Source organism: Herpailurus yagouaroundi, unplaced genomic scaffold (genome assembly GCF_014898765.1).
Source record: "Herpailurus yagouaroundi ecotype Mexico unplaced genomic scaffold, PumYag 28, whole genome shotgun sequence".
Lineage (NCBI taxonomy): Eukaryota > Metazoa > Chordata > Mammalia > Carnivora > Felidae > Herpailurus > Herpailurus yagouaroundi.
In genome coordinates, this window is record NW_024412376.1 from 8283497 (window position 1) to 8355585 (window position 72089).

Below are 72089 nucleotides of genomic sequence, written 5' to 3' on the forward strand. Positions count from 1 at the left end.
TACTGTTTTGCCTCTCTGTTAGATATTCCCTGTATGCACACAACCATAATGCTGTTTTTGTCTCTCAACACCATTTTATCATTCTGTTGCTGCTTAATTTTCTCTTCTTTTTCAAAGCAAAGTTCCTCAAGATGTTTGTCTATATTCCTTCCTTAACTCATCACTTCACATTCCTTCTTCAACCCATTCCAATAAGGCTTTTACCTTCTCCACTTTGTAGAAACTAATCTTTCGAAGGTCATCAATGACCATCATGTTACTAAATCCAACAGACAATACTTAATTTTCATCTTGTAATGTCAGGAGCATTTGATACATTTAAGTACTCTCTCTTTCCTGAAACAATGTATTCACTTGGCTTCTAGGACTCCATATTGTTCTGGATGTCTTTCTACCTCACTGGACACTTACTCTGTTCTACCAATTTTCCCCTCTTCTTCATAATGTCTTACTGTTGGAGCAGCCTAAGATTCAGCTCTTTGACCTCTTCTCTTCTTTTTTGAGGCTTCCTCCCTCAATAAATTCATCCAATCTTATGGCCCTCAAAACGAGATAAAACCTATTGACTATCATATCAGTATTTTTTACTCAACACTTTCCTCTGAACTCCAGACTCATACATCCAACTACCTGTGCAATATCTACACTTGAATATCTAATATTCATCTCGGATTTCATATGTCCAAACCTAAAGTGCAGTTCTTCACTCCCAAACCTTCTCCAAACCAGTCCACCCATCCACGTTAATGGCTACTCCATCTTTCGAATCTAAAAACACTGGAGTTATTATGGAATACACTCATTCATATGGTGTTTTAGTCAGCTTGGGCTACTATTAAAAACTAGTACAGACTGAGTGGCTTATGAACAACAGAAACTTATTTCTCACAGTTCTGGAAGCTGGGAATTCCAAGATCAGGCACCAGTAGATACAGTGTCTGGTGAAAGCCTGCTTCCTTGTTCACATACAACCCTCTTCTTGCAAAGTTCTCACATGGTGGAAGGGGCCAGGAAGCTCTCAGGGATCTCTTTCATTGGGGCACTAGCCCTGTTCATGAGAGCTCCACTCTCAATGCCTAATCACCATCCAAATACTCCACCTCCTGAGGTTTAAGGTTTAAAAATATGAATTTTGTGAAGACGTAAATATTCACTCTATGGCACATGCTGCACCCATCATTCACTCTATGGCACATGCTGCACCCATCCTATCACTAAGTCTGTCAAGTGGTTATTGGGTCTTTATTTTGGAGTGTATCCAGAAGCTGACCACTTTTCATCTTCTCTGCCACCTGCCTGCTCCAAGTCAACATAATCTCTCTGCCTGATTATTGCAAGAGTCTCCAAATTGATCTCCCTGATCCCACGCTCTCACTATCTTATAGTCCATTCTCAATTCCATCACCAGAGTAATCTTGTTAAAACATAAATTTTAATGTTATTCTTCTGTACCTCCCAATGGCTCCATGCCTTACCAGTAGAGAAGTCAAAGTCCTTCTAAATGGTCTACTTGATCTATATGTCCTAACACCCCCTTGGCTCTCTGAAATCATTTTATAGAACTTTCCTCTCTGTTATTTTATGCTAGCTATATTGTCCTCAAACATCCATACATATCCCCTTACTGTAGGCCTTTGCCGGTGCAAAGATATCCCTTATATATCTGCTTTTTTGTTTCTCATCTCCTACATTCTTTACCCAACTTCTACCTTTTCAGTGAAACCTTCCCTTATCACATTATCTAAAATCACACATGTCCTACAACATGTGATTTCTATCTCCTCCCTCTCCTTTATTTTATCTCCATAGCACTTTCCACCTTCTAGCAGATATGATTCAGCTACTTCTTTTATGTATTGTCTGTCTCACCTGACTGGACTACATGTTCGTAGGCAGAAATTTCTTGCTGTTTCATTCAGCATTTATATTCCTAGGGTCCAGAATAGTACATAGCACACAGTAGATATTCAATATTTGTTAAATAAATGAATCTGTAAAGGAATAGATGGATGGGTGAATGAATTAATGAATTACTTAATAATGCTAAACTCTTCTGGATCAGTCAGGGCACCCACAAAGAGCACATGGAAAATTCAAATAGGGAAGTTTCAGCAAAGTTTAAAGCTCTTATTTACAAAAGCATGGACAGGTTTGGAAGGGGCCAATAAGGATGGTGAAACACCCAGGAGCCAGGAACAGTGGGGTGGTATTGTTACCCCTGTACATAAAGGAGCAAGGAAAGGAATCAGATGCCAAAATATGAAGAGAATAACTATAAGACAAAACTGCCTAAGAGAAGCTATAGACTTCAGTAGAAGGATGCCACTGATCAAAGAGCTTAGAAGACAAGTACACAGACCCCTTCCCCCTTTTGCCCTCATATATCCTGCTGATTTTTCCCATTAGCCAAACTCATCTGCAGGTCAGGGCACAAGGCAGCCTAGCAATACAGTCTTGCACAGCCAGCATGCAAACACAGAGCAGGGTAGGAAAGGTTGGAGGGTGAATCTGGAGAGGAAAATGACAACTATCCAGGGCATCTGCTTTTACCCTCTATCGCTTGCAATAACTTGTGGGGTGGGATAGAAAGAAAGTGTGACTTTGAAATTAGCATACATTTGCTGGAGAAGACAAGTCTCATTTTTGCTGGAAAGTTTGTATCTCTAACTTTCTCTTCCCCTTGCCTGTTGATCACTCATTTCCTTCCTTTAAAATAAAAATACTCAGTCCTTAGAGAGTTCGGATTTTTCTTTACTTTAAATTATTACAGTTCAGACTGTTTTTCCCAAATCAAATACTAACCTTTAAGAGAATGTCTAAAGGCTACATTCTTTGGCCTGTTCTATTTAAGTGACTAGAAAGAAATAGCATTGAAATTTGCTGAAGGCATCTTTGGAAATTTTTGAAATGAGTCTTTCAGAAAACAACAACAAATGGAAGCAAGTGAAATAAAGGGAACCGAAGCAACAGCCTTGCTGTGGGAAGCAAAAACTCAGCCCTGGCTAAAAATAGCATCCGTAACTGCTGATGAGAAAGAGGAACATCTGGTAGAAAGAACGCATTTATCAGGTGACACTTTTGAGAAGGTGCCTAAAGCATTTAGGACATCATAACCATACCCTGAGAAGCTGGAGAAGAAAACAGACAAAAATTTAGCATTACTCATATAATCTTTAGGGTTAAATGTAAGTGGTCTTAGATTTCCATGCTGTATTGGGACTTTCTACTTGTGAAGGGCTTTCCCTGTCTTCATTTGTACCTTTACTTCAAACAAAATTAAAGAGAGACAGAGAGACAGGGAGAGAGACCACAAAGAAAGGGTAATTGGGGACTCAACAAGGAGGTTAGGTAAGAGGAAATCAATCACTGGAAGGACTTTGGTCCAATTCTAGAGGCTCAAGTATAAGTTCTGAAGACCCAACAGGTGCAGGCATAATACAGAATTTTTGTAGTAATACTATAAAACTCTATGGTGATTTTGTTTGGGGGCTACTGAATATGGCGGTACCCCTACGCATGTATTTGCCACAGAAATACTCAGAGGGTTGTTTTGTTTGTCTTTTGAATTTTGTTATTCTGTCCTGTGTATCTCTCTTCTTTATGCTCTGAGCTCTTGGGATTTGGGATTTGTTTCTCTTTTCTCTCATTTCTGTCTCACAATTCAAACTTACTATCTTTTGCCTCTTCTCCTTGTATTTGTGATTCCCTAGCATTCTTTATCAGCAAATAACTTGTGCTCAGTGTGATGGTTACTAGTCATCAATGAATGTTTGATAATTTCCAATAAATCCCACTATCAAATCATGTGATCACTTTTTACCTGTTCTATGAACTCTTGACATCTCTGAAACAGTGGCCCTGCCATATTGTCCTTCTCCATCTCAGGAGATCTTAACTGCAAATGACAAAAAATGTGCCTTTCTCACTTCTCTTACCCCCAAGACTCACTCAAGCCTCCATTTTCTCCCTCCACATGCAGCCCAGACTCCTGCTTATAGGCAGTCAGGCCTTTAATCAGTTTTTATCTAACTTACTTCAAATCTCATTCCATATGTTCTCTTTAGGCCTGTGCCAGATTACTTTTTCCACCACTATCTATAAAATTGGATAATAATACAAGACTAATCTGGAACAATTATGTGTTAGGGAAGCTCTTAAATTGGATGCTGTTGCTTACATGCCCATATAGATATGCATCTGCTTATGGAAGTAACAAGGAATGTGCCAGAGCCCTGCTCCGTTAATGGTCATATCCACCCTATGTAACTACTCTGAAAAACAGGTATTGTTCTTCCCATGCCACAGATAAAAATCTCAAATTTTTTTTTTCAACGTTAGTTTTTTATTTATTTTGGGACAGAGAGAGACAGAGCATGAACGGGGGAGGGGCAGAGAGAGGGAGACACAGAATCGGAAACAGGCTCCAGGCTCGGAACCATCAGCCCAGAGCCTGACGCGGGGCTTGAACTCACGAACCGCGAGATCGTGACCTGGCTGAAGTCGGACGCTTAACCGACTGCGCCACCCAGGCGCCCCTAAAAATCTTAAGATTCAAACAAGTTATTGTCTAAGATCATACTGTTGATAAGTGGAAGAAACATATAATACAACTACTTACCTAATGTAGCGCTTCTCAACCCTCAGTGTCTGTTGGAATCATACATATCAGTCTTTCTCAACACTTACTGTACCCACAAATCACCTGGGGGATCTTAGTAAAATGTAGAATATGATTCAGTAGATCTAGAGTAGGGCCCAAGATTCTACATTTCTAACAAAATTTCAGGTGATGAAAATACTTCCTGGTGGTCATGGGACATACTTTGAGTAGCAAGGACTTAGAGTGCTTTTAAGAAAATATGTTTGCCAGACTCCACCAAGCTCACTTAATCTCTAAAGATAAGGGGCCTTGTGGTACATGTACACAATGGAACATTATTCAGTCATAAAGAAGAATGATATGATTTGCAACAACATGGATGGACTTTGAGGGTGTTATGGTAAGTGAAATAAGTCAGACAGAGAAAGACAAATACCATATTATTTCACTTCAATGTGGAACCCAAAAAAACCCAAAACAAACAACATTAACAACAACAAAAAGAGAAGCAGACTCCTAAATAGGGAGAATCAGCTAGTGGTACCCAGAGGGGAGGAGGCTATGGGGATAGGAAAAACAGGTGAAGTGGATTAAAAGGTACAAACTTCCAGTTATAAAATACATAAGTCACAAGGACGAAAAGCACAGCATAGAGAATACAGTCAGTACTATTGTAACAATGTTGTATGGTGACAGATAGTGACTATACTTACTGTAATGAGCATTTAGTAGTGTATAGATTTGCTGAATCACTATTCTGTACACCTAAAACTAATATAATATTATATGCAAACTCTACTTCAATTAAAAATAAAAAAATAAGTATTTTAAAAAGATAAGGGGCCAAGCGATTCACCTAGAAATGCATTCAAAACAAGAAGGGTTCGTGGATGGATACATAGGACTGTGACAAAGCAAGAATATACCAAATATAAATTTTAGGAGGTGGGTAGATGGCTTCTCACTCTCAAGTTCTATATATTCAAATTTTGCATGATCAAATATTGGGAAAAAAATGAGTTTAGAAAGGAAACCTCTTCGGGGTTCTGAAACTCTTCCCTTCAGCATACAGCAATTATACCACTCTTCTCTAAAATAACCCCGTAGGTTACACCGTTATGTAATTTTTATTTTATTTCTTTTTTTGCTGTAATGTTATTCATACATTGTTTCACTGATAGGGAGAGTTCAAATCTTTTAGATGATTTAATACATGAAATCTGAGGTCAGCTAAACCCACCAAAGTTGACATTTTAGATCTCTTCCGCCTTTCATGTATTTGTATGCAATTTTACCCAAGTTACCCTGTTGCTTTTAGTTTCATAATCTGAAATTTTGTAATAATGAGATTATTAATAATCAGACTTTCCTCATAAAATCAATGTAACTGTAGTATATTAATATATATGAAGATATTTCTCTCTATATACTGTTTAGCACACTAAATCCTACCGCATAGTCTTTGCGGTCCCACACCGCCATGTTTTGTATCACATGGCGTGTTACCACCCTCCCCAACACACTCATACAGAAGCACAACCGATTGGACAGGCTTCAGACCGGTAACCAGTAACGCTGACTGGCCAGTGGCATCTGCCTTGTAACCTGTTCAAAAAGATGCACTAAAACCATAATTATATCCCTCAAGAATATAAACCAAAGAGACTCAGAAAGAGGCAGCAGTTGGTAGTGGGTTCTGAGATGCGAAATCATATAAAAACAAGAGCGGCAGATCATATTCATGTAGGTTAAATTTATGGTTAGTAAATATATAAAGTTTATTGAAGGAGGAAGAACAAGTAGCAGGGAAGCAGAGAGAAGCAGAAATGTGAGTCCGCGCAGCTTTTAAATATGAATAATATAGCACCCGTTTCTGGCTTTTCAGTTTTCTGTTGCAGTGAAACCTAAGTGTTCTTTGGTTCTCATCTACAATGTGCCTAAGAGTCCCTGTCATCCCTGTCAAATATTTTCACTAAGCTCCCCTTCATTTGAACTGGGTTGAATGGCTCTCCATCCATCAGGATAGACTGAAGTTTGCGGTTGTAAGGCACACAAAAATCACAGTGCTTTACAAGAACAAATATTTCTACTTCTCACACATGCTACTGATGGTTTACAATAACCACCATTTCTATTTCTCACTCAGTTCAAGTTAACTGGGGCTCTGTTCCACAGCATCTGTGTTTTTAGTTGAAGGAAATTTCTTTTTGAAACATATCAGTGATCAATTACAAGCAAGCAACCGTGAACCACTTGGCAAAGATACTGAACAAAAGCCACACTTGTCACTTCTCCCACGTCACATGCCCATACAGAGTTCAACAGGGCAGGGATGTGTATCATTAGAGAAGGGCACTGAATATTAGCCAATAAAACAATCTATCACAAGGTCTATGTTGTTTTTTTCCATAAAAATAGTACTAAATGAGAGATAACATATAGAAAATAGCTGGTACATAATAGATAATAAATCAGTGTGGCATTTGTCCTTGTGAAAGTCTTTGCCCATTGAAAGCCTTTCTCAAACTGTCAGATGGTTTTTATTCATTAATTCTTCCAATATTTTGAGTGTCTGGTATATGCCGGGCAGGGTGCTAAATGCCAGAAATAAAATGAAGAACAAGATAGATACAGGTCTTAAACATGGTGCATAGGGAATAATGGATAATAAAGACCAACAAATAGGCAGCTTCAGTGCCTATTATAATGCCTATGATAAGACAAGTACTGGGTGCCTAAAAACATAGAAGGTGAATCTAATTTAGATCTGGGACAGGCAAAATGTTTCTTAGAGGAAGTAACAGCAGCTGAAACCAAATGACCACGAAGGAATTAACCAGGCAAAGGGAAAGAGAAGGAAAGTTTTCCAAACAGACAGGCCAGCAAATTCGCAGATCCAGATGTGAAAAGAGCATGGAATATTCAAAGACCTGCAAGAGGGGAGGGGAGGAGATCAAGCAGTTGTAAGCTGCACTATGGAAGTGGGCCTTTATCCTTGGCCATGGGAGCCCTTAAGGGTTTAAGGAAACACAAATCATCAGTTTTGTGTTTCAGAAAGAGCCCTGGGAATGCAATAAGTTTCTAGGGCCTGTGGCCCACCGTGAAAGCCATGCATCTATTGGCCAGTGCTCACCTCCTATGCACACACCTGTGCTTATTAAACAGAAAGGAAAGGACTCATGTTTCAACTAAACAATGTGTCTTCTCCATTTCTCATCTTAACTATTTTGTGTGTGGCATGCAAGTCATACAGTGCACTGAAGTGGGAGCAAAAGCAATGAAATGGAAATCAGACAGACAGGTGCTAACCTCAATTCTATTACTTTCTCAAAATGGGCCCGTCACTTAAGTACTCTTAAAAAATTGTGATAACAAGTTAACTTAAGGGCTTTAGAAAATATAAATCTATTACTAGGGGTACCATTACTGGGAGATTTTGACGACCAGTAGTTCACAAAAAAAAGTGAAAAAAATCTGTGCCATAATCTAGTTGTGGTACAAATTAGATTAGTGTGGCATAATTTACTTGTGCCGTTTACATACGATTTTCCAGTAATCTCTGGCAAATAAGAGACTCAGGGGGTGCTCTTAAGGTATTATTTGGACATATTAATTGAACCTAATCTTCAGTTACGTGGGTGACAGAGCAAAACAAGAGCCTTTGGAAGATTTGACTCGCCTAATCCAGGATCCACTTCTGAATACTGAAGTCAGTCCATTTACACGCGTTGACTTTTCCTAGTTTGGGTTGGATTTCCCAATTTGCATTTGGAATTCAAAATGTCAGGCCTGATACTCTTGCTGCATCTCCGAGGGCGTGGCATGGCCTTTATAACTAAAATGTTAAAACATAACTTGATGCCTGATAGTTGCAATTCCATTTTCCAATCCTTGGTGCTATCAAAGCACTGTGTGATGAGTTGTCAAGCCAGGTTGGTCAGGCTGCACGGAATACAGTCTCTTTTCTGGACACTGTTCTTGGAATAAGGAGCATCTCATAGGCATTCCAGTTGTCACACCAGATGCCAGAAATGTCTGGGATTCATTTTCATCTCTCTTTCTTTAAGAAGATTCACCAGAGAAATCCTTCTGAGGATCCAGAGAGTCAGCGCCAAGAAGTTGCTCAAGCTCATTTTTTATTTTCTCTATTGAACAGTTCACTTGTTTTACAAGTGAGGCAGCTGCACAATGGAAAGCTGTCCTGCAACGAGGTAGATTCACGCATTTGTCAAGGATGGCCTTCCACAGCCTGCCAAGATCTGCTTGGGTGGGAGCAGAAGTATAGTTAACATGTTCTGGGATAAAGGCAGTGTAAAGATTCAAGAGAAATATAGTAATTATCAAGCGACTTTGAATAAAAGACATCCATGTAAAAGCTAGAACCAAAATTATTTTTTTTAGCTCAATGAACTAGCTCACTATTAAAATGGATCCAAAAGCTACCTTAGTAGGCGCTGAATTAAGATTGACAAAAAATACTTTTGCCAACAGATTAACAAATGATGACTCTTGATGAAACAAAAAAAAAAGTTGTAAAAGTCACGGCTTCTCTTAAAGAAAATAACACAAAGTTGGTTGGGGGGGGGGGGGGGGTGGTTGGGAAAAAAAAAAAAAATGTGTATGGTCCTGACCTGTCTGTGAAGGTTACATAAATGTGGAAATTTAAGGAAAAGGAAAACAATTCAAAGAAGTTTCCCCTTATGGTAATAGTGGCATTTCCAGCAAACCAACTGTCTATCTAATAAAAACTAGAAAAGTTGGCCAATTTTTAGAACTCGTGTTGGAAGGTATTGTGGCATTATCATAGCAGTCAGGATTTGAAGGCTTGGGATTCCAGAGGAAAAGACTTTGAGACAAATGTTTTGTCCATCAGGCTTTTATCAAGGATGCAGGACAACAAGACAGAAAGATCAAGAGAAGCCAATGGCTAAAAGGTTGGGAAACTAAGCACAACTTTTGGTGGTCTTTTGGGAACGGAGTGACACAAATATATTTCAGGGCACACCAAGTGGTAGGGGCCTCGTAAACATTACAGACTGCTAGTTAGGATCCAGAAGGGCTATATCCTAGAAGTAAAGACAACTAAAAATAGACCCAGAGTCACAAATTCTACAACCTTAACTTGAAACCACACAGTCCTAAACTCTACCTGCCTGTCCCAAAACGAAAGTCAGTCTTCTTAGGAGAATGACAACCTGAGCCAGAGCATCAAGATATCTATTCAATTTTTCATAATAACGTTTGGCAGTCAGTCAAAAACTATTAGATATGGCAGGAGCATGTACGAACTGATTGAAGAAGGTAAAAAAAAAATATTCAGGAAAGCAGATTCTTGGTCATCCAGATATTATACTTCTCAGATATGAGATAAAGTAATTGTTCTTAATATGTTCAAGGTAATAGAAGACCATGGAGAAATTCACCAGAAAACTGGAAATCTGTAAAGGGCATCCAGTGGAAATTCTAGATCTGAAAAAAATTATTAAAATTTAGAACTTAATAACTGTGTTTAAAATAGATTACAGGGAGCAGAAGAGGAGGGAACTCAAGCTAGAACAAGAGAGGCACCTAGAAAAAAAGAAATAATGTAAGAGAACTATAGGACACAATGAAAAGATGTGATACATGTGTAATTGTAGAGGAACAAAGAAAAAAACAATAATATCAACAAGGATTTTTTTCTAAACTTATTTTTTTAAAAATTAGGGCACAGAAGGAATAAGCCCTCTACTCTCCCTAAGTAGGTTAATTACCAAAAAAAAAAAAAAAAAAAAAAAAAAAAAAAGCATACCCCGCCATATCATATTAAAACTTCTGAAGACCAAAGAAAAAAGGGAAAATTTTGTAAGTGCCCAAGGGAGAAACAAACCAAATAGACATCTACCCTTTAGAAAAGCAAGTCAATGCAAGGGAATATTTAAAACAATGGTGGGGGGCCCCTGGGTGGTTCAGTAGATTGAGCATCTGACTTTGGCTCAAGTCATGATCTCACAGTCTGTGGGTTCGAGCCCTGTGTCAGGCTTTGCGCTGACAGCTCAGAGCCTGGAGCTGCTTCGGATTCTGTGTCTCCCCCTCACTCTGCTCCTCCCCTGCTCGTGCTCTGTCTCTCTCTCTCTCTCTCTCTCTCTCTCTCAAAAACAAACATTAAAGAAATAATAAAAAAATAAAATATCCAGTAAAAATATACTTCAAAATGAGTACCAAAAAAAAAAAAAAGTTTCCAAACAAGCAAAATCAAGTGATGCTTTTCACCAGTAGATGTGCACAAAAGGAATTATTAAATATTTCAGGTCAGAGTAAGACAGTCCCAGTCAAAAACATGGATTTCAGGGGAAATGAAGAACAATTAGAAGAGTTAAAATGTGGATAAATCTACATAAATACCAATTATGTGAAATCAGTCTTTTGGGGTAGGATGTAGATGTAATGCAAGCCATAACAAAATTGCGTAAAAGATATGAAGAGTTAAGAGAATTAAGTGTTCCAGGGTTCCTGCATTGTCTAGAAAATGGTATCTACTTCATCTTATACCATATTTAATAAGTCATGGAATTATTTTTTCATCTCAAAACTAACACAAAATGAATTTTAAAAATATAACTTACACATTAGTAGAGTGGAAAATTGAATAATAAGAATACTAACTGACTCAAAAATAGGTGAGAAGGATGGGAATGAAAGCTGGTGCAGCCACTCTGAAAAACAGTATGGAGGTTTCTCAAAAAAACTAAAAATAGAACTACCCTACCACCCAGCAATTGCACTACTAGGCATTTATCCACGGGATACATGTGTGCTGTTTTGAAGGGACACATACACCCCCATGTTTATAGCAGCACTATCAACAATAGCCAAAGTATGGAAAGAGCCCAAATGTCCATCGATGGATGAATGGATAAAGAAGATGTGGTATACATATACAATGGAGTATTACTCAGCCGTCAAAAAGAATGAAATCTTGCCATTTGCAACTACGTGGATGGAACTGGAGGGTATTATGCTAAGTGAAATTAGTCATTCAGAGAAACACATATCATATGACTTCACTCATATGAGGACTTTAAGAGACAAAACAGATGAACATAAGGGAAGGGAAGCAAAAAGAATATGAAAACAGGGAGGGGGACAAAACATAAGAGACTCTTAAATATGGAGAACAAACTGAGTGTTACTGGAGGGTTTGTGGGAGGGGGTATGGGCTAAATGAGGAAGGGACATTAAGGAATCCACTCCTGAAATCATTGTTGCACTATATGCTAATTTGGATGTAATTTTTAAAAAATAAAAAAATAAAATAAAAAAAAAATAGGTGAGAAGGACAGGAAAAGAGGGAAGATAAAAAGAAAACAAACATTTAGATGGTATATTTAAAACCAAACACATCAGTAATTACATTACATTTAAATAAAATAAATATTCCAGTTAAAAAACTAAGATTACCAGACTAGCTTTTAAAATATATTTAATCATATGCTACTTATCAGAGAGATCCCTTAAATTAACAAAACTATACAGAAAGAATTTAACAGTCATTAAAAAATAACTAGAGCAGGTCAATAGTATAAAAAGGCAGACTTGAAAGCAGGGAGTATTACTGTAAATATTGAAATTAATGACAAAAGTGGCAGTTTACCCAAAGAATGGATTTTTTATGAAGATAGAGGAGTAGATTGAGCTTTGGGTTCCTGTCAAGCTTTTCAAGAGTTCACAAAGTCATAATTTATTGAACATTGTTTCTGTAATTATCAGGTTATCAGTTGTGTCCCTCGTCATATTACAAATTCACTAAGGGTAGCAATTCTATTCATTAGTGTATACCCCAGTTCTAGTAGAGAGCCAAGCACAGAGTAGGAACTCAATAAATAGCTTTTAACTGAATAAATGGTTGGATGGATAAATACAGGGACAGATAGATGGATGATCAGTCTCAGTCTCAGGAAAGCATTATGTTTTGTTTAAATAAGATGATACTGTATCTGGACAATGATGACATAGCTCACGTATTTGTAAAACTCTAATTATAGATTTTAATAATGTAGTAAGGCCATCCCAGGGATATCTTATTTATGAAAATAAAACAATAGGCTTAAATAATTATAATGCTTTTCCTTAGTGAGTATGGCAGGATAGAAACTTCCTTAAGCCTGATTGAACTTGCCCCTTCATTCTCTATTTATTTCATTTGCAGCTAGTTCTTTGTATACACCTTCTGGGGACCTTCATGGGAAAATAGGTTGTTAGAAAGGAAAACGTGGACACCCCTGGGTCTTCTAGCCAAATGCCATCAATCTCCTACATTTTACTTCAACCAAACTTACTGGTTTTATGTTTAACATTGTAATTATTACTATTATTATTATTTTCAATGCTGGCTGCTTTCCTCTTATTTCTTGTACTCTTTGGACCTCACGTATTTGTATAAGAAGGTAGCCAAACTGGGGCATGTTGGTATGTTGGTTAAGAGTCCAACTCTTGATCTCAGTTCAGGTCTTGAGTTCAAGGTTGAGTTCAAGCCTCATGTTGGGATCCACGACAGGCCTGAAGCCTACTTAAAAAAAAAAAAAAAAAAGTAGCCAAACAACAAATGGTATAGACAATTAAGCCTCTTTCAGTGGGAATCACACCCTCCTAACTCAGTCATTTGCTATGGTTTTATTACTGACCATGTTCCTAATTATCTCCTCTCAATCTATCACATTGATGGGCCATGTCACCAAGCCAAGTCGTCATGAAGAAAGAAAATCAAGACATTCTTTCCAGAAATCCATCCAGATAACGCTGTGTTCTCTAAAACATTTAAAATCTTTAGGCATCTGCTCAGTTTTAGTTTTTGCACAGAAAACTACCTGCTTCATAGTCATAAATATGCTGTACCTTCCTGCAGACCTATAATTGAGTTAGTTTGGTTTCCCTGGCAACCACCACGATTAATTAGAATACTTGAGCATGGTAAGTTTATAGATGCAGAAAATATTTCATGTATAAATAGTGCAATCTGTTTATGCTCAAAGGAATTTTCCCCCTTGGTTGAGAAATGGGTTATTTTTTTTTTCTTTTTGTGTGGTTTAATCACATTTTCTTCCCCATAAACTCTATAAGTAATATTAAAGGATTAATGTTGATTAAACCCTTTCAGCCAGCACTGGTACTCACTGGTGATTTCTGGCCTGAATCCCAAGCCCCTGCGGGGTGAGGCATGATTGTGCCCACACTAAATTTAGTGACAAAGCTAGTGAAACCATCCTCTGGGGCCCCTCCATATTCGTGTTCTTTTCATAAACTAGCTTGTGGCACAAAAGACTGTAAGAATATTTGTGTTAAAATTGGTTTTGCCCTATGATAAACCTTGCCCAGAACCAAAAATGAGCTCATCCACTTGTTTAAAAAAAATCTCAGGCAATTAATAGTTATTTCACATTAGAAAATATAGGAGCTATCATATATATAATATTACATATTATATGTAATACATACATATATATATATATAATTTATCGAATGCTTACTCGATGAGTCTGTCATTTGTCCAAGTGTATCATATAGGCTACTTCACTTCATCTTTATAAGATCCCTGTGAGGTCAGTGCTCTGAACCTCATTCAGTTATGCAAGCCGAGGCCCTGCTATATAAAGCAAATTGCTCACAGTCACTCACATATTAGCACTAAGGTGGAAGTTCAGCCCTAGGGAAACTGATCTAAATCAAAAGCCTAGGCATTCCCACATCTGCCCTGGCTATCACCACCTTTCCTCTGAAGAGGCCTTGGAAGAAGGAATAAGAGAGGCTCTGCCTTTACATCAAAACAAGACACCCCACCCAACTCACTTGGTTTGCACAGAATCCAGCCCCACCCTTCTTCTGAAATAGATGAAATGGGGGACGTGTGTGACGTGTCGAGGTTTCCTTTTTCTGAGACACGCCTGGCATTTGACATTTTCAGGCAGCTAGACTGGATTTTCAGCTGGTTCTCAAGAAATAATACTCAGCATGTGTAGGTAAGCCTTGTACACCTAGATTTGGGGATGTGGGGAAGAGTGGGCAGCAAGGTAGAGTAGGAAAATTCACGTGAGCTGCTTATAAGGAGTTCTTTCACTAATAGCAGTTTATTTTATGAAAGTGCACCTTGAATGTTAGAGCTGGTAGAGGCTCTAGGAATTACTCCTTGAAATAACAATATGAATGCCCCTCAATTCAGTTATCTAGAAAATACGCTCCAGGGCTATCCCATTTCCTTCCAAGCTATACGATGCTAACTGAAGAAACCACCTTCTTCCCCTCTTGGCTAAAAGTATTGTAGCCCTAGGACACAATGGGGATTCCAAATTATCGTCTCAGTGATTTACAAGTTGGAACTAGTACAAAGATCCTAGGAATGGTTAATTAACAGTCCTATCTCTGATCACTTTTCAATTTCATTATTTTCCTCTTATCATAATTTTACTCTTTATCATATAAGAACATCTAATAAAAATCCGGTTCAATTTTATTAAATGCCAATATACATTATTGTGGGGGTGCCTAGGTGGCTCAGTTGGTTAAGCCGCCAACTCTTGACTTTGTCTCAGGTCATGATCTCATGGTTCATAAGTTCAAGCCCCACGTCAAGCTCTGAGCTGATGGCACAGAGCCTGCTTCAGATTCTCTCTCTCTCCCTCTCTCTCTCTGCCCCTCCCCTGCTTGTGCTGTCTGTCTCTCTCAAAATAAATAAATAAATTTAAAAGTTATATACACACTATTTTGAGACCTCCTGAATCTTAACAGGATTAACAAGTTTTTACCAGAAACTTGACAGAACTTCTTTTTATGTAAGCTAGTCTCAGTTGTAAATATACTTTCCCTCCTTTCATATTTTAAATTCTGAAATACATTCACAGTCTTAATTTTTTATTGACACTGATAGTTTTATTTTTTTTTATTGAGGGATTATTGACATGTAAAACTATATTAGTTTCATACATACATGTATAAAACATAATGATTTGGTATTTGTGTACATTGCAAGATGATCAAGTTAGTTCACAAACTGGCCCCTGTATGGGGGGCAAGGAGAGACCAAAAGAAGGCAGACCACTTCAGAAGCATATCTCCATACCCGCCCTCCAGAATCTTAAAAAGGTTTATTAAGAGGCTTTAACAAGATTCAGCCATGTATAGCGTCCAAAAATTCTCAACAGCCCATTGCTCCTTGAAAATGTCTCCCAATGGAGGGAAGAGAGCACAGGGGAAGGGGAAGGAACCTCCAATTGCCCACATCCAGCTTGAAGGTCAACTGGGTGTCGTGTCCTCCTGACCTCTTCAAACAAATCATCACAATAAGCCTACTTAACATTTGTCACCATACATAGGTATAATTTTTTTTCTTGTGATATGAACTTTTAAGATCTACTCTCAGCAACTTTCAAATATGCAGTACAGAATTATTAACTATAGTCACCATGTTGTACATTTACATCCACATAACATTTATTTTATAACTGTGTTTGTAACTGTTGACTCACTTCACCCATGTTGGCCAACCCCCCCCCCCCCCGTCCGGGCCCCCCCCCCCCGGGGGCCACCGGTCTGGTGTCCATATCTGTGGGGTTGGTTGTTTTTTTCTTTTTTTTTTTTTAAGTTTATTTATTTATTTATTTATTTATTTATTTATTTTGAGAGAGAGAAAGAGAGAGCAGGGGAGGGGTGGAGAGAGAGCAAGAGACAGAATCGACACAGGGCTCCATCCCATGGAACCATGAGATCATGACCTGAGCTGAAATCAAGAGCCACCCAGGTGCCCTGTTTTGTTGTTGTTGTTGTTGTTGTTGTTGTTTTCCTTAGGGAGTCCACATAGGATATTTGCACAAGATATTAGATACCAATTTAACTGTACAAATATTGTTGGTATTTCTTGGTCATGACATTAGGTTGCTTCTCTAACTTAGATTCTCATTTTAGAGTCAGCATCTAAATTGAATTTTACTAAGAACATAGAAAGTTCTGAAGGTTGTTCTTATTACATGTTGCCGGACTCCCAGGGTCTGTACAGCACACAGAATATCTAGCTTGTTTGTCTTTCTTTCCCCCCTTCCTTCTTTGACAGAGAATTGTTTTTCTTATCCCTTCTCCGGGACTGCATCTCAAACTCTCCCTATGCTGCCCCATTCCAGACAGGAATACAGCTCAACTGACATTCTTTAAGCATCAATGATAGCAATTTAGGTCTTCTGACTGTAAAGACCTGCTAAGGTGATGGTACAAGCCTTTCTGAAAGAGTATACAAGGAGTTGGAGGTGAAAGCATTTCATAAAATTGTCTCAGAGCACCTGGGTGGCTCAGTTGTTTAAAGGTCCCATTTCTGCCCAGGTTATGATCTCATGTTCATGAGTTTGAACCCCACATAGGGCTCTGTGCTGACAGCTCAGAGCCTGGAGCCTGCTTCTGATACTGTGTCTCCTTCTCTATCTGCTCTCTCTCTCTCTCTCTCTGTCAAAAATTAAATTAAATTTAAAATTTAATTTTAATTTAAAATTAAATTAAAATTAAATTTAAAAAATGCCTCAAGAGTCTATAATGTCAACTCTGTATTTCTATATTTCTAGATCTCTCAAGAGAACATTAGAAAGCTCACTCAACAGGGGCATTAAAACAATTCTGAGCATTTTCTCTAGCGTCAAAGACTCTAAGTGTCCTAAGGGTAAGTGCCCTGTCTTTTTCAGCTATAAATTTCTAGCACCTGTAGGAGATGCTACTTGGATTGAAATTCCAACTTTTTTTTTTAAATACACTAAACATGTTTATTTCTAGGAAATTTAGAAGCATGTTTGAGGAATAAGCCAGTTGAATTAATGTAACCAATATATTTTGTTTAACTCTGTAGGGCTTTGTTTCAACCAATTTCACTGAGTTATAAAAAAGTTAATCCTTTTGCTATCAGAAAGATTCTGATTGAGTTCATGGATTATTAAAATCGTGTTGAAGGGTGCCTGGATGGATCAGTTGGTTAAGTGTCCACCGCTTGATTTCAGCTCAGGACCCCAGCTTCATGAGATCAAGCCCCACGTCCAAGCCCCATGGCATGGAGCCTGCTTAAAATTCTCTCTCTACCTCTCTTTCTGCCCCGAACTTTCTAAAAAATAAAATAAAATAAAATAAAATAAAATAAAATAAAATAATGCTGTAAAAAGTCAAATAATTATAAATATCAACTCTGATTGTATGGTTCATCCAACCTGTGTTACGCCTAAGATGATGGCATCAGGAACCAAGCTTATGTCTAAGATGATCTGTCAATGTGGAGAGAAAATGGTCGTCTTCTGTGGCATCTACCTAGGATGTTAAAGACATCCCAGATCATAAACTTCTACACTAACTCATTTCCTCAAAACTTTTAAAATATACTTTCAAAACTGGCAAAAAATAATAATGGCTAGAAGCTGTATAAAGGGTTTAGCTAATTATTACTTCCTGTATCAACTTGCTAATGAAACACTATTTTCCCTTATTTGCCTTCTTGGAACTTTTAAATGAAGATCCCTAATTCTTTCATCCTATGCTTTGGTAAACATATGTCTATTGTATCTATGCCCCTTGCTTTTTTGTGGATATGGTATTCTATCCCATTGGGCCTTATCTTTTTATACTTAAGATCTTCGCCATTAATCTCCCTTCATGTAGCAGTCCCCAAACCTATAATCTCTTGGGTATTTCATATTCTCTCACCAAGTTTCTTCATATCATGAGTCTATAGTTTTTGACCCCAGAAAAAGGAGTAAATTTGTTTATGCTTCAAGGAATAATCCCATAGAAGTGCTTATCAGCAGGCCCAACCAATGTCCGCAGGTAGATAAAAATTCATGCCGATGATCTAACTGTCCTCTCTAATAAGCAGTGGGATTCACTGAATAGCGAGCCCTTTTCTTCAGATAGGTGACAGAACTGTGAATCAGGAGCAATTCAAGTTCTCTTAGCCCAATAACCTCCAAATGCATAATTGCATGACATTTGTCCCCTCTGGTGTCATTAGGGTTTTTCTCTTCCAGTGGTTTCCAAAGTGGCATTTGACATGTGCCCAAAGACCAATCATTTGGTTATAAGCACCACATGACATATGCCTTCTTTGACTCTGGCTTCCACTGTCACATCCATGAAGTCTCCCTGCCACCATTGCTCAGGCAGACTATAATGAGAGTCACAATACACGACACAGGGATATAGCCTGTCGTGGTCCCAAAGCTGCCAAAGCAGGCTAGGTTCTGTGCAAAAGTGGGGAGAGTATCTTTCTTCCTAACTCTGAGCTACATTTTGTCACCTGGTATCTAAAGCAATTTTGTTTAAGAATAGGACCCACAGGGGCGCCTGGGTGGCTCAGTCAGTTAAGCATCCAACTTTGACTCAGGTTATGATCTTGTGGTTCATGAGTTCAAGCCCCACATTGGGCTCATTGCTGACAGCTCAGAGCCTGGAGCCTGCTTCAGATTCTGTGTGTCCTTCTCTCTGCCCCTCCCCTGCTCACACTCTGTCTCTGTCTCTCTCTCTCTCAAAAATAAAAATAAAAAAAAAAAAATAGAGACCCAAAAATTTTCCCGTAAATAATTTTACAACTAACAGACCTTGTCTCTTAATCATATAGTTCCCAACTCAGTCCGATGGGCCAGAAGGACAATTAGAATTATATGTCAATTTTCCTTCTTATCCTTCGGCTTACATTAATAAGCTTTTCCTCAAAGAACACGATCTCACCAAGATGCCAATCTTTTGTGTCTTGTTTAGGATCAGAATTCTTAAACATCGTTATTTTAGCAGAGTCCTTGTATGGGAGAAATTATAATACGTGAGTTTTTAGTTATGCAGAAAAAAAAAAAATCAGACCTCGACATGTGAAAAGGCAGAACATTCTCTTGAAGCTTTTAAGCAACACAGGTTTTAGAATTTGCTCATCAAGAATTCAAGAAAAAAAGTTAGTTTCCAAAACAGGATCATTGTGTTACCTGGAGAATTGTTTGAATGAAGCTGGGTCCCTACCTCAGCTTAAGGTTCTGTGAGCAGGCTCTACCCCCTGCAGAGAGGGAGGGAGAGAGAGAGAAGGGCCAAATCAATGAATTCAACTAGGCTTTAGTCCCTCAGGGAAGCCAGCGCAGCCGGCACAGAAACCCAGGCACACAGACTGGACTCCTCCAGGGTAGAGGGAAGGGCCATCTCTAGAAAGACTCTACCCAGACTGCAGATCAATCAGACCCCATTGTAACAGGATGCTGCTCTCAGCACTTACTGATTCACACTCAGGACTACAGATATCTGATCCTTCTCTGTGACAGCTGGTCCTCAGGCAAGGATTGACACTCCGGCTGTGTCGTATCTTCTTTGACATATAGCAACCTGAATTGAACACATTCACACAGGTCAAGAAAAGCCCTCCCGCACCCAGATGGTTTGGCGTAAAGATAGCCGTATCTGCTTTTTGGTTCACATCATCCATGGTTGCACTGGACCTCTAGTGGCCTATAAATTAATGCTTTTATTCCAAAGTCATTGGTTCTGTAATATTACAGAGTGACCCTCAGCTGGGGTCTGATGCCATTTTGGGGAGGTTGCAAGGTATTTATTAGAACTGCAATGTTAACAATATTAAAAATAGTAAAAAAAAAAAAAGTATCTTTTATTGGGGTCCTACTGGATGCCAGTGCTTTGAGGGGCAGGGAGGGCTGTGGGCAAGGATATAAGATTCAGTAGCCCCCAACCTGTACCCACGGGATGGAGATTTGCCTCCTCAGCACTCCTCCCGGCGGCGTCCTTTGCTCCTGTGCCAAGTTCCCACCTGTCATCCGTGCGGACCCTCCTCCCCCGTCGTGATTAATCACTACCTGGTGCAGCATAACCCAGTTCACAAAGCCCTTGCACATGCGACATCTTTCGTGATACAACAACCCTGAGAAGTCCATAAGATAACCTTTTCTTATCCTCTCCTCCCTTACACATTATTTTCCCAGCCCAGGAAACTGAGACTGAAAGAACAAGGTCATATTAACACAAGGAGTGTGGAAGCTGTGTGACCAGAATCTGCCTCTCCTCCCAGATAGCCCCTCCTTGCCGTTGCCTTCTCCTTCCCAGGCTACTGGTCTTTTACGAGGTTTTTTTTCATGGGTTACAGTGGGAATGTGAATGGGGTTTCTGACCCGGGTCTGACAGAACACCCCTTTCTTCTCCCTTCTAAAATCACCTCTTTAGGGGGGGCCTGGGTGGCTCAGTTGGTGAAGGGGGTCAGGACCTCCCGGTTTGTGGGTTCAAGTCCCACATCCGGCTATGTGCTGACAGCTCAGAGCCTGGAGCCTGCTTCGGATTCTGTGTCTCCCTCTCTCTCTCTCTAACCTTCCCCCCGCTAGTGCTCGCCCTCTCTGAAAAATAAATAAAATAAAGTAAAATAAAATAAAATAAAATAAAAAATAAATAAAAATAAATAAATTAAAAATAAATTAAAAATAAAAAATAAATAAATAAATAAATAATAAATAAAATAAAATAAAACAAAAATCACATGTTTGAAGGTCAAAAGCAAACTCTTTCAGCAGGGTTTTGTGTCGTGCTTTGCGGTTGATCCCCCCGGGGCAGGTAGGACAAGCCGTTGGTGCTGGGTATTCATTTGCCCAGCACGCTATCGTGGGGCCGCGGAGGTGCAGAAAGTGTGCGCGGCAGGGCGGCTCTCAGGGGCACCTCGGTGGGGCTGCTGCCTGCTTCCTGCTTACCACCTGGCGGTGATTTGTTTGCATTATTCGGTTTGCAGTGCCCAAGTGCTCCTGGGTCGGCTCCCACTCTCAGTTACTACCGCTGCATGTGTTTCATCGTAGTTGTTACCAAAGCACACAGCACAATCTACTTCCTAAGTGCTTTCTGAGCCTAACACCAGGAACTGTCCTGCAGTGCAGAAGTGCATACTCCTTCACTCCCTGGCAGCTTCCGGACGCAGGGTTCGGTGCAGCGCGATCCAGGGACGGCGACAGGGGTGGCTACTTCGGCCGAGGGACAGGCAGGGGACCTGCAGGCCCGGTTGGCCCCGCACCCGGCAACAGGTGATCAGCTCATTCCCTCCGCCTGGCCGCCGGGCTAGTGATGCTGTCTTCCTCTTCACCCTGCAGACACCTGTGACCCTGGGAGACAGAGGCTGTGTCCACACCCAGGACAGGGAGCCGGCAGGGAGCCAGGCAGCACTGCAGAGGCAAGAAGCAAGTTAGAACTCCTAGCGCTCCGGGTGACACCCCTTCCTACCGGACCAGTCAGGGCCACCTGCACACACACAGACACAGCCCTGTGGCCACAGGTCCAGGTGCGTGACCATGAGCACGTGCACGTGCCCACACGCATGTCAGTATCCTTGACAGAAACCAGCCAGTGCTAAACCGACATACTGGAGAGCTACGTCTCATGCCTGAAATCCGACAGATCTCCCTTTGGCTTACACCTTGAAAAGATACCCTTAAGAGATTTTATAGGGCACGTGAGGACGGGTGTCGAGCAGGTGGCGGGAGGAAGGTCATGCCCGTTGTCTCCTGTCTGCAAACAGAACCCAACAGGCGTCGGGCCTCTGAGCATCTGTCGGGAAGGGAAAAATAGAATCTGTAACCATTCAGACTCCCTAGCCCAAACCAGTGAATAAAAAAGTCATAGTATAACCACTTACGAAGGGGAAATTTTGTATCAGTTCCTTCGTGATGCTTAATGCAGTTGCATCCGAGATATTTCACAATTTGCTTTAGCTATTTAATACCACCTCAGTATAAATTGAGCTGAATTCTTGACATTCGTTTGCGCACACAGGTCCATATATCTCTGTCCCTTTTTTTTTTTTTTTTTTTGCTTCAAAAACCAACCTTGCATTGCCAAAAAAAAAAAAAAAAAAAGGTACACAGAGCCCATAAAGACCCACTGATAGAGTGATAGATCTTTTTTAAACACTGGGGCATTACAGGATTTTATGAAGCAGTAAAACTTTCTCCAGGCATGAGAAGTGCAGATTGACAGAGATCATTTTATCTACAAGGCATTAAAGTATAAGTGCCACATCGAACAAGCATAATAGAAGAGAAAAAAATAATAATTTCAGGAAAGGCAGCCAACTCCTCGAGCAAAAGGAATCAGACCAGGAGGTACCTAATGATCTTCAAGAAACCTGAAAAAGGGCTAACCTATGCACTACCTGAATTTTCAATCAGGGGAATCTTCGCTGCCAGCCTGCCCTCCATCTTGTTGCAAAAAGCAGCAAATTGAAGTAATTCCAAAAAGTATGTTCTGATGTAAATAGTGTAGACACTAAGAGAAAGAGAGGATTCTGTTTTCTGAGCCCATCCTACCTCATTTCCCCCATCACTCCGGTGACCACATGTGTCGTTTTATTTTTCCACAAATCTTTATTGAGTACCTACTACATACAAAACAAGAGAAGAAATGGGCAGGTCTCCATCCTCGTGCATTATACATTCTTAGGAGGGGAAAAGGCACTATGCTAGTAACCAAATGAAATACACTAGTTAATTTCAGATTAGTGTAACAGCCGAGAAGAAATAAAGGAGGATGTTCTGACATATTGGCAAGAGACGTGAGACTGGGGAACACTTTTGATTTTGTAATCTGAGAAGAAATCAAAGAAGTAACTGTAATGTGGGCTTTAGCGGGTGCCCCTGTTCCTTAGTCTCGTAAGATTTCATTTCTGGAAGGAGTCTCCAGTCTTTGATTCATTCCACTTTTCTGTCTTTAGACAGTTTCGCTCATAAACCTTTCCTGTTAGAGGAAGGTTTGCCCTATTTTATGGGGCGCCTGGGTGGCGCAGTCGGTTAAGCGTCCGACTTCAGTCAGGTCACGATCTCGCGGTCCGTGAGTTCGAGCCCCGCGTCAGGCTCTGGGCTGATGGCTCAGAGCCTGGAGCCTGTTTCTGATTCTGTGTCTCCCTCTCTCTCTGCCCCTCCCCCGTTCATGCTCTGTCTCTCTCTGTCCCAAAAATAAATAAACGTTGAAAAAAAAAATTAAAAAAAAAATGCCCTATTTTAAAGGAAGTGGATTCCAAGTAGTGTTTCTATGCCATTCTTGGGTTCTAAATGTCTTTAGTCATGACATTTCTACTTTGGTCCCCTTTCCTGTATTGTTTAATGTAATCATCTATACTGTTCTCCCAGTATTAGTAGAAGACCTAAAAACTATTATTATCTGAGCAGCAAGGTTTCTTTTCTTCAGATAGTCTTCTTTATTTTCTTTATTTAACCTTTACACATAGTCACTATTTTCCAAGCTTTGGTTTTTCTAAAGAGACCTCTTCTGAGACACTTCAGGTGGTCTACCTTGCTATGTAAGAGTGTTCCATTTGGATGAAGTACGAGTCACTTTTAAATGTCTTTGGCAATGAGAGACCATTGAACATTTTTGAGTAGTGCAGTGAAATGGTAAAGCCACTTTCAAGGGAGCACTTCCTCAACTCAAACTTCAATCTGTTGGTGCCGTATCAAGGGAGGCACACAGACTATTGAAGCCTGGGGAATAATCCTGTTGCAGGGAGTCCTGGATACGATCTGAATCCTTGGATGAGGCCGCGATTTGAGTCCACCTCTAAGTTGCTGAGCTTTGCACGCTGAGTTTGGATCAAGAACTACATGTCCTTACTTTATCCTCTGCTGAGACCAGGGTATGAGTCACTGTATTCGAGTCAGTGTGAGTGTGATATCTGTCTGCCCCCAGGTGAAGCCGCCTCCATCCCCACAGCGTGCTCTCAGGTATAGCACCGCCCATTGGTGGAGAACCGTGTGGCCATCCTGTAGCATAAACTTTGGTTTTCCGAGCACTTTTGCTGATCCTCACATTGTTTAGCTGTTGTATTCATCATCCCCTAGTCAGACACACCAGGGGATTCTAAATGGTGTGTAAAGAGAACATCTGTCCACTGCAGGATGAGCACATCTGCACCCATTAATTTTTCATCATTTCCCGAAATCAGAGGTCAGATGTTCACAATGTGCTAATGTCCTGGCATCTCTCTCCCATGGATGTCATGCTTCTGAAGCAGATCTTACAATTATAAGAAAATGGCATGGCTCTGCCAGAGAACATGGAGACTTGTGGAAAGACCACCTCCCACTCTTGATGGGGAAAAAAAAAAAAAATATATATATATATATATATACACACATGATTTTAAAAGATTGCATCTTCAAAGAAGATGGAAACAAGGAATCCTCTTGCTGCTTATTAAACATGGAATAATCATCTTTGTTATTTCCTATACGCTTGTTTAGAATAAAATAAACATGATTTTCTTGCTTGAGAGCTTCCTCTTTTGTATTGTTCTGAAATGTAATGGCCCATAACATTATCTTATTTTTCTTTCACCTGCTATCGGAACAGCTTACCAGCTATTACCTCTTTTTTCCTTTATGTATGACTTCAGTCTTTTAGATTTTCCTTCATCTTTTACCTTTTTAAAGAGGAAACAATGATCTGGTGCTTCCAGACACCTTCTCTTAGCCATCACTTGCTCTGATTTTTTTCGATCTCTTCCCTTTCATTCTGTTATATTGGGTTTAGTACAAGGTAGGAAAACAATTTGCAGCAAGACAGATAATCATGACCTTTGTGCATGACTGGCAGGGATTAAAGTCTGCAATGAGCTAACAAACGTTTGCTGTAGGGGAGGAAAACCCTCATGCAAATATTACCTTCACATATAGAAGCAAGCTATTTTCAGAAACACTGCCTTGGTTAATTACCAATCTCATGGTGTGTTAAATATCTAAAAATAACTATTGATTGTCCTTCTTTGGGAGAGTTGAAATAACAGCAGGAGGTCCAGGAAGGGAAAAGATGTTTTTAAAACTTGGATGGTTTCCCAGGATTTTTTTTTTTTTTTTGGCTTCCCACTTTCCAAAAATACAAGGTAACTTCAGAGATTTCCCAAGCTGTCATAAGGTTTGAAGCGAGCGTGTGGTCTCTCTCATTGCCCCTTAGGAAACAGGCTCTCCGGTTTTCCTCCTAGCTTTGCAGTCTGTGTAACGTTTTGTTAACAGCAGGTCAGCTGTTCCAAATTCACAGTGGCTATCAACATAGACCTCGTTATCAAGGGTAAGAAAATGCTTTTTTTTTTCAAGCCTAGTTTTCTTGAAGTCTCCCCTTTGTTAGAAACCAGAGCCATTACTGTTTTTGTGACTGGATTTCATCAACAACTCTCCTCCCTTAAATAAAATTGCCTGGCTTCACTCCAGGTTCTTCACAATGACTCCAAACCACTGCCAACAGCAGACACTGGCATCCTCAAGGTAACTATCCAGCGGACATAGTCGGCACAGGGCTTTTCTTTTATATTAAAAAAAAAATAGTAGTTTAGCATCCTGGCATTGGTTGAAGTGTCCGAACACTAGGCTCTGTACCTTTTATCAATCAACCACTACAGACTCTCTGTTCATTTCAGACGAGCTAACTTTGATCCAGGTGTTATAGGATTTAAAGGCAAAGATAACTGGCATTTCAGATACATATGGCTTTCTACAGTTTACAAAACATTTTCATAGTTGTCCATGCTTTCTTTCCAACAGCAGATCAGCTAGTATAAGATGCAGGAACGATCTATGTGGGGAGATGAGACTCACACATGTTGGGAAGGACGCTAATATTTAACATAGCACTAGGCATTGTAAATTTTATATATATTATCTCACTTTTACTCAAAACAACCTTGCAAGATAAATTTCGCTGCCCAAATCAGCCTCCGAGAAATGAATAACTTGTCCTAAGTCACATATTTGAAGCCAGCTCCAACACCTGGCCCTTCCACTAAATCACACAGACTGATATTTATTACAAATATTTTCTGCAGGAATAAAGAAAAGGGATCACTGCTGAGGAGTCACAGGGTATCTGTATTTCAGTGGTCCTCATACATTAGGATGTTAGTGAGGTCAGCAATGGAGAGGGCCAAGTGGGATTTCATGGACCACGGAGATATGCTGGGTCCTTAGCCCGGGTTCTTTTTATTTTTTTTTTTTCTTTTTTAAGTTTATTTATTTATTCTGTGAGAGAGAGAGAAAGCACAAGCAGCAGAGGGGCAGAGAGAGAAGAAGAGAGAATCTCTAGCAAGTTCCGTGCCATCAGCTCAGAGCCCGATGCAGGGCTCAAACTCACAAACCATGAGATCATGACCTGAGCCAAAACCAAGAGTTGGAGGCTAACCCGACTGAGCCCCCCATGCATCCCCCATGTTCCCATTCTCAGTCTCTTCACCTGATCAAGTGCACATGTGGAATTCTGTGCTGAACTCCATGCCTACATGGATGTGTTCAGGTTCCTGGTCTACCCATAAGACTGGGTAGTTTGTGTTAGGTGGCAATCTAGATAATACTGAGAAGCTTCTCTTTGGTAAGGTTCTGACCAAGGGTGAATAACAGGCAGTCCTACCAATGAATCTTTTCTCGTCTTCAGTTCCATAAGCATGCATTCTTGGAAACAGACACTGTCCAATTTGGGAAGAAATTGGTTCTGCTCTGATAATTTACCCAGAAAAGAATTGTATAGACTACAAAGTGAGCTTAACTCATACTGTTTAAAAGAATGTGCAGATACAAGTAGCCCCCTCCCCCAGGGGTCAAAAGATGGACCTACATTTACACTACTAGTGAGACTCTAAATATTAACATCGATTTCAAGGGCAGTTGCACAATATTTGCCCAAAGCCCTAAAACATTCATACCATTTTCCCCAAGAAAATAACATCTATAAATATATTTAAAAACAAAATGAAACAAAACAGAGTCTTGTAAAAATGTATTTATGACTCATTTGGTCATCACATATCAACACATTATTTTTATACCAAAATGTAATTTTTAAATTACTTTTACTGAGGTTTCATTTGTGTATACTAAACAATATATAATTAAAGTGCACAACTCAATGAATTTTGATTCATGTTTTTACCCATGAAACAATCAGAAAAATCAAGATTCTGAACATTTCCATCACCTCCAAAAGCTTTCTCATGCCCCTTGGGAATCCAACCCTCCCTCACTCTTGTTCTCAGGCAATGGCTGCCACTATAAAGCACTTTGTATTCTTTTTTTTTTTTTTTTAATTTTTTTTTCAACGTTTATTTATTTTTGGGACAGAGAGAGACAGAGCATGAACGGGGGAGGGGCAGAGAGAGAGGGAGACACAGAATCGGAAACAGGCTCCAGGCTCTGAGCCATCAGCCCAGAGCCTGACGTGGGGCTCGAACTCACGGACCGCGAGATCGTGACCCGGCTGAAGTCGGACGCTTAACCGACTGCGCCACCCAGGCGCCCCAGCACTTTGTATTCTACGAAATTGTTTGTAAGTGGAATGACAAGCACATTATTTTTTGTCTCAGTTCTTTCAGTCTGCACAATGATTTTGAGAATCACTCTTTAGCTACATGTGTCAATAGTCCATTCCTTTTTATTGCTAAGTAGTATTGCATTGTATGTACATACCACATTTTGTGTATACATTCACCTGTGGATGGACATTCCGGTCACTTTCAGTTTAAGGTGTTACCCAATATTCATATATGACTCTTTGTATGGACAGATGTTTCCTTTCTCTTGGGTACCTCTCTAGGCAATAGACTGGCTTATCAATCATGCGGTAAGTGTATGTCTAATGCATTAAGTGAATAAATTTTGACACCCCCTAAATGAAAAAAATAATAATTAAATGAATGAATGGTGCTGTCTCCAAATGGAACTTGATACAATATTTACAAATGAAAAATTATAAACATTTTCTCAGAGAAAATGTTTATAAAGCCTTAAGTGAAAAACACTTAAAAATAGGTTCTCAAACAATGTGTATGATCTTTAGAAAAAAGATATAAAGTGTGTACAATATCATCAACAATAGCTGTCTCTGAGGGCAATTTTCATTTATTTTCCAGCTGCCTTCCATTTTATAAATATTCTGAAATGGAAATGTATAATGAGGAAAAAAAGGAGTCATATAAAATGTGAATTATAAATATAAATAAATATCATAATATAAAACACATATGTATTTTTTTCCTTTTAGTCTTCCCAAAGACACACCTACCCTAGGAAGGAAGGAGTTTTCCGGCATAGGAACTCTGGGGAGCGATGGTAGAGTCAGAATAAATGTTTAAAGGTATCTGAGTTGCTTTGCTCCCAGCCAAAAAGTCCATGACCAGCTGTTAATAGAAATATAAGTAATAGGGCTTAACTTCTTCCTGAAGCAAAGCTTCGGATGAACAAATAAAGAAACTCTAAAATTCACCACCATTTTACTGGTTACCGAGTGTTTTCCACATATATTAACTCTGGTTAATCCTCACAGCCACCCTGTAAGTGGTCCCAAATGAGTTTATTGCCAGAGTAAGACTATAAATTTTGAGTTTAAAATTTTCCAGCAAATAAAGGTAACTCTTCAAATGTTTTATTCCAAAGTATAAACCTTAGGGGTGCTTGGGTGGCTCAGTTGGTTGAGCATCTGACTTCGGCTCAGGTCATGATCTCACAGTTCCTGAGTTCTAGCCCCACATCGGGTTTGCGGCCGGCAGCATAGAACCCCCTTCAGATTCTCTCCCTGCTCCTGTCCCACCAGTGCACTCTCTCAAAAAAAACAAAAAAACAAAAAAAAAAAAAAAAAAAAAAAAACCACATTAAAAAACCCAAAAATATAAACTTTAATAGACATCACTTTATCAGAGGCTTACTTTGTACATCCCACATGTGCAGGTGCTTGAGGAGAAAAGCCACCATGGTGTGTTCCAGTGAAGGATATACTTGGAGATGCCTTCATACTGGCTGTGAGCAATCATGGAGCTATAAGTAGCAATCTAGGTTCTGGGTCTCTGGAAGTAGATCCCTAAGTAAGAAGATGAAGGGTATTTTTTTCTTCATATATCTCCTCTTCCCTTGAATCTCTGCTCTCTCCCCATCTCTAATAATGTTCCACTCAGTGACTCATGAGTGAACCTAATTCTAAGACTTGAGTTGAGTAAACCCAGATCAGTGCCGTGAAAGCTTCATGGTGTTGAGTAGATCCTATAATGAATGCTCTCTCGGGTCCCTCCTCCAACCTTCTACAGGATTTTCCATTAGCTTTTCTTGGAAATGGGTAGGTGAACCAGAGACATGGAACTCACACATATGGAGCCAGGCTGAAATAGAGCAAAGTCACCTAACTCTCTTCCTCCAGAATTTTGAATCCTTTGTGGCTTCTATCTCTTTATTTATATAATATATTTAATTTACTTTATTCACATCTGCACTATGATTTTATACAAAATTTTTCCCAACCAGATTATAAGCCGTCTCTTATTTCTCCTCCTGTTCACCTCTGCATCATTTTTAGAAATTTGTAGAAACCATAGTGGCTTTGTACATAGTAGGTGTTCAATATGTTAGTTGAATTGGTTTCATTGATTCACAGTCCATTTTGCAAAATGCTAACAGATTAATGTGCCTTAACAAGCTGCTTTCCTCCTACTTTTTCTGGCATGATGATCTTCAGGAGTGATCACATTGTCACCTAATGTGATAACCCAATGTAGACAATGGACTTTCTGTTTCTTTTGTGGTTTTGCTCTATGCTGCCTGGGGGGGCCCCCCCCCCCCCCCCCCCGCCAATTCTTCTTCCTCTCATCCCAGCAAGAGAAATACCTGCAATGGTCTCAGCATCTTCAGTGTGATTGGTGCTTTTTCTAGTTCTGGCATGTAACTCCTCTGAACAGAATCAAGAACTGTGAAATTTTACTCCACTTGCAAGCTAACAGGTTAGCCTTCCACAGTTTCATGGGTTTTCTAGTAGAAAACAGACAGCTCCTATGTCAGAGAAAAGGACATTTATTACTCACAGCAACGGCAAGTGCCAGAGTATTAGCATTTATGCTGGTTTCCTGAGACAGTGACACAAAGAGGTCCTAATGAAACCATCACATGCAGTAGGTTCCATTATAGGAAAGGGGTCCTGAGCTTAGGAACTGGAATCTCTTATCGTGGTCCAAAATCAGGCCTACTTTTTTGCTCCAGAAGGAGACTTCACTTCTATCTTCTAAGACTGTAAATAAATCTATCCTTCTGTGGAGGGAAACATGACCTCTACCATCCAATGCTAGAGTAAAGGCCAGTCAATGCCTTGCTTCTCAAGTTACATACAAATACAAGAGACTCAGAGAGAATTGTCTCCTAACAACATGTACCTTTTACTCCTGTGTCATCCCTGTTTCTAGAGAATTTTCCCATGAGTCTCTCACTCCAGTGCCTACTCTGATTAATCTGACCAGTAGAGGCTGGGACCAAATCCATTCAATTTGTCTCATATAGTATTTAATAAAGGCTACTATCAGCAGGACTCTAAGCAGCAAAATGAGGCCAACCTACAGTCATAGCCTCAACCATGCTTCCCAGGATCCCAGACTCAGCCAGCTGAACAAACCACATAAGCCATCAGAGTTTACTTTAGAAAGTCATGTGACTTTCTCTTTAAGTTTCTATATTGACTTTTCCACTTGACCTGAAACATTAATTCATGTACTGCATGATACATTTGCATGTTCCCAGATTCTGTGTCTTGGTCCATAAGAAGGAAGTCTAGAACAATTTCATAGTCCATAACAACTCTTACCAGAGAATTGGAGCTAAACGGGATGCTTTCTAGGGTAATGTTTGTGTAATTGAGACAAATTTCTTACCACTTTTTCTAATTGAATGGCATCTATCATATGGAAAACTGTCCATCATACAGATAGCTGTGTACAAGGTAAGCATAAGTAATGAGCCATTTGCCCCTCCAAGAATTTCCTTCTGATATCTAAGGGTAGCTTTACTTTAGAGAGATCTTGTAGTCACTTAAGGGTTTCATGATCAATTTTTGGTGTTTCCTTAAATACTTGACCATCTCTCATGATTGCCAACATTGTGTCCATCACCATATTTTTGGAGAGAAGCAAATTATTGAAATGTCTGACTTCTTCACAAGAAGTACAATCTTGAGGACATAAATAGTACCATTTGAAAGAGTTCACAATTATTATTAGGGCCTGCCAAGTGGACTCCATATCAGTCTGATGGAAGAGGTTGAAAATACCTCCAGGATAGCCTCCCAGATGCCATCCTAAGATGGCAAGTCTTAGGTTTTCCATTTCAATTTGAATAAGTGTTTTTGGAGGGACATACAAAGGGCAGTCAGTTCAATCTGTCCTGTTTATCCATGCCACAATGAATGACTGAGAAGAGGGTGGAGAAGACATCAGAAAATGATGACAAGACACTGGGTCCATCCCTTGCTGTTATCAGTACCCTGATAGACATGTCAGAAGTTTAAGAGGAAATGTGATCAAATTCTGGTCAGGATTATCTCATCGGGAATGGCAGACACAACATTCAGTTCACTTGCAATAGTTTGGAGGCAGGGCAACAGGGTTTTTGTTTGTTTTGTTTTTTTAATGAAGAAAGCTCCAGAGACAACTCTGAAAGACAGAGATCATTAATATTTGCCACCCCCCAATATCTCTCAGGATCTAAGATGTTCCCTCCCAGATGTCAAGACTTGTTCTCACTCCATTGCCACAATAATGTAACCTATTCCCTACACGAACTCAGAACTTTTGTCTAGAAAGGCCAAGTGCAAGGGGGAAAAGTAAATGTTTATAAATCTTACATCGACCCATTATATCCCCAAATTTTGGCCCATGGGGGCCTCCATATAGGAATTCTGCAAGCAATGTACTTAACCAACTGGTTATTATCTTTATGCTCTTGGACCCAGTCAACCAGAAAAGAGAGTCCAAAGGCATGAACCAGAACTAAATTTCAGTCTTCTGTGTCCCCTTTTGGTCGGGCTGTCATCCAGTGAGTGTGCTAACTGGACCTGGGTATTTCATTAGGGAAGAGAAAAAAGCAACATTCCCAAGAATGGTCATGGGAGAATCTCAAATTTTCAAAATAGGTCTGTATTATTTCCTATTTTATTCATCTTCATCATTACTCATAAAATAGCTAAGAGAAAACAATCTCTCTCTAGGGAGAACTCGTGCAAGGACCACACAGCTTTACTAAGGTAGAGAGCAGATAAAGGAGGTAATCAGAAATCTTTTTGAGTCAACTTTTGAGGAGGCCATCCCAAGCTCAATAATAGCAGGTGCCCATGTATGACAAGGAATGTGGAAAGTCCATCAAATATCTTTACTAATAACCATTGTCGAGCGGTTGTTGCAATAATATGTATCCCACTGCATCATATTTTTAGTCCGAAAATTATCTGAAAACCTGAAAACATGGCACGATTAGTTTCAAAGACCACATGGTGAGGCCCAGGTCAGCTGGTTGGACTGGCACAGCCACACAGTCACCTGAATCAGCTACATTACAGTCTTTTGCACCCAGTCTACAGTGGAAGATGCATCGCTGTGTATGGATGACAATAGACCCAGGCAGATTTGGTGATTTGTGTAGTTCAGGCTCCATGAATAGCTTGATTACAGTTGTTCTTATCAGAGAACAGAACCTTACCACAAGCTTCTTTGTGAGTGATACAGATGGTTCAATCAGCAGTCCCAAAAGTGCCTTTCATCTGCTCCAAAGGGTGCCTTTAATTTGCCCCAAAGGGTGTCTTTAATCTGTCTGCCTCTGGTTTTCCAAGAGGCAGACCAAACAGCCAGACCAAACAGCCAGCTGTCTGGCAACAGCTCACGAATCGGTAAAAATAAAATAAATTCATAAAAGCAGGTATTGGCCAAAGCTATGAGAACAACCTTTGTCCTGTCCACTGGTGTAGAAGGGTTTAGAATGGAACAAGCACTTACATTTTCCCTGTTATATAGCTGATGCAGCAGCACAGTGAATGCCATCAAGTGTCAGTTTAGCCAAGTCATCTGTTAACCAGGCCCAATCATTTAGGAGAACCCCTGGAAATTGAGAGTCCCATTGAGCCAGTGACTTTGCTACCGACAGTGGAGTTGGGAGTGAAATTTCCCACAAATGGAATAGCTGTCACTTTTTATGAAAACTGAGATACTGGAAGAGCCAGGCCCTCTATATTCTTGAATATGTCATTTCCAATTGAAAAGCAAGTCTCTGGGGCGCCTGGGTGGCTCAGTCAGTTGGGCGTCCGACATCGGCTCAGGTCATGATCTCATGGTGCATGGGTTCGAGACCCGCGTCAGGCTCTGTGCTGACAGCTCAGAGCCTGGAGCCTGGTTCAGATTCTGTGTCTCCCTCTCTCTCTGCCCCTCCCCTGCTCAAGCTCTTTCTCTGTCTCTCTCAAAAATAAATAAACATTAAAAAATATATTAAAAAAAAAAGAAAAGCAAGTCTCCTTGGACCCCTCCCACCTTATCAGTCATTAAGTATGAATTGATCCACTGCAAAATAGAAACATCAAGCTGCAGAGTATCAAATCCCCTATAAGTTAAGGTTTGGTTTTGACAAAAGTCCAATAGTAAACTAATAGCTGCTTTTCAAAAGGGAGGCTACGAATCCAAAATGCTTCCAGGCAGAGGCTGGCTCTCACTGCCGGATGCTCCAATTGGTAAATTTGTAAGTCACAGAGACTTGTAATTCAAAGTATTTTGAGTTAAGGGACCTTTAGAGTTAAGGGACCCCAAAGGTATGAGTATCTCTCTACATGCAGCAATTCCTAATCAAAATAATCCTCTCTGTCATTTATGGGACAGAGAAGTAAAGGCATATAACACAAAGTTCTTCCAATGCATTCACTAATGTAGAAACATCAGTACATTGAATCCTCTCAAAGCCCCACCCACAAGGTCATATTAGCTTTCCTTTTTCACTATTCTTGCCCAAAACCCATGAGTTGAACCCTTCTTTCAAGAGTGAGTAGAAGGGCTTAGCCAAGTCATCTGTTAACCAGGCCCAATCATTTAGGAGAAAAAGTTAGGAGAATTTGACTTGGATGCCTGTATCAGTAGAACCAGAGGAGTTTAAGTCTTGACCCATCGAGAAGTTCCCTACCATACCCAGACTGCTACGGACTGGTATATATGGCCTTTGGTAGTCATTAAGAACAGGGAAACCTCAGTCCTACTTCTAATCATCTTCTCCTTAAAACAGCTGGGTTTGGAGTGGAGGGGGAGAGTTTAGGTGGCACTAATCACAAGGTCTGCTTACTTTTCAGTTTTGAGAAATGGGGTGGCAGCTTGAGACTCAACCAAGTGAAATCCACTCAAAGCCTATCTATTTCAGCTTTGGGAACCCTTTGACTCAGCAGCCTTAGGAGCAGGATATTCTGCCTAGGACGTTGGGGTTTACATTTTTTTGTGAACTTGGGCTTGACGCGCATCGTAGCACCCTTTTTTATATACGGATAATAGGATATAAAGATTTATTAAACAATTTCCTTATTTATGGGTACTGCATAATTTTATACTTCTTAAGCAGATACAATTTTTGTTCTTTTTATGACAGTTTTGTTGGTATATAATTCACATGCCATAAGGTTTACCTTTTTAAAGTATACAGTTCAGTGGATTTTCATGCATTTCATAGAGTTCTGCATCCACCACCACAATCAATTTTAAAACATTTTCTTTACCCCCAAAAGAAATCTCATACACATTGGCAGTCCCTACCCATTCACCACCACTCCCACCCCCACCCCAGCACCTGACAATCACTAATCTACTTTCTGTCTGTATGGACTTGCCTATTCTGGACATTTCCTGCGCAGGTTTCACTCACTCTCCAAAAGTAGAATGTCCCTATGAAACTTTCGTAAGCCAAAATGGCCTAAAGCAAAGAAGCAATTACCACTGCATGAAAGTGAAAATCCTCTTCATATTTCTTCCAGTTAACGACAACAGAATCTAACATGGGTCTTTTATGAAAGCCATGTGGCATAAAGCAAGCTTTCAGAATACAAGGGAAACCTGTAAACAGAATTTGACAATATGTGGCCTTTTGTGTGTTTCTTGCAGTATTTTACTATCGAGATATAATTCACACAACATAAACTTCGCCATTTTTAAAGCACACGATTCAGTGGTTTTAGTATATTCCCAATGTTGTGCATCTATCACCACTATCTAATTCCAAAATATTTCCATCACCCCAAAGGGAAGCTGTGGACTTGTTAGTGATTCTCCATTGCTTCTATCCTCTGGCAAGATTCAACTGTGTTATACCATGTGTCGGTGCTCCATTTTGTTTCTTATGAAATGTTCCATTATGTGAATACCATGTTTTATTTATCCATTAATTAGCTGATGGACATTTCAGTTTTTTCCACTTTTTAGCTATTATGCATAAGGCTGCTATTAACATTCATGTACCCATTTTTGTGTGGACATCTATTTTCAATATTCTTGGGTATATGGCTAGGTGTGGAAATGTTGAGTCATATGGTAACCTAATGGTTAACTCTTGAAGGAGCTGCCAAACTATTTTCCAAGTAAGTGGTTTTACCATCCCACCAATGATATACCAGAATTCTAATTTCTCATGTTCACCCATACTTGTTATTATCTTTTTGATTATAGCCATCCTAATGTGTGTGATATCATATCATGATTTTGACTTGCATTTTTAAAATGATTAATGATATTGAGCATGATTGCATGCTTAGTTATGCTTATACGTCTTCTTTGGAGAAATGTCCACTTATGTTCATTGCTCATTTTTTAATTGGAGTGTTTACCAGTTTATTATTGAGCTAGACATTCTCTATATGTTTTATATGCAAATTACTTATCAGATATATGATTTGCAAACATTTTATCCAATTCCAATATTAAATCCAATTTATCCAGGTTTTTTTCCATTTTCTTGATGATGTCCTTTGAGGCACAAAATATTTTAATTTTGATGACATTCAATTTATCTTTTTTTCTTTTTCTTGAGATGTCTTATCAAAGAAATCTTTGCCTGATCCAAGGCCATGAAGATTTATTACTATAATTTCTTCTAAGAGTTTCAAAATTCTAACTCTTACATTTAGGTTTATGATCCATTTTGAGTTATTTTTGTGTATGTGTAAGGAAGGGGTCCAGTTCCATTTTTTTACACATGTATAGCAGTTGTCCCAGCACTTTTTAAAATTGAATTGTCTTATTATCCATGTTGAAAATCAATTGATCATGAATGTAAGGGTTTATTTCTAGATTTTTAAATTCTATTTCATTGACTATACATCTATTCTTATGCCACAGTAGCACTCTTTTTTGAGGAGTCCATCTTAATCCCAAGCATTCTCCCTCACTGTCATGGTGAGATCTTATAAATTCTTGCCTGACTTCAATACTAGGATTAAGAGAGTTTTCTAGGACAATGGGGCTGATCACAAGGATATATTTGAATTCCTTTGGGACAGTTTCTCATTCTCCAGTGGGTCACTTCATCAGCACTAAAACACTCCTGGGGCAATAAGAGCCAAGTATAATTCTCTGCCTTTTCTATGATTTTCCACAGGATTTTGTCTCTTTTGGGGAAATCTCCCCAAGGAGTTAACCACTCTTAGAGCTGCCAGGTTCTGTAAAAAACTCTGAGACTTTTTGTTACCATCTTCAAATAGACGTAAGGTTTGCATAATAGGCTGCAGCCATAAGATGACCTTGCTGTTACCTTTCTTCCTTCACAAGTGTTACATGTCCTTCCCAACCAAGAGAGTCAGCCAGTATTGTAACAAATTGCCTGGATTCTGACTATAATGGCTCTAAATGTCATGATTGCATAGATGCATATCCCTATAACTGTTAAGGGCCTGAAATGTTACCTTACTTACAAGCTAACGAGTTAACCTCCTGCATTTTCATGGAAGCTGGCAGAAGACATGAAACCTCTAAATCAGAGACCAAGGACAATTTGTTACTCACAGAAATAGCACTGATCAGAATAACAGCATTTGTTCCTACCTGGTGATACAAAGAGATCTTGAGAAGCTATGAGATCTTCACCAGCAGTGGATTGCATTCCATGTGTAAAACCCAGAGCTTTGGAATCCCAGCCTTCTGTAATGGGCATAAGCATGTTTACCCCTTGTTCTGGAAGGAAACATCCTCTCTACCTTCCAAGGCTTTAATCCAACCTGCCTTTTGCTCCAGAGGAAGACATCATCTCTATCTTCTAAAGCTGTTCACTATATAAACATCTTTAACAAGATAATTTGAACAAAGGCTGGTCAATGTGTAGAAATGTGAGAGACACAAAGAATCGTCTCTCAACAAGCAGCAATTGCCAAAGTTCAGAAGTGTTTTTCTCCTGCTAGTGGGATCTTTCCTAAGCTTTTTTTGTAAAAACATCAAGCGTGACTCCACAGAATAGCAGTAGGGTATGGGGCCATACACTCTATTTTGTTTATTTTTTTTCTTGTAAGTTTCTCCAACAAAGCCTATTCAGTGCTTAAACCAAGTGATTTTTTGTGGGATTCTATGTTTTACAAAAGTCCTAGTTTAACAACCCCTCTTCTGAAAGGCACTTGAATGGATCTTTGGTGGTAAAGGAGGGGCTGTGAGAGAGGCGCGCGTGCGCGTGTGTGTGTGTGTGTGTGTGTGTATGTGTGTGTGTGAATGCATGTTGTGGATTTTTTCAAGGCTTTATTTTTTTGGAGAAGTTCTAGGTTTACAGCAAAATTGAGAGGGAGATACAAAGATTTCTCATATACCTTTTGCCCCCATGCACGCATAGCCTCCTCCATCACCAATATCACTCACCAGAAAAGTACTTTTTTTTTTTTTTTTTACCAAGGATGAATCTACATGGATACATTATAATGACCCGAATATCATAGTTTATCTTAGGTTTCTTTCCTGGTACTGTATGGTCTTATGGGTTTGAACAAATGTCTTATGACAAATCCATCATTATAACATCATACAGAGTATTTTCACTACGTTAAGTCCTTTGTCCTCCACTGATTTTATTGTCTCCATAGTTTTCCCTTCTTCAGATTGTCACGTAGTTGTAATCATACGTTATGTAGCCTTTTCAGTTTGACTTCTTTCATTTAGTGATATCGATTTAAGTTTCCTCCATGTCTCTTCATGCCTTGATTTCCTTTTAGTAGTGAATAAGATTCCATTGTCCAGATGTGCAAACTTTATTTACCCATATACCTCCTGAAGGACATCTTGATTGCTTCCAAGTTTGGCCAATTATGGATAAAGTTGTTGTAAACCTTGTGTGCATAGGTTTTCATATGGACATAAGTTTTCATCTCCTTTGGTGAATACCAAGGAGTGCAACTGCTAGACTCTATGGTAAGAGCATGTTTAGTTTTGTAAGAAAACACCAAACTGTATTCCAAAGTGTCCGTACCATTTTGCATCCCCTCCAACAATGAATGAGAGTTCCTGTTGCTCCATATCCTCACCAGCATTTGGTGCTGTCAGTGTTCCACATTTTTACCATTCCAATAGGTGTGGAGTAGGTATTTCATTGTTTCAATTTTCATTTCACTCATGACATATGATGTGGAGCATCCTTTCGTGTGTTTATTTGCCATCACTGTATCTTCTTTGCTAAGGTAGCTGTTAAAGCCTTTGGCTCATTTGTAATTGGATTGCATATTTCCTTATTGTTTGTAGTCACCTTTTGAATTTCAGGGCGCTGCATTTTTCCTCTTTGCTTCTTTTCCTATCATTAAAAGGTGCTTTTTTTCTTCCTTTCTCCCCCCAAGTTTTATTGAGTCTTCCTTTTATTCTCTCTCCCAGAATCTATACGTTTGAAGACTAAATCTTCAAACTACACATATTTTTTAAGTTCTTTTGCTACAGTCTGTGCTCTGATCCACTTGTATACTTTCTTAGCAATTTTACACTTAAGGTAGACTCAGTCAGTCTCTCTAGTGGTGTGCTGCGATTGACCCCCGGCTCCTTCACTGTCTTTCCTTTTCTGTCTTCCCTGCAGTTTTTCTTAGCCTGTCTTTGCATGACAAAATGCCTGCTGTGGAGGAGAGGTGGGGTAGGAATCTGAGAAATAGTGCACTAAAATTTGGTCATTTTTCTCTACAGTTATTTTGAAGTTTGGGCACCCCGTCTTTAAGTTATGCTGAGGCATTGTTTTGGTGTCAGCTTGCCTTTCCCTGTTTATTATTCTGCATTGTTTTCTGGAGGAAATATTGGGAGATGGGAAGGTAAGCAACCCCCATTGCTTCAGCCTGAAATGCCTAGAAAGTTAATTAAAATATGGATTGAAATATGGATTACTAAAGCACTTCGAGAGTTTCTGATTCAGTAGGTCAGGGGTGGGGCCTGCTAATTTATATGTCTTACAAATTCCTAAGTGATCGTTAATGCTGGTGGTCTAAGAACCACACATTGAAATCACTTTTTTGGTACAAAACCAGCCACATGAGGAAATGAAGCAAGAAGAAAGGACTGTCCTTCATGATGGAGGAATGTGCACCTGGCCCCAGATTACATTACACTTAACCTGATTGCATCCATCTAACATGACTTCAGAAAAAAAAATAAGATCAAATTATCTTAGAAATTTAAACTATGAAGTCATGGCTGTAGAAGATGGAGCTTAACTGGAATAGTAACTAGAGATGGAGTCTTAGCAGTGAGGCCATGAAAGTGCTATTATCAGAACTCAAAGTCTGAGAGAACAGACACACAGAGGGAAGGAACAGAGGATGAGACTGACACATGTCCATATTTTTAAGCACTGAGAAAGGCTATGAAGAAAATAGTATAAGATTATGGAAAGGAAAGGAAGTGGTACAGAAGTGAGGTTGGGCAGGGAGGCAGACAGCTTGTGATTTGTATAAATGGATGGATAAGCAAACAGCACACACAAACAAATATTTGTATAAATAAAAATAAATGTATATTTGTATAAATAAAGATAAATAAATAAGAAAGGCTTCTCTGAGGAAGTGATATTTGATTTGAGAAACAAATTATTGGCAGCAGTCAGCCATGCAAAAAATCAAGGGAAGAGAATTCCAAAGGGATTACCAAGTGTGACTGTCCTGAGTGGGAATGTAAATAATAAAAATGACAGCTTTGAATTGACATTTTCATAGCTCTATGACCAAAGGCCAAAATGTCTCTTTTCCACTAGATCTTGCCTGAAAAATCCTGGAATTGGAAACCTAATTGGTCCATATACTCATTGCTAAATCAATTACTGTGGCAAAAGAATTAGGTTCCTATCTGAAGGAGGGGGGTAGAACACCATAGAAACAGCCACTGGGGACGTGTTGGAAGCCAGATAGTCACCCCAGTTTTTATCTAATACATTGTATCTCTTCTTGGTGTGTTCGTGAGTGTACAAACACACATGTACATGCACACACACACCCTTTCCTATACATACAATTTGAAAAATGTTCTTGATTTTCATAATATGATGCATTATATACAACCACAAATATATTGATCTTCCTCACTAGAGAACAGCCAGAGCTATGTCTACCTTCTGCATCCCATTTTCAAGTATAATCAGACCTTATATACTTTCCCAAGAATGTTTCAATTTGTGAACTAAAATGGCAACCATCTTTAATAATTTCAGTTCACAAGATATAAAAAAAAAAAAAAAAAAAGATCATCACATTAAAAATTCCAGTACTGGGGGAGCCTGGGTGGCCCAGTCAGTTAAGCGTCTGACTTCAACTCAAGTCACTGTCTCCCAGTTTGTGAGTTTAAGCCCTGTGTCAGGCTCTGTGCTGATAGCTTCAAGCCTGGAACCTGGAACTTTCTTTGGATTCTATGTCTCCCTCTCTTTCTATGCCTCTGCCTCCCGTGACCTCTCTCTCTCTCTTTCTCTCTCTAAAAAATAAATTAAACATTAAAAATAGTTTGGGGGCGGGGATCCAAGATGGCAGAACAGCACAGAAGTTTTTTGTGTGTCTCGCGTCCATGAAATACAGCAAGACCAACACTAAACCATCCTGCCCACCTAGAAAACTAATCTCAGGATTAACACAACAATCTGCACAACCTGAACCACAGAACTCAGGATGTACACGGTGCAGAGAGGTGAACTGGGGGAGAGAGAAGCCCCAGAGGGCAGGGAGCCACTTTTGCATGCAGAGAAAGGACAGAGACGGGGCGGGGGAGAATACGGGAAAAGCACCCCCTGCCAAAAGCAGCTGGAGAGAAAGTGGAAAAGTGGAAACAGCTGCAGGGACTGAACTAAAAAGGGAGAAAGGAGAAAGGAGAGGGTTTAAATTCCATTAAGACTCTATAAACAGGAGGAGCACAGAGTCTGAAACTCCACAGCTTGATACCTGGCAGTGCTCTGGTGGGAAGAGAGAATCTCCAGGAGCAGAGTGGAGTCTGGGGTTCTTCAGGCCACAAGAGGAAAGGCAGTTCCCCTGCTGGGAGGACACCTGGTAGAAGCTGTGTGGTTCCCCCCAAAGGCAAGGCCACAGTGGATCAAGGAGGACAACCACATCCACTGGTGCTGGAACAACATCGTTAAGGGTGAAGCCTGGTGCCAGGTATGTGTTGTGATTTTCCATAATCCCTGAAACGCTGCTGCTACACTGTCTCCCGAACTATTTCTGGGGTGGGCTGGCACCTGGCTGCAGTCTCTGGGTATCAGCAGCAGCACAGTCCCACAAATGTTCCTGTGTGTGGCCCACATCCAGCCATTGCTCAGTAAGACCATCCACAGAGGGGCAGAATGGGTCAAAACCACAGTCTCTCAGAGGTTAGGGATCGGGAAAAACAGTCGCATCTGAGACAAAATTCAGGAGGCAGGTACTACATGGGGCTTGGTCACGGTCTGTGTAAAAGTGGGGAGTAGACGGTAGCCAGAGACAAAGGACAGGTGGGCGATTGCTGATGGAGGAGAACAGAGTTCTGATACTAGATACTGGGTAGCTGGGTGACACTATTTTCACCGCTCCCGTGTATGTGCATACGCATGTACGAGAGCCACAACAATCCACCCCAGTAAACTAAGCAGTGCCATCTAGCAGAGAACGGACCCATTACACTAAGCCCCATGCAACTGGGCCAACCTCGCTCTTCAGGAACACAAGTCTCTCCCCCTGCTTAATTTATGGACTATAAAGCACTTAATAGTTTGACTTCAGGGGAAAACAAAGTAATTTCAGTCATATTTCAGTCTGTTTGCCGGTCCATCTGTTTAATTTTCTTTCTTTTTTTTCTCTTTTCTTTTTTCTCTTTTTCATTCTTTTCTTTTTCTTGACTACAGAAAGAGAAGACATTCATTTTCATTTTCAATTTTTATTAAAAATATTTTTCTTTAATTTTTTTCTACTATATTTTCTACTTTTGTATGAATTTTTTCAAATTCTATTTTACTTCCATCATTTCATTTTAGTCTATTTAGTGTATTCAGTTTTTCAAATTTTCAAAAAATTTCCTTTTTTTTCTTTCCCCTTTTTTCTCTAATCTATCAAGCCCCCTTCAACACCCAGACCAAAACACACCTAGGACCTAGCATCATTTATTCGATCTGTGTGCGTGTTTGTTTTTAATTTTTTAATTTTAATATTTTTTAAATTTTAATTTTTTTAATTTTAATTTTTTTACCTCATTAATTCCTTTTCTCCCTTCAAAATGACAAAACGAAAGAATTCACCCCAAAAGAAAGAGCAGGAAGAAACAACAGCCAGGGACTTAACCAACACAGATACAAGCAAGAACCAGAATTTAGAATCACGATAGTAAGAATATTAGCTGAAGTCGAAAATAGATTAACATCCCTTTCTGCAGAGGTAAAAGAAGGAAAACCTAGTCAGGATGAAATAAAAAATGCTATAACTGAGCTGCAAACTCCAATGGATGCTATGGCCCCAGGGATGGATGAGGCAGAACAGAGAATCAGCAATATAGAAGACAAACTTATGGAGAATAATGAAGCAGAAAAAAGAGGTAGATTAAGGCAAAAGAGCATGATTTCAGAATTAGAGAAATCAGTGACTCATTAAAAAGGAACAACATCAGAATCCTAGGGGTCCCTGAAGAGAAAGAGAGTGAAATCGAGGTAGGAGGGTTATGTGAGCAAATCACAGCAGAAAACTTTCTTAACCTGGAGAAAGACACAGACATCAAAATCCAGGAAGCACAGAGGACCCCCATTAGATTTAACAAAAAACAACCATCAACAAGGCATATCATAGTCAAATTCACAAAATACTCAGGCAAGGAGAGAATCATGAAAGCAGCAAGGGAAAAAAGTCCCTAACGTACAAGGGAAGACAGAACAGGTTTGCAGCAGACCTATCCACAGAAACCCAGCAGACCAGAAAGGAGTGGCAAGATATATTAAATGTGCTGAATCAGAAAAATATGCAGCCAAGAATTCTTTATCCAGCAAGGCTGTCATTCAAAATAGAAGGAGAGATAAAAAGTTTCCCAAAAGAACAAAAATTAAAGGAGTTTGTGACCACTAAACCAGCCCTGCAAGAAATTTTAAGGGGAACTCTCTGAGGGGAGAAAAGATGAAAAAATATATATATATAAATAAATACCAAAATCAACAAAGATTAGAAAGGACCAGAGAACAGCACCAGAAACTCCAACTCTACAAGCATCATAATGGCAATGAATTCGTATCTTTCAGTACTCACTCTAAACGTCAATGGACTCAATGCTCTGATCAAAAGACATAGGGTAACAGAATGGATAAGAAAACAAGATCCATCTATATGCTGTTTACAAGAGACCCACTTTAGACCTAAAGACACCTTCAGATTGAAAGTCAGGAGATCGAGAACTATCTATCATGTTAATGGTCAACAAAAGAAAGCCAGAGTAGCCATACTTAGACCAGACAATCTAGACTTTCATATAAAGACTGTATCAAGAGATGCAGAAGGACATTATATCATAATTAAGGGGTCTATCCACCAAGAAGACCTAACAATTGTAGATATTTATGCATCAAATGTGGAAGCACCCAATATATAAATCCATTAATCACAAACATAAAGAAGCTATAATAGTAGGGGACTTCAACACCCCACTGACAGCAATGGACAGATCATCTAATCAAAAAATCAACAAGGAAACAATGGCTTTGAATGACACACTGGACCAGATGCACTTAACAGATATATTCAGAACGTTTCATCCTAAAGCAGCAGAATATACATTCTTCTCCAGTGCACATGGAATGTTCTCCAGATTAGACCATATACTGGGAAACAAATTAGCCCTAAGTAAGTACAAAAAGATCAAGATCATACCATGCATATTTTCAGACCACAAAGCTATGAAACTCAAAATCAACCACAAGAAAAAATTTGGAAAGTTAACAAATACTTGGAGACTAAAGAACATCCTACTAAAGAATGAATGGGCCAACCAAGAAGTTAAAGAAGAAATTTAAAAGTTCACAGAAGCTAATAAAATGATAACACTACAACCCAAAACCTCTGCGACACAGGAAAGGTGGTCCTAAGAGGAAAGTATATAGCAATCCAGGCCTTCCTAAAGAAAGAAGAAAGATCTCAGATACACAACCTAACCTTAAGCCTTAAAGAGTTGGAGAAAGGACAGCAAATGAAACTTGAAACTAGCAGAAGACAGGAAATAATAAAGATTAGAGCAGAAATTAAACAAAACAAAACAAAACAAAACAAAAACCCAGTAGAACAGATCAATGAAACCAGAAGCTGGTTCTTTGAAAGAATTAACAAAATTGGGAAACCACTAGCCAGTTTGATCAAGAAGAAAAAGGAAAGGACCCAAATAAATAAAATCAAGAATTAAAGAGGAGAGGTCACAACCAACACAGCAGAAATAAAAACAATAATAAGAGAATATTATGAGCAATTATATGCCAATAAAATGGTAATCTGGAAGAAAGGGACAAATTCCAAGAAGCATATACACTACCAAAACTGAAACAGGAAGAAATAGAAAATTTGAACAGACCCATAACCAGTAAAGAAATCAAATTAGTAATCAAAAAACTCCCAAAACACAAGAGTCCCGGGCCAGATGGCTTACCAGGGGAATTCTACCAAACATTTAAGGAAGAGTTAACACCTATTCCCTTGAAGCTGTTCCAAAAAATAGAAATGGAAAGAAAACTTCCAAACTCTTTCTATGAAGCCAGCATTACCCTGATTCCAAAACCAGACAGAGACCCCACTAAAAAGGAGAACTATAGACCAATTTCCCTGATGAACATGGATGCAAAAATCCTCAACAAGATATTAGACAACCAGCTCCAACAATACATTAAAAAAATTATTCACCACAACCAAGTGGGATTTATACCTGGGATGCAGGGCTGCTTCAATATCTGCAAAACAATCAATGTGATTCATCACATCAATAAAAGAAAGGCAAGATCCATATGATCCTCTCAATAGATGCAGAGAAAACATTTGACAAAATACAGCATCCTTTCTTGATAAAAACCCTCAAGAAAGTAGGGATAGAAGGAGCATACCTCGAGATCATAAATACCATATATGAACCACCCAACACTAATATCATCCTCAATGGGGAAAAACTGAGAGCTTTCCCCCTAAGGTCGGGAACAAGACAGGGATGTGCACTCTCACCACTGTTATTCAACATAGTATTGGAAGTCTTAGCCTCTGCAGTCAGACAACACAAAGAAATAAAAGGCATCCAAGTCAGTCAGGAGGAGGTCAAACTTTCACTCTTCGCAGATGACATGATACTCTATATGGAAAACCCAAAAGATTCCACCAAAAAACTGCTAGAACTGGTTCATGAATTCAGCAAAGTTTTAGGGTATAAAATCAATGCACAGAAATGGGTTGCATTCCTATACACCAACAATGAAGCAGCAGAAAGAGAATTCAAGGAATCGATCCCGTTTACAGTTGCACAAAAAACCATAAAATACCTAGGAATAAATCTAACCAAAGAGGTGAAAAAACTATACACTGAAAACTATAGAAAGCTTATGAAAGAAATTGAAGAAGACACACAAAAAATGGAAAAAGATCCCATGCTCCTGGATAGGAATAACAAATATTGTTTAAATGTTGATACTACCCAAAGCAATCTACATATTCAATGCCATCCCTATCAAAGTAACACCAGCATTCTTCACAGAGCTAGAACAAATAATCCTAAAATTTGTATGGAACCAGAAAAGGCCCCGAATAGCCAAAATGATCTTGAAAAAGACAACCAAAGCAGAAGGCATCACAATCCCAGACTTCAAGCTATACTACAAAGCTGTAATCAACAAGGCAGTATGGCACAGGAATAAGAACAGACAGTCAGATCAATGGGACAGAATAGAGAACCTGGAAATGAACCCACAAACATATGGATAACTAATCTTTGACAAAGCAGGAAAGAATATCCAATGGAATAAAGACAGTCTCTTCAGCAAGTGGTGCTGGGAAAACTGGACAGCGACATGCAGAAGAATGAACCTGGACCACTTTCTTACACCATACACAAAAATAAACTCAAAATGGATGAAAGACCTAAATGTAAGACAGGAAGCCATCAAAATCCTCAAGGAGAAAGCAGGCAAATCCTCTTTGATCTAGGCCTCAGCAACTTCTTACTCAACACATCTCCAGAGGCAAGGGAAGCAAAAGAAAAAGTGAACTATTGGGACTTCATCAATATAAAATCTTCTGCACAGCGAAGGAAACAATCAGCAAAACTAAAAGGCAACTGACAGAATGGGAGAAGATATTTGCAAATGACCTATCAGAGAAAGGGTTAGTATCCAAAATCTATAAAGAATTTATCAAACTCAACACCCAAAAAACAAAAAATCCAGTGAAGAAATGGGCAAAAGACACGAATAGACACTTCTCCAAAGAAGACATCCAGATGGCCAACTGACACGTGAAAAAATGCTCAACATCACTCATCATCAGGGAACTACAAATCAAAACCACAATGAGATACCACTTCACACCTGTCAGAATGGCTAACATGAACAACTCAGACAACAGATGTTGGTGAGGATGCGGAGAGAGAGGATCTTTTTTGCATTGCTGGTGGGAATACAAGCTGACGCAGCCACTCTGGAAAACAGTATGGAGGTTCCTCAAAAAATTAAAACTAGAACTACCCTATGACCCACCAATTGCAGCACTAGGTATTTATCCACAGGATACAGGTGTGCTGTTTCGAAGGGACACATGCCCTTTGAACCCTATAAACCCCCTATAAACCCCCATGCCCTATAAACCCCCATGTTTATAGCAGCACTATTGACAATAGCCAATGTATGGAAAGAGCCCAAATGTCCATCAATGGATGAATGGATAAAGAAGATATGGTATATATATATATGTATATATATGTATATATATATGTATGTGTGTGTATATATATGTATATGTATATATATATGTATGTATATATACATACATATATATACATATATGTATGTATATATACTCACACATATATGTGCATACATATATGTATACATATATACTCACACATATATGTGTATACATATATGTATACATATATGTGTGTGTGTATATATATATATATATATATACTCACACACACACAATGAAGTATTACTCGGCAATCAAAAAGAATGAAATCTTGCCATTTGCAACTACGTGGATGGAACTAGAGGGTATTAGTCAGAGAAAGACAAATATCATATGACTTCACTCATATGAGGACTTTAAGACACAGAACAGATGAACACAAGGGAAGGGAAGCAAAAATAATAAAAAACAGGGAGGGGAACAAAACATAAAAAACTCTTAAATATGGAGAACAAACAGAGGGTTACTAGAGGGGTTGTGGGAGGAGGGATGGGCTAAATGGGTACGGGACATTAAGGAATCTACTCCTGAAATCATTGTTGCATTATATGCTAACTAACTTGGATGTAAATTTAAAAAATAAAATTAAAAAAATAAATTTTAATCCCAGTATTGAAAAGCAGAACATAGAGGGTAATATCTCATACCATACCTGCCTTTCTAGGAAAAGCACAGACTTCCTATTGATGTAACCTGGCCACCTTCAGTTTTATTCTTTGGAAGAATTTCCCTTGTCCATTATTCTTCATGGCTAAGAAGGTACACCACACAAGGCTTTTCTATTACAGACCATTCTCTTTCAGAAGATCCTTTATAGTTGGCACAAATATAGAAACCCAGAGTTTGCCTAAAATAAGATGAAGGTTCTAGATCTTAAAACGTGGGCCTGGCTGAGCCAGTGGTGAGCACAAGAAGTGACAGAAGACATCAGGTATGGTTAACTTACCTCTGACATAGGACTTGGTACTTTTAAACAAAACCTTGGTTCACATAGGCAATGGCTTGCTCTCTGTGGTTTGCAGATTATAGGTGTCGAAATCTGTGATACAATACTTCTAAGAGAGTACAAACATTTCTTAAATATTCATAATTTTGCCATTATGGATTTACTATTTCTGAACATATTTCTACTTTCAGTCTTTGTATATAGATTATATCTGGTGAAGAAAAGAAACTTTGTAAAAGGATCACTTTCTTTTCTTTCTTTCTCTTTCTTGGTGAGGGAGGGGTTATAATTTTCTTTTCTAAACAAGTTTAATAAGGGCTTTATTTACAGACCACTCTGAGGGTGGGGAGCAGGGAAATATCCTCAACCCATGACCCTATAAAAAGGAAAAGAAGCAGTGATCTATAGAATTTAATTCTAATGGAGATCCTGGATAAGTTTTATAAAATCCATAATACATACATACACATATACACAGAGATACATACATACATGTAACTTTAATCTACTAATCTATCCAAATAAATTAGTAGATGTCAGTATGCCCTCAGACACATAAAAATATTTCTTTCCAGGTAGCTATTTTATCTAGATGTTAGCCAGTAGCTCTGATGCTTTTTATACACTCCTATTTTACTAGAAAAAGTACAGTGATTTTCAAAATTTGTAGACATAGAATCATGTGTATTTAATGAAATGCACACAAACTCCCGATAAATAAAACAAATAAAAGCACATTTATTCATGTATTTTGAAGTTACAAATATTAACTAAATTCAAGCTTATCACATATACTTGTAAAGCTAATCAATAAATAAAGCTAATGATTGGTCATCCTCAATGTGTTAAGTGTCATATAACACATTTGAATATGCATACTATATTTTTAATTCAGCTTTTAAAATAATTTGAAATAAAGTATAAAAAGGAGATTTAAATCATTTGTAGAACCTATAAACACCTCTGAGGAATAAACATAGTTTGAAAGGCACAGCCTATATTGCTATATTGCTATATCTTGCTGTATTTCACTTAGCAAGTTTCTGTAAAGCACTCGCTGTACTAGTTTAACATCCTTGCAGTATAAAAAAAAGTCTTTCTCCAGTTTCTTTAAGAGCAAAGTACCTTCAGAGATATTAATTCACTTTTTAAAATTATCCTGGTTAGGTAGTAATTCCAAAAGCCATCAATAACTAATGCATCTACTAGATGTCCAGAAAACATCAATCATAGGTTCTATCCTATCTCCCTCTGAGACACTCTTCTTGGAAATTTGCCAATATGGAGATTGCTATTTTCAACTTTCCATTGCTATAATTCTGTTAAATGTTAATTTATAAGAGACTATATTTAATATCCTGTTTGAATTAGCTTACGTACATGTTTATATAGGAACCTGGAACTCTGGGTGGTGTCTGTGTGTGTGTGTCTGTGTGTGTGTGTGAGTATGTGTGTGCGTGTGCATGTGTGCACATGTAAGAAGATATATGGACAACCACTGAAAAAATGAAAAGAAAAACACCAATAACTTCCTAATATGGAAAGATTTGGACATTCTTTGGGCAAATATTAGACAACTAAATAATTGGAACATTTTGACCCTGAGTTTTCCAAGAGGGGATGATTATAGAACTTAATTAATAAAAATACAACAAAATAAAAATGATTAATACTGGCTGAAGGATTAGGACACCTGAGTTAGAGTTCAAATTAGTTCTATGACCTTGGTGAGCAATTTCATTTCTCAGAGGACCCCCCTTCTTTCATTTGCATAATGAGATTGTTTAAAAAGTTGTGGACATCAGTAGGAATCTCCTGAGGTGTTCTTAAAGATGCTGATTCCTCGGGCTCATCTCATACCAAACAAATCAGAATTTCTGAAACTGAAGCCAAACTTTGGTGCTTGGAATTTTTTCCCTAGGTAGTTCTGATGAACAGAATGGGTTGAGAACCGCTGTTTATCCTTAGAATCTCGTTGGCCACTAAGATCCTCTTTTTCATTAAATGTCTTCTGGTACTCCAGCTCAGGGTTCTGCAAACTTAAATGAGCGTCAGAATCATCTGGGAGACTTACTAAACAGGTGTTGGGCCCCGTCCCCAGTGTTTCTAATTCAGGAGTTTAGAGGTGGAGCCCCATGATCTGCATCTCTAACACATTTCCAGGTGATACTGATGCTACTTGTCTGAAGATCACACTTTGAGAATTACTGCTCCATCCCCAAGCTAACTCAGGCCTATTCCACAAGGTATAAGTCACAGACAGACATTATTTTTAGAACCAGGGAAGTTTTCAACTTGCAAGCAAGCTTTGAGACCATCTCCTAAATACTTTATTTTACAGCTGAAATAAACTAAGGCCCAGAGAACTGAGTAATTAACAAGGTCATGGTTAAAGGCTGTATGGCTATTAGAATCCCCATCTCCTATATCCTTTCCAGTGCTTTAGAGAAGAAGAATGTTTGCTCCCTAAAGAATTGTTGTTGGGGACAACAATCTTCTTAATAATTATTATTAAATAATGAATTGAGAGCTAAATTCAATGAGCACCTACCATCATCACAGTCAAAAATAAAACTTAACTGAGGCCTTATATGCTAGGCACTGTCCTAAGTGGCTGTCCATGTATCGATCCATTTAATTTTCACTAAAGCCCTTGAATGTACATAATATTAACCTCCTGGTATAACAAATGAAGAACTAAAGCAGGGGAGGTGAAGTAACTTGCCCCAAATCACAGATTCAGATTCAGGCAGTCAAATACACTGTTCTGCCACCTTCTGCTCATGCAATCTTCCCAACAATCTCATGGGGTCATTATTAATATTCCTCATTTTGCAGGTGATCAGACAAAGTCAGAGACTATACAATTTGCTGATACTAACTGGCTTGCTAATAAACTGGTAAAGATAGCAGTTGAAGTTAACTACCTGGCTTTTTCTACTACGCCAGCTCCTTAATCTGTACATGTACATTAAGCTTAGGACCAGGCGGGCTAGGCCAAACCATGGAGCTGGGGAAGATGGGCTTGTTCACTTATCTTTGGGCAAAAGAGCAAGTATGTCTCTCACCTTTCTATTTTCCAGTAGTGATTACACTGGAAAGTGGTGTGAACAGAGCATTGCTGATAAATTCTTTTCCTCCCGCTGTTCATTAGCTTTTCGTAACACAGCCTGTCCCAAACATCTCTCCCCTGTTCAGTTGCTAGGGGACATGTGTCAAATGCAACTGGAGGGGGAGTTACATTGACTTAATTGTGTGGCTTTGCTTCACAGATTTTTCTCCTCTCCTAACTAAAATTAGGCTTCCATTTCTTACCAAGCAGCAAGCGTTTATTGAATGCCTACTATATATTCCTGGCACCGCACTATTACTGAGATAGAAAATACTGAGACCTTACCGTATTGTCTTCCCAGTCTGGGTTTCTGGTTGGAAAACCAAGAGAAATGAGTAAACAAAACAACACTAAATATGACAATAGAAAGAACTGGAGACTGAAACTGTCTATTAAAAAGTGTCCAATGTCCAGGGTGCCTGAGTGGCTCAGTCAGTTGAGGGTCTGACTTCCGCTCAGGTCATGATCTCACAGCTGGTGAGTTCAAGCCCCGCGTCAGGCTCTGTGCTGACAGCTCAGAGCCTGGAGCCTGCTTCAGATTCTGTGTCCCCCTCTCTCTTTGCTCCTCCCCTACTCACGTTCTGTCTCTGTCTCTCTCAAAAATAAATACACATAAAAAAAAGTGTCCAATGTCCAGTATAAAAAACAGGTGCAAAGGAATCTGAGAACTGAGAAATGACATAAGCTAGAGTTATCATCTGAAAAGGCTTGACAGTGGTATCCAAAATTAATCACTGGTACTATAGTGATTATTATCTTTCAAAAAGGAAGTTTACATAAAGGGGGAGGGAAGAGAGGTAATTTATCGAGGAAGGAAAAGCCTAAGGAAAGTGTGTAGTGGGCTAAGGCAAAGACTAAATAGACTGTTTAGGCACTAAATAGACTGTTGGAGGAAAGCCTTAACGAAGACAGGACACACACACACACACACACACACACACATACACACCTCTTACAACTCATCCTTTACCACCAAACAAAACTCCACTGAAGAATCTGACAGAAGAGCAGTAGTTGAACTAGGATTCTTATAAAATACTCAATACTACAAAGAGAGGAAAAAAAAAAAAAAACAGCCAAACAAGAAAATCAACAGGTCCTTTCAGCAGTATTGCAAAAAGTCAGTAGACATCCATTTCAAAAGGTAAATACTACCCCCCCCCGCAAAGAAACAATCATGAAACAGAAGAAAACTGCAAAATGACACTCTAACTGGAACTAGGTATACTCAAGCAGGCATGTGAGGACATGAAACCATTTTCCACGTGCAAGAACTTGAATTCTGTGCTTTACCTATTAGGGGTATGACTTTTAAAACTTCAGCAAGAGGTCTGATGGTGAACACTATGAATTCAGAATATGCCAGAGTTTTTCAACTTTGTGCCCATTGACGTTTTGGTGGAGGGATTATCCCATAAATTCAAGGATATCTAGCAGCATCCCTGTCCTAATATTTGTTAGATGCCAGGAGCAACACTACCCCCCATGCACTGTCACAATCAAAAATATCTCCAGACATTGCCAAAGGTCTGCAGAGAGGCTAAATTATTCTCAGTTAAGAACCACTGATAATACATCTGAGATTAAAACATCAGTAGGGATGGGAACGGAAGACTAATGGACAATATTCTATATTTTGACAAAGTCGAATAATAGAGAAATAAAATAAAATAATTGGTTGCTATATAGACAACAGGTAGAAGTTAAAGGATACCAATAAAATCCTGATAAAATATAAAATAGTACAACAATGGACTAAGTGATTTAAAAAGTACAGGCACAGGGCGCCTGAGTGACTCAGTCAGTCAAGCATCTGACTCTTGATTTTGGCTCAGGTCATGATCTCATGGTTTGTGGGATTGATCCCTGCACTGGGCTCTGCACCAGCAGTGAGGAACCTGCTTGGGATTCTCTATTTCCTCTCTCTCTGCCACTCCCCAACTCATGCTCTTTCTCTCTCAAAAATAAATAAATAGGGGCGCCTGGGTGGCGCAGTCGGTTAAGCGTCCGACTTCAGCCAGGTCACGATCTCGCGCTCCGTGAGTTCGAGCCCCGCGTCCGGCTCTGGGCTGATGGCTCAGAGCCTGGAGCCTGCTTCTGATTCTGTGACTCCCTCTCACTCTGCCCCTCCCCCCTTCATGCTCTGTCTCTCTCTGTCCCAAAAATAAATAAATAAACGTTGAAAAAAAAATTTAAAAAAATAAATAAATAAATAAATAAATAAATAAATAAATAAACTTAAAAAATATAGATAAGAACAAAACCAAAATAAAAATACAAGTATATCCAATACCAATTTTTCTAAATTACAGGATAGAGGACACAAATATTGTAGAGGTAAAAAATTGGAAATATAATGAAACATGCATAATTTCAAAATACTAAAACCAAACATATTAGTCATATCAATGAAAAAAACAGACTTAACACACATATTAATTGAAGGGGATTTGCAATTTGTCTCATAAATAAATGCCAAGTATATTCTGGATATAAGAACAAAATCTAAAACAAGAAAAATAAGCAGAAAAATGAGTGATATTCAAAGGCATACCAGACAAATGGAAAGGAAAAAAGATCCTGGTAAAAGCAATGATCCTGGCATCAGACAAAGCAGAAGTCAAGCCAAAGCAGATGATAAGTAAGGACGCTTTTTATTGCTAAACAAGAAGTTCACAAAAGAAATATAAAACTGCTGAATAATTATGCACCAAATAACACAGTAGCCATCTTTACGAAGCAAAAAATACAGAAGGTACAAAGAGATGTGGACAAAAACCCACTAAAAATATACAATTTATGTAATCATTCACAGTATAAGTTGGATCAAGCAAATAAAAACTAAAGAGACAGAATACTTACACAACACAATCAATAAGGTAAAACTTTTGGGTATATATAAAATCTCCACAATACATAAAGAAACTTCTCAAGGACTCATGGAACATTCACAAGAATTAACAAATATTAGGTAACAAAAAATTTGTAATTTCATATAGTAGGAATATTATAAACACTCTCGTATGACAGCACAGTAAAATTAGGAGCTATGAACAAAAACACAGAACATCCCTTATACTGGAAATTATTTTAAAAACTATTATATAACTCTTAAATAATATAAACTGAAATCATAGAAATTTTTGTAAATAATGAAAATTAAAACACTACACTCCAGAATTTATGGAATGTATTTAAAACAATGATCAGCGTAAACTTTATAGTACTAAGCGTTTTCATCAGTAAAATAAAAGAATGGAAATAAATGAATTCAATTACCAGATCAAGAAATGAAAAAAAAAAAATACAATAAACCAAAAGAAAGAACGAGAGGAAGGAATAAAGATAAAAACAGAAATCAATGAGGTAGAATAGACCAAACCAACAAATCAAAATCCCTGTTTAAAAAATAAAAATACAAAAGAATAGACAAACCACTAGCCAACTTGGAAGGAAAAAAAAAAGAAAGCAATCACAGTATGTAAAATATGAAATGAAATAGAGATACAAACACAGAAATTTAAAAATAAATTCATAAGATACTACTTTGCAGATGCTTTTACAAGTAAATCAGAAAACCTAGATGAAACAGATAATTTCTTAGGAAAATAAAGATTGCCAAACTTGAGCCCATTAGAATTAGAAATTTTAGTAGAAAGATCAACCAGACTAATTTCCATTTAAAAAACTGAGAAATTTATTAAGGAACTATGCTACAAAAAGCACCAGGTTCAGATGGGTTCATATTGGAATTTTACCAAATCTTTAAAAAAAGATAGTTCCAATGTTCTACATATAGCTCAAGAACATTCAAACTGAAGAAAGACTCCCTAGTTATTCTTATCAAGCACCTTTAATATTAATACCTAAAGCTGACAGAGACAATACAAAAAAAAAAGAAAAATACTAATATCATAATCATTTATAAATACTGATGCAAAACTACTGGGTTAAATTATTAACAAAGAGAATTCAACACCATAAAAGGAAAGTAACACACTATTACTAAGTGAGACATATTCCAGGAATGTAGATTTAATATTAGAAAGTCCACTGATATTGTACATAATCTATCTAAAGAAACAATTATGTAATTATTTCTGTATGTGCTGAAAACTCCTTGAACAAAATTTGACACTCACCCATGATTAATGCATCCAAAAAAATAGGAATTGAAGGCTATTTCCATAAAATGGCAAAATACATATACCTCATTCTAAAGCCAGTATTCTACTTAATGGGCAAAAATATTAGAGGCATTTCCACTAGAGTCAGAAACAAGTGAAGGATGCTTACTATTTCTGCTGCTTTTCAATGTCGTAGTTAAGATATTAATCAGTTCAGTTGGACAAGAAAAAAAAAATCAGAGGCATAAGAAGGGGGTTAAAAGGAAAATGATCTCTGTTTGCAGAGTGAGGGACATTCTGCAAAATGCCTGACCAATACTCTTTGGAAGTGTCAAGGTTGTGAAAAATAGGTTATGAAAAAAAGACAAGCATTCTCATAGCACTGGGAAATACTAAGCAGAATACCAACTAAATCCAATGTGAGACACTGAATTATATCCTGAGAAGGAAAAAAGATAAAAAAAGAATATAACTGGGAAAACTGGTGAGGTTTGAAAAAGGTTCATAAATTAGGACTATTACTGTGTCAGTGTTAGTTTCCTGGTATTGGCAAATTACACTGTGATTAAAGAAAACTGGATGGAGGGTATGTGGGAACTATTTTTGCATCTTTTCTGTAAGTCTAAAATTATTTCAAAATAAAAAGTCATCAAATAAATGACTGTAGCAGTCCTTGCAGTTGATTCTGTTGCATGCTACAGTCTGAAAATCACTGCACTGGACTGACAGTCCTGGCCTCTTTCCTCTCATGTTATCTTTCCCCATAGAGGTGACATTCATTTGTCTATATTCTCAAGTGGGAGAGTAAGAACCAGATGTACGTTCCTTCTATTTCTCTGTCTTCCTTCAATCTGTAAGAGGTCTTGCTCTATGGAACCAATCCTTCACTCAGGCTGACTTTCCTAAGGTCTGGACTTTGGGCAAGAGTAAGAGAGGAATGTTAGCTATTTTGACCAATCTCTCAGAGTCACATTTTACAATCACATTATCTGTAATAAAACTAACATCTGCCCATTTCCTGCTTCTGTCTTTCCAGTGGTTTTGAACTTGTGAAGCAGAGACCTCCCTAAAACCCAACACCTTAGTCCAATCAGCTGTGACCACATGATTGGAGGTCACATGATCTGCACAGGATACCTCGTCAGTTCAGGCAGTAGGAAGGACAATTTCCTAATTCCTGAGTTTAGGTAGAAAGATACATCTACCAAAGGACAATAAAATCAAAACATATAGGGGAGTATATCTAAAACAATCAAGAAATGTTCCTAAAATTTGCTGTAAATACATGATACGGGCACCTGCGTGGCTCAGTCGGTTAAGCGTCCGACCTGATTTGGACTCAGGTCATGATCTCATGGTTTGTGAGTTTGACCCTTGCCTCGGGCTCTGTGCTGACAGTGCAGAGCCCGCTTGGGATTCTCTCTCTCTCCTTCTCTCTGTGCCCCTGTCCTGCTTGCGCTTTCTCCTTCTCTTTGAAAATAAATAAACTTTAAAAAAATTTAAAAAAGAAAATTATACACAACGTGCCTAGCCAAGTCAATGGAGAAGAGTCTTCTTAATAAATGTGCTGGGACAATTGGATAACCACATGCAAACAAATGAAATTGAGCCCTTTCCTTACATTGTAAGAAAAAATTAACTCTAAATGAATCACAGACTAAAATGTAAAAGTTAAAACTTTGAAATCTTTAGAAGAAAACATGGGAGTAAGCTTTCATGATCTTCGATTAGGCAAAGCCTCCTTTGATATGTTACCCAAAGCACAAGAGAGAAAAGAATAAAATGGGTTACCTGAACCTCATCAAAGTAAAAAAACATTTGTGCTTCAAAGAAAGTGAAACCAACTTTCAAGAAAGTGAAAAGATACACCATAAAATGGGAGACAATGTTTACACATCATTTAACTGATAAGAGAATTCTATCCAGAGTATAAAAAGAACTTCTACAATTCATTCATAAAAGGATACATAACAAATTTAAAAAGAGGCAAAGGATCTGACTGTGCATTTCTTCAAAGAAGTTATAAATCATCAATAAGCATACGAATTGATGCTCGACATCATTAGTTATTAGGAAAATGCAATCAAAACCAAAATGAGATACCACTCCATATCCACTAGGATGTCTGTAATCAAAAAGTCAGATGACAAGTGTTGGCAAGGTTGTGGAGAAATTAGAACCTTCATACATTACTCAGTGTATGTAATGTCGAGCTGGCTGCTGTCAGTGCAGAACCCACTTCAGATATTCTGTACCCCTCTCTCTCTGCCCCTTCCCCACTTGTGCTCTCTCTCTCAAAAATAAATAAATATTTATTTTAAAAGTTAAAAATAGAATAACAATATGCTACAATAATTCCACTTCTAGGTATATACCTAAGAGAATAGAGAACATACATCCACGTGGATAAAGAGTTGCACACAAATGTTTAGAGCAGCGCTACTCATAATTGCCAAGAAGTGGAAACCACTCAAATCAGTTCATCAACCGATGAATGGATAAATAAAAATGGTGTATGCCAACGGAGTATTATTCAATAATAAAAGGTAATGAAGTACCCATATGTGCTACAACAAAGATGAACATTGAAAATATTATGCTAAGTGAAAGAAGCCAGTCACAAAAGCGCACATTTTATATGATTCCATTTATATAAAACATCCAGAGTAGGCCAATCCATAGAGCCAGAAAGTAGATGAGTAATTTCCCAGGGCTGGGAGATGGGCAGGAGGGGGAGGGGAGCCATCACTCGATGGCTAAAGCAAGGCTTTGTTTTGCATGATGGAAGTCTTAAGTTGATTGTGCTGATGCTTCTAGAAATATGAGTATATGAAAAAAGTCGTACAATGGGCAAATTGTACATTATGTGAATTATATTTTTGTATGAATATATGAATCAACAAGCCTGCTTTAAGAAAAGTTTTGAGGAAAAAGCAAAACCTCATACAACTCTTTTAAACAAAACTTAACCTCAAAACCTTTAAATTATTGACCACAATTATTTCTGGGTGACAAATTTTTTCTTTACCCTGCTACTGGATTTCCAACAGGCACAAATGCTATTTTTAAGATGAAAAAATTAAACCTTTACTGTAAGTGATGAAAATGGAGGGGGGAAAAGCTGGCTAACGTAACAAGTTTCTCAGCATGCCAGAGAGAGCTATTTGAGGTAGAACACATCAATAAGAGGGGCCTATTAATCAAATCCTGGGATGACGATGTCTTGGGACTGGAATGCATTTGACCCAAGTTCTGGTTGGCCATGAGTGATTGACAGGACTCTTAGGGCCAATCTGGAGAAAGATCTTTCTAAACACCATTTTGATTTGCATCAGGTAGCCTGGAATTGGAATCTAAACTCCTGGAGCCACTTACTGTGTTGAGGCTTCCAATTCCTCATCTATAAAATGTGGAGAGAAAATAAATACATACCAGGTAATGATCCAGTTGTCCTAGATGAGTGACTCCCAGCTTGCAGAATCAGCATCCCCTGTGAACCTGATAGAAAAGTAAATTCCTGGGCGCACCGCAGACCCAGGAATCAGAAACTCTGGAAACAGAGGCCAGCGATCTGTTTTATTTAACAAGCCCTCCTCATGAGTCTGATGCAGGCTGAATCTGAAAACTACTGTTCATTACGTGTTCAGGGGTCGAGAAAGAAAATCACCAATCGGTACCTGGAGAATATTTTCAAATCACCTATCTTTAAACCTCAGGCATTCTGAAATGCCCCTTGGACTCTTTTCATATAACCTCCCAAACACACACACACACACACACACACACACACACACACTTGAATTGCTGTTTTAATGAGTCGCCATGACTCATGAGCATCTCTCCCTCAGGTGCCCAGGGATAGTCAAAACAGCTCAGTACTTTCATATAGATTCCCTCTAATTTCTCTCATCTTCAAAATGCTGTGGTCTAGCAGAATGAAAGAAACCACCCCACCCATCTGGAACAACAACAGTATCATTTCTGACAGGGGCGGGTAGACATCTTTTGAGTTGGGAAGTCATTTACCACCTTTGAATTCACACCCCCTTCTTTTTGGATAAACCCCTATTGGAAATACTCGCCGTGCCTCTAATCATGGCTATTTCTCTCTCTCTCTCTCTTTTTTTTTTAGAACATTTTTCATTTCTTCCTTTCATTTCATTTCTTTTCAACTTTAGACTTTTTCCAAAAACTTCATGCTAACAGATTAAAGTATTCCTACCCCCTGCCTTCTTTCTCACCTGGTTCTCCTGCCCTTCATGTCTGTTGCAGAGTTTGGGGGCCAAAGACAGCTTGATTTTCAGAGAAGTGGTATGCCATTTAAAATTGACTAGAAGTCTGAGTAGCAGGGGGCCTCTTCCTCTCTCTTTCTTTTTCTCTCTCTCACACACATGCACACCAATCTCATATGTACACACACTTAAAAGGAAAAGTGATGGCAAGGCAAAAATTTCAAAGAAAATTGCTTTCCCCACCTGAAGGAATCTGAATTCATATTTTATTTGCTTATATATTTCTTTTTCTCCACAGCTCTCTTCTGAGAGACCCATTTTCTTTGCCCAGCACGTTTTGCAATGCCCAAGACCTTCTATAAGTACCTTGATCTGAGAACCACACAGAAAATGTTTGCAGGCTGAGCAAGGAAGGGAGGATGGACCTCAAGTTAAATATCTTCTCTCACCTTTAGAAAACAGCAAAAATAAGCAGATGCAATTTGTTATACTCACATTGTTGACAAGATTACCATGAATGCTACAGGCAAAGACAGCAGCAAAGAGCTCACTTCATCTGCCAACTGCTTTGTGTCTTAAGGGAATGTGTTGACTCACTGAATGACTGAACTAAGCCATTTTGCAGAATACATGAATCTTGCCTCTGATCCTAGCACTTAATGGCTATGTCGCGGGACTGTGTTTTCCATGTCAGACACGATCTGTAACATGATAACAGCACTATATCCTTTCCTCCCTTTCTCTTCTTATTTTTCTAAGGATAAAGAAAAAAGATTCTGTCACCTACCACAAATATTTGGATCTTTCACCTAGTTTTCTAAATTCAGCCTAGAAGAGGTTGATGGAGCTCATCCTTTTTGTAGGCTTTGGTAATAATTTCTCATGCTCAGAGAATTTTATCATAATAGTAAGATGGTACTTGTCTATTTTTCACTCCTGTCAGACAAGGGACCTGAAGTAGTATGTCCATAATACATACGAAATCAACTTGGAAGGGCAATGGTATTCAAACACGTTTGTTCCCTAAAATCATCTGGTAGCCCATTTTAACACAACATGATGTTAGTTTGTATCTGGTAACCCTTTACTACCACTTCCCTCCTTAGATCTTTCTGGTATAATGGTCCTAATGGAAAGACTCGGGGCACTCAACTCCACTCTAGTTCCTTGCTTGCTTCTGAACCCATTTAACATACTCCAGGGATAGTTTTAGTTTCTTCCTGCCTCCAGAGCCTTATAGGACCAAAAGCTGAAAGAATCATATTCTTTGTGGAGTGGAACCATGCTGGGAGGGTTTGATGCCCTACACTGTGCCCACAAATCAACCCAACAGCTGCCTGTGGCCTTGATAGACTGGCCTAAACTTTTCCTCCATTCAGTTATTTAATCATGTCTTTGTCTGTCTTGGAGAATCCTGGACTGACGTCCCGTATCTTTAGTTGCTCCGCAGGCTGCCAAGAAATGTCTGTCCTCTGGATCTGCTCCTCCCTCTCCGCGTATTTGCTATAGAGCATATCCTTGGTTTTCACTCCAAACACATCACAATAGCAATGAAGATATGGAAGTGGGTCCCACCATGGGTGTCCTGAATCATCAGTAAGCTCACTCACTGCAGTGGAATGAAGTGACATCACCACTTCACATCTAAGCTCCTCTACATAGAACCCTTGTGAGCTTTTCCAAGCCTTAGTTTCTCGTATCTGTAAGAGACTGATGATAATACCAATTCTAAGGTATTGCCACAAGAATTCACTTGTTATTTTGAAAGTTATAGGCAGCATATTCAGTAACTATTCATTCTCTGTTTTGCCCCCATTTATATCATCGTAAATATATTGAGACTTATAGTATGAAGCATCATAACAGAATCCAGACCTCAAGGAAACTAACAATGGCCTACAACTAAGCTTCTAGTGGTAGAATATTTTTTTAACCATATGGGCCTTAAGAAAACAACATGTTTCCTTTTTCTTGCCTCACTAAGTTTCCCAGCAAGAACAACCGACTGCTAGAGATGTGATCTCTATTCATAACCGATTCCTGTTACCTGATTCAAGCTTCACAATATTACCGAACTTGTGTTCTTCTGCCGAAGAAATTACTGACTCTCTTGGACATCTTCAGAAACTGCATTCTGCATTTGACACCACTGGTGGAGGAAATAAATATTTTTGCAATAGGTATGAAGGCTATTAAAACTGCAGATAATTTTTAAATTGGACTCCTCATAAGCATGTTTATTCTTTGACTTTTGACCATGATGGGCCGAAGCGCTTTTCAGTATTGAATCTCAAGGCCAGAGCCTTTCTGTGAGTATCTGCCTGGCTGTGTTTATATGCTATATACAGCTAATCACAGGGGCGAATGTAATCACAGGGACATGTTGCAATTGTCAGAGCTAATGACCCTCAACATTACCAACTAACACATCTTTGACATTTATTTAGTTGGAATAAGTATAATACCAAAGAGCAATTAAGATCTATTTCTTCAGGTGCTGGAGAAGCAACTGTGCCCTGAGTTAGAACACACACACACACACACACACACACACACACACACACACAAAACAAACAAACAAACTATAGCTCTCAGATATTATGAACCCCTTGACTCGGTTCTTCACAAACTATTTTCATATACCACTACATTCGCCCCACATTTAAATCAGCAAGGTCATATGAAACTTAAAACTCTGACACTTTTTTGGAAAGTGCCTGATTAGAGAAACTCCCACTTCTGAATCACCAGTTGCTGTAAAATACAGAGTGGTATGAAAAGAGAGCTCAGGGATAACACTTCTAGCTTGTCCCAACTGGCCTTCTCCTTTGCGGCCATTAGCCACAACAGATAGAACTTGTTGATTTTCAGGGATCCTGAAAAGCAATAAAAATCATGAAGCAATAAACACTGTTTACTTGGTACAACTCTCATTTGTCAAATTTTGAAACTGTCACCTCAAGTCCTAAAAGTCAAGGTTTTTTTTCCAGTCAACTCTTTGGCCCCAGCAGATTGATTTTCTCAGTAAATTTTTTCCCCGGAAAGCAGAGTTTTTAAAGATAACATTGAAACCATTTCAACTAAGGCACAAGACTTCTGCTTGTGACTAAAATCAACACAGAGGAATTGCCAGTTCTTCAAAGAGGCCGTTTCTGATTGTCACGTAAATCCTCTGTCAGCCATCTCCCTTCAAAAAGAAGATGCATGCATGAGAAAGCAGGACGCATAAAATCATTTACCTGAAGGAAAGCTTGTGTGTCATGAGAAGGTAGAACTTATCATTGTAAGGAAGGGAGGGAGGGAGGGACAAAGGGATGTAGAAGAAGGTAGAAAAGAAAGGGTGATCATTTAATTCTGTTTGTATCCACCAGGTTTTCAAGTGTCAGAACTGACAAGCCTGGTGCAACATTGAACTCAACCCTCTTCTTAAACTGTTGGGCTTACACTGATGAAATTAATGCTCTGCAATCAATCCTTAGAATGTAGACGGATTTCTAGTGCCGGGTTCAGCAGAACTATTAAGAAGATGGTTAAGGTCTTACAAGCTACACCTATAAGCTTCGTTTATTTAGTGGCTAAAAGATGACAAATGTTCTTTTGTTTTCTAAATTGACAGAACTATTCAAATTATAAATGCAGAAGAAGAACTTTCATTCGAACTAAATGCTAGTGTTTTGTCTAAAAGGTAATTCCGAAGTGATAATGTTAATGGGCCTTCTATTTCCTAATCTGATCAAGAAATGACTCTTCAAATCTCTCCAGAGATCCTGTAACATTTTATACCTGCTTCATCATCATTCATCAATATTCATAGACACATCTATAATTTTTGAGACACTGAACAGAGCCCTGTTGGTGTGCAGAAACAGCAGTCCTTGTAAGGGCAGCATTATGAAGGAAGTAAAGTGTGTGCCCTTAGGGACCCTCTGCTCCTGCCCCCATTCTACCCGGATTAGGGTCTCCTCCCCTGGAGTGTCTTCGCACTGTCTGCTAGTACCCAGAGCCTGCTGGAACTCCCTATGTGTTCTCCTCTCCTTCCTCTCTTCCCAAAACATCTCGCTGGGATGCTGCAGCCGTTGTAGTAACCTAATTTGCATGCACATGTGAATGGTTTATAAGAGCTTCCTGTGTTCCCCTCCCAGGCAACATGCTTATATACTTGGCATTTCGGCTGCGGCTTCCAGGGCTTTAATCCAAAGGAGAAACCTAACATTCTCGAGACGGTATTTTCTGATTTTATTTATTTATTTTTTAATTTTTTTTCAACGTTTATTTATTTTTTGGGACAGAGAGAGACAGAGCATGAACGGGGAAGGGGCAGAGAGAGAGGGAGACACAGAATTGGAAACAGGCTCCAGGCTCTGAGCCATCAGCCCAGAGCCCAAGGCGGGGCTCGAACTCACGGACCGCGAGATCGTGACCTGGCTGAAGTCGGACGCTTAACCGACTGCGCCACCCAGGCGCCCCGGTATTTTCTGATTTTAATAGAGCCTCCAGCCACCTGCAGGAAGAGCAACTTCTCCCCACATCCTTTTCCCTGAAATATGGAAAATCAATAACCGACTTCTCGAAATGATTCTGCGACAGTAAGTCCACCGTGAGCAGCAGAAGGATCCTGTCCGGGTGACAGTGTCTGGACTAACACATCAGCTCCCCCGAACCACAACTGGAGGAAGTTGAGATGGATTTGTCACTCTGACAGCACTGCCAACTGCCCCTCAGTCACTGTGTCCAGTGAAAGGTGTGAGTGCCCCACCCCAAACACAGAAAAGCACCTTCTTTCTGGTAGTCGTCTACGGCAGGGGAAGGAGGATTCAAAAGAGCAGGTGATGTTCAAGGGCTCTAACCCAAACATTGCTAGGGCTAAGAACAGAAATATCTCCAGGGGTTCATTTGCTGCTGCACTGACCCCTCCCCACGTTGTGAACTTCCTAGTATCATCCCCTTTACCCCTCATTCTCTATCATCTTAACACCAGCAGGGAAGCAGGACCCAGTTTAAAGAGAAGACGTTTGTTGTTCTTTGTCACACAGAGCTCTCAGGCTACAGAATAAGGCATTTGCAGTGCTGATTATTTTTCAGAGAGAGAAAGAATCTGCAACCACTTGGAGTGTTTTTTTGTTTTTTTTCTTTTTCTCCAGGTCCTCTAGCTTCAGATATCCATTGTGTGGATCTATTTTGGTGGCACCGTTTTATACCGAAGACACTCTTCTGTCGGTATTTGTCCCTTCCCAAGTAACTGCGGAACCATCTGGCACGCAGTAAACAGGCTTATGCATTAACTGTGCTCAGGAAACCTAGCAGTTAGCAATTAATTTTATCCCTGAATAATGCAGTGGAAATGATAATCGATGGGACAAAAACAGACAGCATTGGAGAAGAGCTTGGAAAACACCGCATGTCTACAGATGTAAAAGTTCCTACGCATTCACTCAGATCAGAAATCAAATCAACGTCAGATTATCTTGTAGTTTATGGATCCTAGTTGGTTGCATAAATGGCAGCCCACTGATTACAGATTCCACACAGTCCTCCCTTAATGACCTTAATGGGTTGCCATTATTTTACTGTGCTATCATTCAAAAAAAGCCCATCTGGTATTCATAAATACATTCGGAGGAGGGTGGACTTTGACATTTATAAATGCAACTGAAGAATATCTTCAGTTCAGGTGGAATCGGGAGCTTCTCTGGCAAAGCAATTTTTCCCACAATGAGTTTCCACGATTCCTTCAACAGATGCATCAACCCAAATGCCCACAGTGAGGGACTAGGTAAAGTAAATTTTGTTTCTCTGACATGATGGATTATAATTTTCAAATATTCAAGTACTATGGAAACAATTAAGTGACAAGAGAATGACACACACTGCACATGTACCATGAACTCTACTGTCTAACAAACCTTCCCAGAGCTACCGGCAAGTGACATTCATTTTCTTGGTCTCAGTTCCCTCCTCTTCTCTATAACGAGAAGTGCCCCAGTTTGACCTCCTCCTGTGCACGCCCTGAATAAGGGTTTGGGTACAAGTAGTTTGTTAGGGCAATGACTCCAAGAGGCACAGTGAAGAGTGAGGAAATGAGATTCAGAAAAGAAAAAGCGTTAATCGATGAGTTAACCCTATGGAGAACTGGAGATAAATCCCGCCGAAGATGCTCTGAGATGATGACTTCTCAGAATTGCCCACGAGGGTGCTTACTCATCGACACCTGCCCTTTATCGCTTGCCTGTGGCTCCTGAGACACTTAGTTCTATCTCATGTGGACCAAGTGTGCTTCCATTTCCAGAGTAGAGAGAGCTGCAGGAAACCACCTGTGTGTGGGGAAAACCATCTCCAGGGTGGGCCATGGAGATGCAAGCAGGGTATCTACAGCATCTGCCAGGAGGTAATTGGTTTAGATAACCTCTAATATGCCTTCAATTGCTGAAACCTTATTTAGCAGACAGGGATATTACTGAATGATCTTGCTTTATATCTTTTGCACGTTCTCCAATAAGCTTCAAAAGGCAGAAAATAACTAGCTGGTAGAAAGTTGGTAAGATCGCTGTCTTTGTTTGGGTTCCCCAGAGCTGATCTTTAGCCAGAGATTCACATACAAGTTGCTTAGCTGGGAGGTTATTCTAGGGAAAAAATCATAGAGGTATAGGGAAGTGAGAGAGATAAGAGTGAGAACCAGTGAAGAGTGTGTTATTAATTAGCTATTAGTTACCATAGTGGTAAACTAGCCCTCAATCCAACTGGTGAATACTGGGAGATCATGTAGGTTAGCCCCAGAGATATTCTGTATGAGAGCCAAGGTACCCGAGTGTTTACCCACCACCTCCCATCAGTCATTTGTTGAAAACCACTTCAACTGGGGCATTAATTCCCCAATATTTCTGGTCTACACCACGGGTGGCAGAGTTGGCTTGGATGGCCAAAGAGCATCCTCAGGTAAAGAGAGCAGGTGTTTGGCCTTGGAAGTCAGCCAGCTTGCATAAAAATGGTGAGGACAGTGGGAGGAGTGGACGCACTAAGAACATCTGCCATGAAGGAAGTTAATTGCTCAAGCCCTTCGGTAGATACAGAAGCACCAGAGGACCCTGTATTGTGTTATATATCCAACCTATAGCTTGCTGCTTTAATCTACAGAGGCCACTGGAGGGGTGGGGACACCACGCTGAACACACCCAATCCTACTGCCTGCATCAAGGTCCCCCAGTCACCACGGACAAGCATCCTCATCTTCAAACTCTTTCCATGACAGTATTGTCTCTGCCACCTGTTCAGAACCTATAGCACCCTTTTTGGTTCTATAGCTGTAGAATTTCTGCAGAATAGAGCCTCTGTCTTATTCTATTCCACTCTCAGTGCCTAGCACACATCAATATTCCACAAATACTTGTTTCTTTGGATAAACTGCAAAAAATTAAGTATAGAAAAACTAAAAGGAGACATGCTTTTTAAAATGGCATCTACGGCTGGCGGAATTGTTTCCTGCTTTTGTTTTTGCTTTTGCTTTCTTTTATTTTTAACTTTTGTTTGTCATAAAAATAATATGTGCTTTTTAGAGAGTTTGGAAAGCATAAAAAGAGGAATTTAATTTTTAGTTTATAGAGAAAGAGAAAGAACACACACGAGTGGGGGGAAAAGGGCAGAAGGAGAGAAAGAATCTTAAGCAGGCTCCAGGCTCAGCATGGAGCCCGATGAGGGGCTCGGTCTCACAACCATGAGATCATGACCTGGGTCGGATGTTAACAGACTGAGCCACCCAGCTCCCCAAATCAGGAATCTTTTTAAAAATCTACTTTGCTGAAAAAAAAAATTAAAAAAAACAAAAAATAAAAATCTACTTTGCTTATAATGATGAAAGCAAGAAAACTGCCTCCTTCTTCAAATCAAACAGCCCTACATCTGTGATTGGATCTATATAATATCAGAATGTTTCAACTCTTAGGTCACGTGGTAATTTTTAAGTGTTAATTATTCTTATACACCCACCTCAAATAGCAGTGCCACCTTTCTTTTTTTTTTTTTAAGTGTGAAATTTATTGTCAAACTGGTTTCCATACAACGCCCAGTGCTCATTCCAACAGGTGCCCTCCTCAATGCCCATCACCCACTTTCCCCTCCCTCCCACCCCCATCAACCCTCAGTTAATTCTCAGTTTTTAAGGGTCTCTTATGGTTTGGCTCCCTTCCTCTCTTAACTTTTTTTTTTCCTTCCCCTCCCCCATGGTCTTCTGTTAAGTTTCTCAGGATCCACATGAGAGTGAAAACATATGGTATCTGTCTTTCTCACTATGACTTACTTCACTTAGCATAATACCTTCCAGTTCAATCCACGTTGCTACAAAAGGCCAGATTTCATTCTTTCTCATTGCCAGCAGTGCCACCTTTCAATAAATAAAAGAAATGGTTAAGGTTGAACAGATGACACACGTAACCCATCCATGTTAATCTCCAGTATCGCAAAGCTTTCTTTACCTTGTTGCTTCTGGACTTCTCTGGATAATATAGACCACTTCCAGGTATAAAGCTTTTCTGATTTAATTTGGGAACTAAAATACACTTTAGCTTAGAACTAAGCTTGAGAGTGAGCTCTGAACTACAATGACCCTCTTTAATTTCAGTATATCATTATAACTACCAATTTAATTTCTCATGTTTTAGAGAAACCTAGGTTTCAATCACCACGTTATTAACAATTAATGGTCAGATTTCGGATGGGATACTCTAATTTTAATAAAAGCCTTCACAGGAAAGGTCAGTGAACTCTACAGAATCAATCATTTATAAGCAGTCTTTGGTTTTCACTGAAATATTTATGAATGATAAAATTATTTTGACAAGGCAAAGTTTGATATGGAGGCCATTTCTGGCAACATGACATGGTTTCATAAAAATTCTTGGGTACAATTAAAATAAGGCAAAAAGTTAAGCCAGAGTAAATGGAATTCCATTTTAAGTTCTTCAAGGAACAACAGACATCTAGTGTGAACCTCCACATGTTTATATATGCAAACTGTTTTCAGGATCAGACCAAAAGAGGCTGCCAGAATCAAACTTGAAGTAAAAATAATATAAGAAAATAAAACTAGCCTCCAATGTCTTAGCATAAGGATGGCATTCAGTCAAAAGCTGGTTATAAGCCTGAAGAATCAAGTCAACATTATTTTTTAATGTAGAAATGCCTACCCCTTCTAACACCAAATTCCTGTAACAGAAACCAACTGCATTGTGTTTTTTAATACAAACATAGCAGAGATTAGAGGCAGCTAAATTAAGAATGTCCACATGATGGCATAGTGAATTGGAGCCACCACCTTGCATATCACTGGAGGAAAGAGCTCCGTTTCAAATACCTTTCTATGACATATGTATAAAATTAGTCCCTGTAACCCGGCGGCATCACCAAACGAAAAGGTGGTTGATGTTCCTTTGAACCAAATTGGGCATACATGGAAACAGGAATCCATTGATAAATGGGGTGACCTCACAGTGATTTGCTGCTGACCCCTAGGCAGCCCATACGTCCACAGGCCCTATGGGAGAGCAAATCAACAAGGCCTTAATGTTCACTGGGACCTACATTGTATTTGGGGAGCAGAATTAGGAATGGTGAAATGGATTCAACAACCCTAAAGTTCCACAGCTTGCTTTACTTTCTGTCCATATCACCACATAACACAAAACATGTCTAGGTAAATTGGACTCAAGTCAAAACTGTCTGGAGCTAATCTGACCTTATTTAAATTTGATTAATTATGTCTAAACATAGGACTCTGTGAGCATGAGGAATATTAGAAGAAACAAAAATATTTTATGAATCTGATACATAGATTTGCAGTGTCAGTAAACTCACGTTAATTTAGGATCATTAGGCAGAAGTGAAATATCCAGAATATAGAAATGTTAACGTTATTTTAAGCACATATATATAATGTATTATATAATTAAACTATTTCGAACAGGAAGCTGTGAAACACTCCAGTTGCAATATTAATGAAACTTTTCTATTTTTTAACATTAATCATATGCGGGTGACTGTTGTTCAAGTGGTTTCAGAATACAGGAAAACAGTTAATTTCTTTGAGATTTTGAGGACAATGCTGGCCTCCCTTTATTAGTAATCTGCCGAAGGAGTAATTATTTTCTACAGATGGTAGAGAATTTTCAACTAATAGAGCCTGTTCAAGTGAGTACAGATTTCAAATTAGTAAAGCTGTGGTTTTTTAGAGTACTTATTCCGTCTCCAAGATTATTTGTTTCTGGAGGAATAGAGTTTAGATTCCATCGTGACAATTACTAATGTAAGATTTAATTCTCTGAACTTATGAAAAATGAGTTTGGAAAATGTGGGATCCTGCAAAAAAGTATGGCGTCTCTGCCAACGTGGAGATTTCCCAGTGCTAAGCCTTCTCCCTGAGCAAGCTCTTCTCCAGCACACTTGAGATTTCTCCTTCAGAGTCCCTTCAAAATCATCCCCTCTTTTTTCATTTAATATTTCACTAATATGGTCTCTTGTCCCTCCTGGGGACTCCCTCCCACCTCCTCTGAAGCATTCTAGATAGTTCCCCCAAACACAATTCTTTTTTTCTTCCCCCCAAACACAATTCTAATCTTGCTATCTCTGTCTTTAGGAATCTCCGGTGGTCCCCATCGTCCAGAGGTGTAAAGTTCAAGTTCATGAACAGTAAATGAACACAATTGAATAACACGGTTACACAGTTGTATCAGTCAAGTGAAAAACTAAAATGCCCTTGTTTTTGTGATTTTCCCATGTGTTAATGTTCTCTTCTGTTGAAATGGGATACCTATGTTACCTGCGTTTCAAAATAATTGGGAATGTTAATTAAAAGCACGAAAGTGAGGTTGCCCTGAAAATTTTCAGTGTAAAACTCCAAACACATGCAGGGTATCATGGTATTTCTGTAAGCCCATTGGCCTGTTGGCTTTTTTGCTCAGCAAAGCTCTGGTAGTTTTTCTGGTTGCCAGATATAACATGAGGTGACACACTTCCTTCATCGGTCCTTAATTTCTGTTCTGCCACAGAGGTAAATAAGCTAGTCAGACACACTTAGTCCCTTGCTGTGAAAACCATTATTATTCTTTTGCATAATTATCATGCTTACACATTTGTAATTCTTCCCTTGCGTTTGACATTTTACTTGGTGCTCTGTAACCAATTTTTGTGTAAATCAATTCAATTTAATCTCACCATCAGCCTCTTGAAACAACGGCTTCAAGACACCAGGCTTCAAAGTCTCTTACTCCCTGCCCTCTCTGACTCTTCACTTGGTATTTCCAACATTCATATGGTCTCTTTGGAGATCACCACATAAAAGAAAGGATGCAAAAGGCCATAAGTAAGCATTCCAAGATGCTTGTAAACCTAATTTTCTGGGTCCTTACTAAGAGTCACATTTATAAAATGTGCACTCACAAAAGCTCAGTAACCTATTAGAGTTCATTAAACTTAATCCTCTGTGGACTTTTCTATTAGACTGAACTCCAACTTGATTAGGCGTAGGACATCCCAGGACATTAAAGCTGTCTAAAATGGATTGGGCACACACATACGCACACACAAAACCTAGCTGTTTGAAAACCACTGCAGAGCACATTCTGGCAAAGGTCTCTCAAGGTTTGAACTTGGTGGCTTTCACCTTCTGCATTTATGTGAATTCTCATGGGGCAGGTAATTTTATCGTGTCTTAGTTTTCCTCACCCAAGAAAAAAAGATGGAAGGAAGACAGGAAAGGAGGGAAAGAGGGAGAGAGAAACAGAGACAAGACAAGAAGAGATAAAAAAGGAAAGAAAATGGCCAATGTGTAAACGGTAAATTTTTTTCACATGCAAAAGAGTGAATGAGAATAAAGAAAGCATCCCTTGGGAAGGCCAAGTCTGATGCCTCTCCTCTCCCACTAAAAGGA